Raw genomic sequence first — 60,787 nt, forward strand, 5'->3', positions numbered from 1 at the left:
CAAGGGATGCTGGAAAGCGATGGTAAATGTGTGACTGAATGGGTGACCAGGCTGTGCAATGTAAGTCTGGATGAGGGAAAGGTCCCAAGGGAATGTGTAAATCGAATGATTGTTCCTTTTGTCATCCATTAAAATATCCACAGTAATCCCAACAACTTGTATTTTCATCACAGGATATAAGCAAAGACTTTAGAACACCTTTGTAATAATAATAATAATAATAATAATAATAATAATAATAATAATAATAATAATAATAATAATAATAATAATGATTCATTACAGAGCAGAACATATCCGTTTGCTAGCAAATGTATATGGTAGGATTTTGGTTGCACAAGTAAGACATAAGACAGAGGGACTGACAGGGGAAGAACATTGGGTTTATACAAGAAAGAGGGAATGTCGTGGATCAGGGGTTTAGTGTAAAACACTTTGTCAAGTGAGAGGTTGTATAATAAAGGGAAAAGCTGTGTACGGTACAGCAAATGCACACACTGAAAATGTTTGATAGAAAAGACGGATGCAATGTGGATAATGCTAACACTATTATTATTGAGAGGCTTATAGTGAAAGCAAGCGTCTTAGAATACGTAGGTGGGGATTTTAGTCTAGAAGTGAGTTGGTTACGAAGATGTACTATATCTTCATGGCTATTTAATATCTATATGGATAGAGAGGTGAGTAGAGTACTAGGGCAGTGATTATTGTCATTTTGTCTTTGTAACCACACCATACGAAGGAAACGGATATATATATATATATATATATATATATATATATATATATATATATATATATATATATATATATATATATATATATATATATATATATATATATATATATATATATATATACATATATGTATATATAATTTTAATCATCCTGACACATGATTTATATATGCTCATGTACCACAGGAAAAATGAAAGACTGGGTGTAAATCCTGACCAGTTTTATCTTTATTTCTAAGACTTACAGAGGACTGACACATGGTGATTATATATATATATATATATATATATATATATATATATATATATATATATATATATATATATATATATATATATATATATATATATATATATATATATATATATATATATATATATATATATATATATATATATATATATATATATGTGTGTGTGTATATGTGTGTGTATGTACGTATATTATATATTATATATTATATATATATGTATATATAAAAATGTATGTATGTATGTATGTATGTATGCATGTGTGTGTATGTATGTATGTTCCAGCATAATTCTGAAATGCATTGAGCAATTTCAACCAAACTTGGTATACACATGACTTACTATCTGGAAACAATGCTGTGGGGGTAAGACATCACTGGCACCAAAGGTGGTGACATGTAAAAAAAATCGAAAATGACAGGTATTAGTGTCTAATCCATAGTTTTCGAGATTGCTAAGAAAACGACAGGTATTAGTGTCTAATCCATAGTTTTCGAGGTTGCTAAGATGAATGATGACACTTCAAATGTCATTTAAGTCAAAGTACAGCCCCGACAGGAAGGGGATAAGAAGGGGTGAAAAATAAACTATAAAAAATTACAGATATTAGTGTCTAATCTATAGTTTTGAGGTCGCTAAGGTGAATAGTGACACTCCCAATGCCCTTAAGTCCAAGTTCAACCCCAATAGGAATGAGGGGTGAGAGAGGGTGAAACATAAAATGTAAAAAAATGGTGGGCAATGTAACTGAAGCAACTCTCTTAACAGAAAAGGGAGAGAGAGAGAGAGAGAGAGAGAGAGAGAGTAGAAGGGATATTAGAGAGAGAGAGAGAGAGAGAATAGAAGGGGTATTAGAGAGAGAGAGAGAGAATTGTGTTAGAGAGAGGAGAGATGTGTTAGGGAGGAGAGAGGGAAGTGAGAGAGAGAGAGTAGAGTAGGTGCTAGGGAGGAGAAAGAGGGAAAGAGAGAGAGAGAGAGAGAGTTTATCAGTTGTCATTCAGATTTTTCCTGGGCAGCGCCAGGTTAGTCAAGCTTTCAAAATCTCGTAAATACCATACCGTTATATATATATATATATATATATATATATATATATATATATATATATATATACATATATATACTGTATTTATATAGGCTATATATATATATATATATATATATATATATATATATATATATATATATATATATATATATATATATATTTATATATATATATATATATATATATATATATATATATATATATATATATAGTATATATACACACACACACACACACACATATATATATATATATATATATATATATATATATATATATATATACATACTGTATATACATATATATACACTATATATATGTATGTATATATATATATATATATATATATATATATATATATATATATATATATATATATATATATATATATATATATATATATATATATATATATATATATATATATGTGTGTGTGTGTGTGTGTGGGCAACAAATATCAGGTTGCTGGCAGCATTCCCAATGGTTTATTGATTATATTCCTTTATGAGCATCCACACTCTGCTGTATCTGCTTTTCTCATCTCGAGATCCTCTTGAACACGGAAGTTGGAGTGTTCTGTTCGGAAGAACCGCTGACGTAAACAGGAAATCTTTGCTGGTAACTCTGAGAGCGTTTTGTATGATTAAATTTTTTTAAAGGCAATATTAAGTTGGTTTTTCTTCAATATATAGCATAATAATAGCTGGCATTGTTATTTTTGTTGGTATTATGAGTTTTGTTAATTATTAAATGTATTTTATGATGATTTATTTAATTTTGAATCAACTTTAAATTAATTAATGGTCATAATAAAATGCATAGAACGACGTCAGGTGGAGATACGTAAATTCTCCTATGTAGAGCCGCTCGAGAAGACAACTTCAAAACGGAAAACAAGACCTCTGGACCTTTACTCACACAGTCATTTGTAATGCAGAATATAAGTTAAAATTTAATGGTAAGAAGTGGTACACGTCATGCTTTGTCGTTTTTACACATGATAACTGCCAGCCTAGGATATACTCTTTATTTATATCAGCCTATTGATTCTCTCATAACGCAGTCTACTGTGGACGACGTAGCTTAGCAACACAAATGTTATGGTGTTGCTTAGTTAAGTGGAAATCCGTGCTTTGTATTTTAATTGGGAGAGTTAGGTAGACATATACCTTATTCTTATCCAAGTTTTGTATCTCTAGGTAGGCTAACGTTATGTTGTCACTATGTAGACTGCATGTGCTAGGCTAAGCGATATGCTTAGGGTAGCTTAGCGTACAACACGAATCTGGTTAAGCAAAATGTTTTAGGTTTTTTTTTTATTAAAGTAAGCAATGCTGTGGCAAACTGTAATCACTTCTGATATGTTTTCTTATTCATGACAGCTGAAACATGTACAGTAGCATGTTGTTGTGTAGCCTTGGCTAGACAGTATATAACGGTATGGTGTTTACGAGATTTTGAAAGCTTGACAATAGGTTAGGCCCAAAATAAGAAGGACATATATATTTGGTAATTTTATTGAAAAGCTCTGCATGGAGCCATTGTTTATTAAGGACATTTTTGATTGAACAATATAGAAAACGGTGCCCATAACGAAGTGCTGGTGAGATAATGAGAAATTTACAGAGATAATGTGTGAAATTTACAGTCTTTTTTTACAGTTTTACATTACTGAAAGCTCTGCTGGGCGCCATGTTTAGTACCAGCCCCACGGGGATGAATGTAAAATCAAACAAAATATGGTAAATTTCTCACATTATCTTGCAAATATCCCAAACTATCTCATCAGTATTGCATTATATACACCTTTTTCTTTATTGTTCGGGCCAAAAATTTTATTAACAAATGATATCTCCATTCCCATAGTTTAAGGAAAAGTCACACTTTGGAGACTGCAAAGAATTAGGTAAAACACGTTCCTGAAGGAAAACAAGCATCTCTGTGAGGAGGAGGATGAAATTTGGCTAGGAATTTAGCAATACTTCGAAAATAATCCAGGAGCTAGAAGAACACAGCTGAACGAAAGGCACCATACTGCAAACTGAAGTCGGATTTTTCAAGAACACCTAATTTCCAAAATCCTACTTGATTTCAGAAACTTAACAAAGCAACCAATCACTTTTCAGCATTTTATCGCAGAACGGCAGTTCCAAGAGAAGACGTTCCTGATACTTAATCCATGCCTACCCACAATGCACTCGCACAAACAAACTCTGATCAGAGCTCCAGTTGCTGTGACAGTGTTAACATGACCAAAGAACTTGGAAAAATTTCAAGAGCATCCATACAAGATGCCTACTTTATTGTCAGTTTTCTTTGTAATTATTACACTTTTCAAATTTTCTCTCCTGTACTGCTTTATATACACCCTTTTCTATATTGTTCGGTCAAAAACTCTCATTGATAAACTAGAATATCTCCATATGGAGCCCTACCGTAGAATTGCTATATATTTTCTTGCTAAGTCATGTCACTTAGGTTAGGCTTGGTTAAGCTGTTTTCCTAATGTTAATCTTGCTATTTGTATATTTTTCATTATCCTGTTTAGGGTAGAAATATTTATTGTTTTCCTTTACGGTCTGGTTAAACTATTTTAATAATAATAATACCTGGCTTGGATAGTTTGGCAGGGGCCTGATTGCCTGATTTACATTAAACTTAGTCTTTAATTTTTATTTCAGGAGAGGGAAGTTCAGGTTCCATTATAGTCATATGTTTTATGGGATGTATTTTACGAAGACATCCTTTGTAATTTCCTAATTCACTTGTACAACCAAATATCCACGTCACCTAGGGAGAAATTTCACCAAGGATGGACATTCACTGCACAGTTTGCCAATTTCCACTTGATGTTTAGTTGTTGAAACAACAAAAAAATAAAACTTAAGAATACTTTTGAAAAGATTGAAGCTTATTAACAAAAGAAGCTGTAGGGTACTGCATATGAACTAAAAATAACCGTGTGAAGTCTTGGTAGAATACGTGTTAAAGATAATTTTAAATCAAGTATGGCGTCCCAACAAACAAGTTAGTCACCGCAACGGCCATTGAATACTGTCCAGCATTCAATTAATGATGTACTGAACTCAGATTGCACATCTATATATTTGTCACTGTTCCTCAGTATTTCAGTTTTAATCAGCACCTTTAGCCTAGAAGGACCTTTTAAGGGAAGGTGTTATTTTCACATTTATAGAAAATGCCATTACACTTTCTTATCAAACACTTTAAAATTTAACATACCTTTCAAGGAAAACACACTGTTCTCAATTGCAGAAGAAATTTAACAGTTTTTGTGGTAATTCACTAGGCTATTTAGTAATAGGAATATGGTGCTTCTTTGTCAGTAAACCTGAGGCCTGAAGAGCATTGTCATTGGAGACATAGTTTTGAGTAATCTGGCTGAATATTTGAAATTCATATTAGCTGTCTGTCTTCTCATTGGCTTCATCATTAGGGCCTGTGGCTAAAGCAAAACTGCTGAAAGCCAGTGTTCATGCAGAGTAGTTTCGCTAGAGGAAAAGAACTACTCTTGTTCAAATTGGGTTAAGTTATAAATTGAATTAATAAACATCGTCAAACCTAACATTAACCATTAAATATTTCCTTTACCTCCAATATTGAATTCCATATCGCTGAGAAGTGCTTGTGTTTTCCATTTACTGGCTTGACAAGGAAATTAATTGTTTTCCTTGTAGGTGCTAGCCAAGCCTAGCAAAGTTCCTGATACCTTGGTAGGCTAGTTTGATGTATAGGGGTAAAGTCTTACCTTAGAGTCATACATTGTGGTTGGTGGTGCACAAAGTTTAGATATAAATCTGAAAGTTTGGTTAGATAATTTTCTTTGCTCTCTGGGGCTTATTTTGTTTTTAAACCTAGAAATTATGACATTTTATTTAATTTCTGTCCAGAATATCACTGTTTCCAAAATAATGTACAAGCCGAAAGTCAAAGTTAACCTGAATTGACAAATGTATGCACTGTTGTGATATAGGGGCATTCCTGGTGTGAACTGGAAATAGTTAAACATGGTGTCAAGGTGGTTAATTGGTGGTAGGCAGATGAGCGTTAGAGTACCGAGTACCAACCACTCACCTGTTGGTAGCTTGTCATTTTTTTGTCTGAAGTTGAGTCAAGATGTCTCCTTTTCTGTATGGCGGCAGTTCTCGACTGGGTTGTGAAGCTTGACATTATGATAGTTTTATCCATCGCCCTTGAAGTAGGCACATTCTACAGCAACAGGCTAGAATTGATCATTGAAACGTGGTAACAAGATATCAACTGAGGGTAGGTGGGCAGTTGGGGACACTGTTGTCAAGCTCTTTTTCTTTGGGCTGCCATTGAGTAAGCATGTATTTCTGTGCTCCTGGTGACTGCTGAGTTGAACATTTTCCCCTCTTTTATCTCTTTATGGTGATTTTCTTTTGTTAACCTTGTGGATGTGTTCTAAAAGTGAACAGTGAAAGTGCAAAGGACATGTGGGAGTGTTTGGTTACTACATGTCTTCTGTGTCAGTGGATTCCTGCTAATATTGTTCCTTCTGTGTTGGTAGGGCCTGTTGTTTAAATTTTTCCTGCATGGAATGTTTGAGTTGATCCCCTTCACAGTGGAAAAGTTTTGGAAAAAGAGGAAGAAGTCAATAAAGTGTTTACCAGTGTTAGTTGGAGGGATTACAGCTGACAGCTGGGATTTGCTAATCCATGTGTTTTCCTTCAACTCCTTATTGGTGGCAAAAGCAACCTCTAGAAATCTTTCGGGGTGGTAATGCCTTCTGTGTCCAGTGTCAGTGAAACTTAGGCAAGGGACCCTGACTTCTTCCTGTAGAAGGGCAAAGAGGCTACCCAGCCCTTTTGTACCCCTCGCTCAACCTGACTACGAATGAAGAAAGAAGGAAGGGTATTCTAATGCTAGTGTTCCAGCTACCATAAGTAAGTGGATGCCTGGGCAGTGTGTTAGAGACAGGAGCTGGAGCCCTGATTAGTCTGTGTCCTTTGGGATGGCCACAGAATACCTTTCAAGCCCCCCCCCCCCCTCCCCAACTCCCCCTGCCCTTTCCATCCTCTTATTCTCTGGTACCATTCCTGACTTACTTGTCAGGATCTCTGAAAGCTCTGTTGTAACAGGAACAACCAGCTTGGCTTTGGCAGGTAATCCTCAGCCACCTGCCATCCCTTGAAAAGCACGTTTCAGCCATTCTTCTTTTCCCCTTAGTGGCAACTAAAGAGACATTATTTGGCCCTTAGTGACCCTCCCTTCCTGTTCATGCTCTTGAGGGGAGAGGTAAAGGTGGCTGGACAACAGGAATCCCTCCACTTTCATAGATACTGCTATTTTTGAATGCATCAAAGGGAGGTGGGGTGCACACCTGAGTGGCCTGTATGCTACAGGTGCGTGGGTTGAGGATGAACCTCATGTGCACATCAACATTCTAGAAATGCTAGCGGACGTGCTAGGCCTGCAAGCACCCTAGGATTGCATGATGGGTCACTCCCTAGTGTTGATGAGTGCCAACATAACCATATGGGCTTACCTCAACAAGAAGGGGAAGGAGGAGGACAGTCCTTTCTGTCATATGGTAAGGCAGTTGAATGACTGGGCAGTTTGCCAAGCCATTGAGCTGTCAACCAAGTACTAAAGCTTCCAGGTGGATGGAATGTTTTGGCACACCAATTGAGTGGGGCAGACATTAGGGAAAGAATGGTTCTTACACCCCCATGTGGTGTAAAGACTTTTGAGCTTTGGAGAACACTAGTGATCGACCTGTTCACCACAAAGGTAAACAGGGAGCTCCTGGTAATTTTTCCTGCTTGTCAAATCCTTAGGTAGCCCTGGAAGATACTTTCCAACACATCTTGGATATTCTAAATGTTTACATCTTTCCTCCATTTAGCCTAATCCTTCCAGTGTGACTATGCAATTTTTGATCACCCCAGAGTTCAGAACAACTCTGCTTAGCTTCTCTTTGGTCTAATGCCTGGTAGTTTCCTGATCTACTGGCTGTCTGGTTGAGGCACCCAGAGGTACTCCCCCATGGCCCACTCAGTTATCTAGCAGCTCCTACAAGAGAGAGGCTTTTCTCTCAGAACTACACAAGAGATATCCAACATGTTCCAGGGAAAGTGGGCCATCTGTGATTGGTGTCATAGAAGTCTCTTTACAGTTGGAGCTTTTGTTCAGTGGAGTGCGGACTTTCTGGTCTTCCTTTGTCGAGATGAGCACTTTTCAGGCTGTTGCTCTACTATAAGCCATCCTCCGCAGCCCTAACTCAACTGCCATGTGAGCTCTTAGGGCAGAGGCCTCAGATTGAGATATCACACTCAAGACTGCCTTCCTACTAGCCTTAGCCTCAACAAATTGTATTGGCAAGTTGCATGGTCTGGGAATACTTCTGTATAAAAGGTTGTGGTATGTATACAGTATCAAGGAAAGATACAAATTTTATGTAGAATTTGGTATTTTAGTTGTGCATGACCAAAGTTTATGGTTCTCATTGCTGTGCTTATGTTGACTGGGGAGGGTATAACCTAAAATGGATTTGTAGTTTGTGTAAAGGTATTTTACTTTTCTTTTTCTAATCTTCATATTTACAGTACTGAGAAGAATATTTAGAGTACTGTAAATATTTTTAAGTCTATTCATATTTGCAGGAGAATGGGCAGCCCCCTTCATTGACCATGGTAAAACTTTTTGTTCTCTGTATGGTCACATATAACTAAACTGCAATAATCTGTACTCTAGTTTTTAGGAAACTCATTCACTTCCAAGGGTGACCTGAACTTTGTGTTCTGTTATTCAGTAGTGTCATTAAAGTTCTTTAAAGTAATTTTTAAGGATTTCGCAGATGAATGCCAACTGTTTCTTAGTTTCTGATTTCTGTTGGATGGGTATTATAGCTCAAAAAAAATAAAAAGAAAACTTTCCAGTCCTATCTTAATGGCTAAAAAGAATTCAATAACTACTTCATAAGTTTTATGTTTACCATAGGTGTTAGCCTCTTACACACAATAAAATTTTAATTGTAGTTTCCTAAATATGTATTGTAGGATATATTTCAGATTTATACAGTATATGAATATTTCTGACCAAGATTTGTAATATTTTGATTTTAGGCATAAAACATGGATTCAGAAGCCATGTATCCATGTCCAGATGCTGATAGAGAGTTGGCATGGACAACTAATAAATCAGATTTGTTGGGAGATTTTGTTGGTGATCACGATGAAGAAACTGATGGAGGTGACTGTGTGGAAGAGACCAAAGATTCAGGACAAGAGGAGGACAATGACACAGAAAAAGAGTCAAGAGAAGTGAATGAAGAAGAAAGGAAGGAAGGAGATGAGGAAGAAGGGAAGAAAAAGGGCATAATAGATTATGTCAATGATTATTTAGAAAGCATATTTACAACATGCGAAGAGTATGACGAGGAGGTTTGTGATTTATGCTTGGAATTGTAGTTTTTAATATCTTAATTTTATTTGTTCTTTTATACTGCAGTAAATCTGATGCATCTACACTTTGTTTTTATTCTCAAGATTTTCTTTAACTTTCAACCTGTTGCTGTATTTGGTTTTGTAACATGCCTTAATACTGTATTGATTTTATATATACTTTTTAAATCCAAATTTCTGTTTGTTAGCTATATATCCGTAGTCACTGTGGACTTCAATTTATGACTCTGATGGCTAGGATGTTTATAGTGAAGTTTTGAAATTCATTACTACTTTATATTAAAAGATTGAAGAAAAAATAATGCAACCAATGAAAATGGAGATTTAAGGATTTAATAAACCAGAATCTTTGGAATTCTTTTGTTTACTTTTACAGATTGAGGAAGAGCTAACTGCAATGTATATTTTGCTTTGGAGAATTCTGAGTGGCACAGTTGGTGTCGTTGCCATTATTGTAATAATCAACAAGTACCCCCAATATTTGCAAACACTTCATGAAAATCAACTATGGTTTTCAAATATTAAGGTGATTACATTAGTTGTACTGCCTTAATTTTTTCCACTGTACTTTCTGCTTGCAGTCTATATGTAGTGTAGAGCCACAAATCTAATACGATTTAACATATCTCACAAGTTTTAAGCTTTACGTAGATGTGCTGGAAATATTGTAAGTGCAGTATTCAACCAAGTTTTTTTAATGCTTTTAATGTATTCCACTATATATGCCAAGGAGGGGATCCAAGTTATGTCTGATCCCAGGGATTTCTTCCAGGAAGTGGAACGAGAAATTTCATTTCGTACTGAGCAAGGCCTGTATTACTCCTATTACAAGCAGATTCTTCAAGCTCCAACTTGGCAAGAAGTAAGACAAGTGGACACTGTATAGACCTGTTTATAACTCTTTCAGATTATTTTATTGTAAATCAGCTCTATTTATTAATTGATTATATGTACAATAAATTTTGTTCCATATTATTTGCATTGTAAAGGTAAATGCTTCAGAACTGTGTTTGTATGCATGCAAATACCTGTACAGCATGTGGATTATGAGCCCCTACTACTTTATGCTTATTTGATTATATATAATGTTCAATTTTTTCTTTGTAGGGCATTAGAGAGCTGGTAAGAGATAATAAAACAGAATATGGCCGTACTATAAATATAATTCATCGATTCAATGTGCTTCCTGAAATTACCCTCAGTGCTGTTTATCAGTAAGTACAGTACAGTATTGCTACAAGAAAATTGATTTTGATACTGGTAAAATTGATTGTTTTTGTCATGATTTCACCATACATATTAGTAGTAGCGTTATTAACTTACATGTTATGTAATTTTCTATAGCTGCAACACCCTGCTTAAGTTTATAGTGTTTTGATAGTATTGGAGATTGTATAATTATTCATACCTAAAAATATGTTACAGGTTACTCAAACCCCAAGATTCTCCAATATTATTCTATGTTGCAAATGTGTTTAGACTTCATGGCTTATATCTGGCAGCACTGTTCATGACTTCTTGGTATCTGAGCAGCTCCTGCCTTGGAGGAGTCATTACAGCCCTTCTGTATTTTGTCCATAGGTATGTGTTACCCATATTGCTTATGAGATTGTTAATATGAAGGGCATATTTATGTACTATATGTCTGAGTGGGGTTGGTCAAGATTTTACATGCAGGGAAAGGATGAAAGAGGAATAAAAACTGTACATAGACTCCTTATTAAGTACAGTATATATTTTCTTTTAGGGTTGATACTACACGCGTCAACTACACGGTTCCCTTGAGAGAGAGTTTTGCTGTTCCCCTTCTTTTTATTCAGTTACTGTTGCTCTGCACTTTGTTGAAGTCACACAATTGGCAGGTAAGTGGTCTTTATGGATGTCAGTTTTGATCATTTTGATATACATCCATATTTTTTTGTGAACAGAAGCTCAGTTGGGATAGTTGCTAGTTAAGTTTTTAAGCCCTGGTCCTGTTTTCAGGTTCATTCATACTCAGATTGTAAATGTTTCTGTTCTTTATAGTATTTGAAACAGTTTTCATTATCTTAGAAATATTAGTACAAAGTCAAACCATCGTCTCACATGTCCTTAAACATTTGAGCATCAGTTAGGTTTTGTAACAGGAGTTTACCAGCTTAGTATGCAGTCACCGTGTAGAGGGGGTCAGTTTATTATAGACATCAGTCAGACAAATGCTATTCAACCAGTAACGATCCAGCTTTCAGGTGATGCTTCTTTTCACAGATAACTCTAATTTTAATAAGTTTAACTGTTTAATTTTGTTGTTAGATTTTTTTTTACTAAATGATATGGGGATTTTTATGATTACTGTACATAAAATTTACATTTTGTGTAATCATTTTTATATAGCAAACAATCCAAAGTGTGTGTAAGCCATGGTCTTCAGGTTGATGGAAATTTAGAGGAGGTAGAGCCAAGTTGGGTTATGATCTTGATTAAAAAAAGACAAAAATTGGTCTATTTAGTAGTTATCACAGCCCATTCTATATTTTAATAAACCCAAAATTATAGTCTATTTTGAGTTAAGTATAAGGAAATTCGGTAACATAATGTGTAACTTCCTTAGAAATCCTAAACTTTTATGGGATATAATATGAAAGTTATAGAAATTGGGTGGTAATCAGCAGGGCTAGAGCTGCCACTCCCACATTTAAGTAATGGATTAACTTTGATTGTCAAACCTTATGAAGAATAAAAATCATGGGAACTATATACCATTTTTTTTACACCTCCATAAACATCAATTTCAAGTAAAAGTCACAAGACCAAAAAAAGCTGAACTAGGCAATTGAGCTTCAGTAAAACAGAAATAAGGCAAATTGAATTAATCATTCCTGTGCTTATTACCAGACACATCAGCCAGAAGGGATGCCTTTTCCTTTAGATAGTAAGGGACAGAACCATTTGGTTTGAACAAAGAAGGCACTATGGAGTCTGCACAAAAAGGTGCAGATTTAGAAGTACCCCTCCATTTGTGTTCCTGAGTTATACAAGAAATAATTTACTTATAGAAACATTGTGTTACCTTATTTGCCAGCATACTTTTTTATTTTTAAATGTATCAAAAAACTGCCCTGCGTCCAATGCGGCTGTATCACGGATGGGAGACCAAGCTCCTCAGGCTAGACTAATCCTAGCCTACGGCAAGCATACTGGGTAGTTACAAAAATTGTTGCTAATAATAAAACACTGAAAAACAAGCAGGATTATTACAGTAAATTGTGTTACTGTAATAAAGTGTGAAATCATATGTAAATTTACACTCACCTTTAAAGGAAACTAAGTGAAATTTGCCATAAATAAACACCATTTGCATGTTACCACAGACCACCGGGGTGGCGCTATGATTTTGTTTACATCCGTTCATAGTAAATGGCTAACAGGCTAACTGTCAACGTATTGTAGGCAAATTTTCATAAGTTTGTGATAACAGACTGATAATTTGGCTTGTTTTCAGTATTTTATTATAAATAAAAAAATATTGAAATCAAGTCGAATTATCGTCAGATCACATCTTTTCCTTTTTCCAAAGATTGCAAGCCTCTTGTTTTTCCCAATAAATACATCTACAGTCACCACTGAACCTGGCTATGCCTTTAATATGGTAATTCAACAACAAAAAGAATTCACATGTGTCAATTACTTTAACAAAAGCTTTTATTTTTCATTTAAAAGAATGATAGGCTTGACTTCCTTATGCAATTTTGACAAGTTCAGAAGTGAAAGATCACTCAAAATTCCATTTGTCTTTGTGAGATTTAACATGTATCTCGTCAGAATAAGATACATCAGGGATAGCCTTCACAGTCTTAGCTGTTAAAGAAACAAAAGCATGGTCAGAAGTCCTAACTAGACTTGGAAATCTGTGAATAGTGGATCTAAGCAGTTACCGGACTTTTGTATGGCTTCAGTAGTAAATTAAAAAGTTATTAGGTGATGGCAATCAGTATGAGAAACTTAAATTCATCCACGTCCTAAGTTAAGCACTGAAATGAGCAATAAACACAAAAGAAGCTTTCTGTCATTTTTTGCATCTTTACCAAGATAATGAGGAGCCGTCGGAAATTATTTGATCTTAGTATGGATTGTGACAGATTGAATACAAATTAGATTTGTTATGCCTGTATAATTTTGAGCTCTTGGCACTCAAATTTATTACATTTCCTATGAGAGGCAGGGTACTCACTCATAATATATGTTGCCATCCTCCTTGCCCAAAAAATGGCTTCACACTTAAAATGTAGGAGTTTCTTGAGGCTTGGAGTGAGGAGCTCAGATGATTACCTAATTTGAGAAACCACATTGTCTGTATTTAGTAGAATATCATACTGTCTTGAGGCAACTACAAGGTCATTGGTATCACCCGTAGTCCATGGACATTGCAGTACATCCATCAATCACTGGTAAGGTATAGAACTCACTTGAAAATTATGAAAATTTGGGTAAGAATATGACTATATGTGTGAAAATGCTAACCAGAATCCATTTAAGAGATACCAAAATGTCAGAAAAAACTGGTCAACATGATAGAGCTGACACACCATGCAGGTTAAGGCACTCTTCCCCACTTCGACTGCAGTAAGGACAGTGGTTTAGAAAATGAAGATCAAAGATGAAGGTAAAAAAAAGGATAAGGATATGTCAACTTCTTGATAATCCATTAGGCATCATTGTCCCTCCTGTTAAGCCTGGTCAGTACACCATTTGAAAAAAGCAAGAACAGAAAACTGGGGGACAAGTATGCTTGATTAGACCCTCAAGCAAGGAAATGCTAATCTTGAGCAGTGCAATACCATGGTACAGAGGCTCTGGCAGTGTCCAAGACAAGAGAGCAATGATTTGATATCATAGTGACCATCTAGAACTTGTGTTTACCACAGTGGGAGTTTCTTTCAATGCAAATATGATACTGAAAGGTGCTTTTTTTATCAGTATTATTAGATGGGTGATTAAAAATAGAATATACCAGACTGTTCACTGTAGGCAAAAGAAATAGACTATATCTAGACAGGGATCCAACATTAGACTGTTAGTATATGTAAAATTGAGTGTTCATAAAGTCCTGAACTATAATCAAACCCAAGTCCAAGTCTGTGTATATTCATGACAATTTTGACAGCTGCATCCCTTTACTTTATTTGTAGTGTTGTGATTGTTGCTGCCTTTGTAACTCTTTACTGCATATGCTTTCATAAATTTCAATTTATAGAATAGTTTATTTTGTTCTGTTGCTCTTGTCCTTGCATCTTTTGTTCTATAGTTTTGCTTTAATGAAATGGTATTCATACTCTTTTTCGTGTGCGATTTAATTTTTTGTAACGACATAATTCTACATTGTATTGCACAGTATATAAAGTGGTCGACCTTCAGTTCAGTTAATTTTTTTTTAATAAAACCAATATAAACAAAATATTTTATTTTGGTGATGTCTTTTAACATTTAGAATATTGTTGAATTGTGATGAACATTTTGTTAGTAATTTTAATGTATATACTGTGTACTGTACATACATTAATGCCATTAGTGTGTTGCACATGCCTGTCATCATCATCATTATTACAGTATTATTATTATTATAATCTTAAATTACTTAATCAGACTGCTGAGATACATCTCATGACTCTCATAGAGCTGGCCCAAGGCTTCAATTTCAAAAGGAAAAGTGAAACCAGTTCATCAGTTCTTTTAGTTGTTTATGCATAAACTGATGAACTTAGATGGAATTGGTTTTCCATTTCTTGCTTCTTTTTCAGGTAGTGAAGGTGTTTGGGATATTTTTTTTAACAGTTGCATTTTTGCTCAGCTGGCAGTTTGGACCATTTGTCTTACTGTGTCAACTTTTTATTATCTTGGGCTTAGGGAGACTCCGCTTTATATGTGAAAAGAAGGTAAGGCTTTTGTGAAGATTGGTCATCTTATGAATGGTTTTGTAGTAGTCTTGTTACTGTAATGTTTATTGAATTAATATTATTTTATAGTAATGGTGGTTTTGAAAATTATAGTTCTTTTTGGTTATTCATTCATAATTACAATTGTTCTGCAGGAGTTGTTAGTTCTTATTACAGTAGAAAGAACCGTAATGAAGCCTTATAATTACAGTTGAAATTTTTCCATTATCATTTCTGGAAAGATAAAATTTGCTGAATTCTTGTATGTCAATCTTCTGATTGTTTGGAACTTATTGCATTGAGGTAGGAAGTATGGGTTAAGTGGTTTACATGATGCAGGTAGCATTCTCAGTTTTGTGCACGTCATGCAGTTTAGTTTATAGCAAAGGTTGAAATTTTTCAGTGCAGTAACTCTTCTAGATACATAAGGTTAGGTTCCTGAACCCCTCTTGGAAATTGCAAATTTGCATAATTTAAAAAAAAAAGCCTTCAGAACCCCTTAATGATACGTTCAACCATGTTCACAGTGTTATAAAAGCTTTCCAAAGCTATCATCATGAGCATCACTGCAATTGTTCAGACCTCTCCCTGTTGTTCATGGGTAGCTGTAAACAGCATGAACATTTGCCTTCCTTGAAGTAGAAACCAGTCCAGTGTTACTTTTGCAATATGGCAAAGTAATGTCAGGTTTTGTAGAAATTTAATTTTTAACAGGTAAGGAATAAAAATATTTCTGTGCTCTGAGATGTACCCTGTCAATAAACCAATTAAGGTACCCTAATATATTAAAACATGAAGAAATGAAATTACCCCTTTATCTAAAAACTTGGGTTACATATTTAGTATGCACATAAAAAGAGGACATTACAACTGACAAGTTTATACTTTCTATGTGATAAAAAAGTAGTAGGTTTCCTGAAGACCTAAAAAAGTATTTGACCATAATGCCCTACAAGATGTATGTCCAAAAATGACAGTTTGTTATCTGATTCCCATTTAACTTGAAATTGTATGGAGGGACATAGAATTCAATTGGTCATAATATATATCTGATATGCGCTTTCAGATCAGTGACAAATAAGAAATAAAGAACTGTAATGGAAAACAAGCAAGAGCACAGTAGATTTTTTTATAAAAATCTTCCACTAGCAGAACAATCATATCTGTCTCTTTAAGTTGCTTCTAGCCATTGTCCAATTTAAAAAAGTGCATAAGCTCTTTGTTATGAACACCCTGGAAATGAGCAGGGGAGTTTTGTTCTGCATTGCCATAATAGTGGCTTGCATCATTTGCATTTTTTATGTAAAATTATGTTTTAGGTGAGTTTTATGAATGCTTTCCTTTTTTTTTTCTTTTTTGTATTTTCTGAAGCCTTGCCTATCTCAAAATTTAAATAAGTCAAACCTGGTGTTTGTAGAAGAGTTGTATATACTGTCTGGAAAATTTGATCATCAGATTCATGTCTTTTAGACACAACATACAAGTTGTAATATCGTAGTTTTAGTGATTATTACATTGCTTATTTACTTGTTAAGTGTTTAAGTATGATTTGAATGGCTAAAAATTAGATTGATAACCTAAGATATTTCTTCTTTGCTCTGTAGGTTGTTCTTTTGGTCTGTGTTATTGGAGGATCACTTTTGACATCCTGCCTTTTGCAGTCATATCCTCCAATGTTAGTCTCATCTCCAGCACTCTCCATGATCGTGCCAGCAATAATGTTGAGCTGTACATCAACTCCCAATAAGAGACTTGGAGGCTTTGTACGGATTTTTATAGTGGCAGCTGAGTTAGGATTGATGCTGATAGCTACTGTGGTGATTAATGGATTGATAAAGGTATGGAAGAAGGTACATGGGATATCATTGTTTAGAATGGTAATACTCTAGATATAAAAAACTGATAGAAGTTCAAAAATAAATTTTGGATAGTCCATAAGGTTTTCAGTATCAAAGTACATAATATCTAAATAAAACTGTAGACAAATTATTACCTTATATTAGAGAAAAGTGTGTGGTGAAAGACAATTTTTTGACATAAGTGTGTTGCTTACTGTAACTTCATGGGGCATATGATACTTGAAAATTTCACTTGTTTTCTTTAATAAAATTATTAAGTCTTCTTTTAGTTTACATAATCTGTGCTTTTTCATTTGTATGTGTATTACTTTGGTCATATTTTATGTTATCCAGAAGTAAATTTAGTTTAGGTTCCATGATATTTATCAAAGTATTTGCTGAAAGTCACTTTCTGTTCTTAGCAAGGCTTAACTAATTAAAACGTGTGCTGTCTTTAAACGTTACATTCAATGTATCTGTACCTATAAGTAGCCTTTAAGGCCCTGGAGAACTTGCAGTGAGAGTAAAGGGTGATGTTGCTTAGCATGGCTATTAAACTTCAGTTTAATGTTATTTTTTCTGTCGAAGCATTAGACCTTTCAATACTAATTATATTTTGTCCACTCGAAAGTATTTTACTTTTTAATTTTCATTGGGTGATTGAAATAGGTACACATTACAAAATGTGTGCTGCATTTAATGTACACAATGTAAGTTATTTAACTGCTCATTCTTAAAAGTCAGCTAAATGCAGTTATACTCAAATGGAAGTTTTGAATCTGTCCAAGCCCAATAGCAACCAGAGTGTTTTAAAAACTTAGTGAAACAATAAATTCAGTAGCTGTTTGCTGTGTGCTACCTGTCAGTTGTGCTGGCATGGGAATAGAGGTAGTTATTTTAATTTCCTGTCTACCATAGCTGTTTGCTGTGTGCTACTTGTCAGTTGCGCTGGCATGGGAATAAAGGTAGTTATTTTAATTTCCTGTCTACCACAACACAAGCCTTTAAAGTTAAGCTATGAAGTTATTAGTGAAAAAAATTTTCCATGGTCGCATTCTTTCTCCTTGTTATGGCTGATTGCTGATACTTACTTTTGGTACTGCATGCATTTTATTCGTGTGTCTGTTCATAATACGGCAGCAAGTTTGATAGAAACTTTGTTGATAAATTTGAGGCACTTATTTTTCCAGAAATTAATATCTGAAGTAAAGCTCCCTTTTTTCTAGAAATTGATGTTCTGAAGTCAGGTTCATTTATCCTTTGCATTTAGAGGCATCAATAGAGATTTGCAAGATCATTGTGTCACCAAAATTAATTTTAAGATTTTTATTTAATGGTTTACCAGAAAATTATTAATTAAAAAAGTATCTGTCTAGTTAGGTATGACAACAGAAGCATATTGCAGCTTTGAAAGCCAGGATGCTTTCTCAGTGCTGAAATAGCCATGTATTAGTTACTATTTAATTTTTTCGGAAGTACAGGCAGTCCCCGGTTATTGGCAGGCTTGGTTATCAGCAATCAGGTTTACAGGGCTTGTCTAGCAACAAAAATCGGCAATTTTCAGTACTGTTATGTGCCAATTTCCGCTTATTGGCGCCAATAATCGGGTATTGGCACCTGTATATACCTAACAGAGGCACTGATACCTGGTTATCAGCGCCAAAAATTGTTGATTTTCGGTAATCAGCAATTTTCACTTATCGTCATGCCGTCAGAATGGAACCCCTGCCGATAACCGGGGACTGCCTGTATATCATTTGTGACTGCATTCTGCACAATTCATTCATTCATTATTTTGGGTGAATCAAACCTGCTTTTAAATTCAGCCTACATCTCCTTGCTGTTAGGTGTGATCAGCATTCAAAATAAAAAAAAGAATAGCGCTTAACTGACCGGGATGGACTGTCTTTAATCACCTGTTTCCTATCAGAGGTGGCATTGGAATGTTCGTGCTCTTGTCAGAATTCTTCATGCCACGTCCCAGTGCATACATTGCGAATAGACTGTATTAATTTTTACTATTCCTGGCTATTTTGCTCCTTTCCAGTGTTGTGCTTTTTTTTTTTTTCTTAGGCAGAAGCATGAAGGTCTGTACAAACAAGTTTTACATAAACTGAATGATAGACACATGTTACCGATAGAGGCAAGTTTGTGTTTTTTCTTCTTCTTGGTGTGAGAACGTAAGGGGTGTCTGATGGGAATGAATAATTTTGTGAGGTATCAGAAGAAGCGACAGGCCATTAGTTTGCGTAGACAGTCAGTTAGGTCTGGTCATAAGTCTACTGTATCTATTTTTTCTTCTTCGGATGTTATTCCCCTCTATCTCCTACTCCTTATTCTGATGCCATCCAGCCATCTCCCTCCCACTTGTGTTGTGAATCACCCGCTCCCTGTAAGCCACGTGGCACTTCCCTTTTGCATTCCTTGATGTCCGGGATTTACTGTTTTCTGCTGTCTCAGTTCTTACTTTACCCTTGACAGTTTTCAACCCCAATTCAGATGATTTCTCTTGTGTTTTTTTTTAAGCTATTCCCACAGTTTGTATCCCTCCATTGTACCCTTTAATATTTACCGAAGATAAATCTTGACCGGCACTCTTTCGTATGCTTCTACTTCGCTCCTGTTAAAATGAGAAAATGTTAGAGCTATCTGATTCTACTAAGGCACATTGTGAGGTGATCTCAAAAGTGTATCCCTTAAGGGGAGCGTTTGACGAAAAAATCGAAAAATCAAAATTTTCTGAGATATTTTATATATGGCATCATACATATCCTGACTATCTTCTCAGAAAGTTTTATTCGCCATAGTTTAGGAGTTATAAACAAAAACAGTAACCCTATCATAGAAAAAATTACATTTTTCGTATAATGTAATGATAATGTCAGTATATCGGTAGTAATTTCCTTTTAGCTATGAAATAATAATATCTAAATGTGTTATATGGCAACCCTGTGGACCTAGTGCGCATCAGCTAAAGCCAGGAATCCGCAGGGCAGGCAGTGACGTCAGACAGTCAGTCAGTAGCAGCTCAGAGCTTGACTGTCAAAGCGTCGCTGCCCAACCTGAGCCGTGTTTTGACACTCTCTTCATCTAGCTTCATTTAGCAAAGTTATATTACTTTGCAAGTCTATTGTTATATATTTTGGCTTTTCAAATATGTCATAAAACATCAAACTGTGTAACAGCAAGCAAATAAATACACAGAGAGGCAAAAAATATCGTATATCTCAAAACTAAAGTTATCGACATTCAAACTGCATCTCCTCCATAACGAATGCACCGATCTCAATGAAACAAAAAGCAAATGAAAGCTAAATAAATTGTCTACAAACAAATAGAGAGTTTTTTTCATTTTGTCCCTCGAAAATTTTTGAGGAATTTTTTCCAAAAAAACAGTCGAAGTTTTTTCAAAAACGAAAAATATTCATAAAAAAAAAGAAAAAATAAAATTGAAAAAAACGCTCCCTTACTTTGTTCTAATATATAATATCTGTCTACCACGTAAATTTGAGCTCTTAGTTTGCAAAAGTTATGGAGAAGATGCATTTTGAAAAATTTTTGGGGGGGTGGGGTTACCAGCTAATGGGGGCGGAAGATTTAAAATTATGGTTACAGTCCTTTGCCCTATACAAAAATAAACCCAGGCACAAAATTTGAAACTGATTCATTAAAAAACACGGGAGTTATTAACGAAAAACGATTTTATCAAACGCTCCTCATATCGTTATAAAACTTTGAAGGCCGATATCTCAAAACTAAAGTTATCGACATTCAAACTGCATCTCCTCCATAACGAATGCACCGATCTCAATGAAACAAAAAGCAAATGAAAGCTAAATAAATTGTCTACAAACAAGAGAGAGTTTTTTCATTTTGTCCTCGAAAATTTTGGCATTTTTTCCAAAAATCAGTTCAAGTTTTTTCAAAAACGAAAAATATTCATTAAAAAAAAAAAAAAAAATTGAAAAAAAACGCTCTCTTACTTTGTTCTAATATATAATATCTGTCTACCACGTAAATTTGAGCTCTTAGTTTGCAGAAGTTATGGAGGAGATGCATTTTTGAAAATTTTTGGGGGGTGGGGTTACCAGCTAATGGGGGCGGAAGATGAAAATTATGGTTACAGTCCTTTGCCCTATACAAAAATAAACCCAGGCACAAAATTTGAAACTGATTCATTAAAAACACGGGAGTTATTAGCGAAAAACGATTTTATCAAACGCCCCTTAAAGCTGGTTCATGGAATGCCACTGCTTAGGTTTCCACTTTCATGAAGCAGCCTAGAGTTACGTGTTGTGACACAGATATGATGTAATTTTCAGCCTTCCTCCATTCAAGACACAAGTTTTTTCAAGTTACTTGGCCCATGGAAGCAAAGAACTCTCAAATCTGTAAGTTATCTTGGCTTAGTATTGAGGCAGAAACACTTATGAAGTAGGTGTACCATTCTTAGCACGATCTCAATTACTGCGCCAGGTGAAAAAAGATATAAGTAATAATAAATATATAAGTAGAGAAATGTTATTTATTTAATTATTATTATTATTATTATTATTATTATTATTATTATTATTATTATTATTATTATTATTATTATATTCCACATAGTGCAAGCAGCAGTTCATGATGAGTGTTGGAGTATTAACCATACCTTGACTGACTTTCTCAATCTGAGGGAGGAATGTCTTATTTTTTTTTTTTTTTACAACAGAGTTTTAGAGTAATGGAAACAATTGTGTTCATATTTATCTTATAAAGTACCTCTAGCTCAGTGATCAGTAGGTGTTTTTGGGATGTCTCATTATTTTCTCCTTAATCCTTTTGCTGCATGGGACTGATCTCCTCAGTCATCAAAATGTCTCATCTATGATGTGGGACTGATCTCCTCAGTCACCATTTTTTTGTTCTAGTTGGGCAGCTCGTAGTAGGTAATGCATTTCCCTCATCATTTTAAGGAGCTTCTGTTTATATTCTAGGGACAAATGGCAACATTTGATTTCCAACTTACTGGGTAATCTCAGGACAGGGGCTAGACCTTCAGTAACCATCAAAATGCTACAGAGGAAGGAGGTTTCTCTCAATGATAAAGTAGTACATAGGCTTTTATTTGGAAATGCCCATCATAGAACTAGACCTAATCTATCAGATAGTTCTGATAGTGACAGCAGTGAATATGGTGATATTTATTATACCACAGTAATAGACAATCCTACCTCAGATCATTTTTTTACTTCAGTTTTTATCAGAGATGATTATGAATCAGAGGAATGACGTTTATCAGAGATGATTATGAATCAGAGGAATGACGGAGGAGGAAGTAGGTTTGTCAAGCACCAGAGGAGGTATGAGTAAGCATAGAAAACGTGATACAACTTGCAAATGGAAGACCATTGAAGATTCAGTTCATAAAAAAATCAGTGCTCTGGAACTTTTATTGGCGATAATAAATTCACATTTTCTAAAGAATGCCAAGTCTGTTTTTGATTATTTTTTGTGAGGTTTTCCAATATGAAATTTTTTGGACAAGAGCAAGTGTTTAAGGTTTGTAATAAAGATTTTTAAAGTGAATAACAAAAATGGCGTTACTTTACTCCATGCTTTGAGAAGTATTACACTGACATGAATCACCAGTAAAAGCTACATAATTCAGTATTTGAATAATTAACTACATATCGTTTGCATAATTTAGCAGTCTACTATAATAAAACATTGTAATAATAGTGCAGTGTAATATTATAGCAGTAATGAAAAAACAAAGAATCGAAGTACAAATAAAAAAGGGAGAAAATTAGTCTGTTACACAATTAGCAGGACCCTTGTCTCATCACTAGTGATGATAGCAGGCTCGCAGCAAATGGGTTAACCTGAAGTGTTCAAGGCCATAGCCAAAGGTGTCTCGAATCACGAGAATTGAGAATGCTTAGCACAAAATTTAAAGTCTTCTCTCAAGCATCCTGCGTCTGCAGTCTTTTCCGCATGAAAGTTCCACACAGAATTACAACCCAGACTGCCCTCAAGTTCCTACACTTCAATAAGCTCTTTCAAGGTGGTTAAGGCTTACATTCTAAGTGAAAGACTCACAGAGGCAACTGTAACTGATGTTTTGAACTCTCAAGATCAAGTAGGCTGTCTACAGCATTTTTGGGGAGTATGGCAAAGTTTCAGAAAAGAACCTTGGGTAGTGATGGTTCTCTGGGAATGATACTTTGTACTTTTTGTTACTCTTCCACCCTGACATCCTTCCCCATCCACCCTCTTCGCACAGAGAAGTTCTGAGTTATGAAGGAGATCAGACAGTTGGTATGCAAGGAGGCAATCAAACCAGTTTTAAACTAGTTATCGAAGTTTTACTTTCAACTTTTTCTTGTTCTCAAGACCTTGGGGGTGTTGGAGACCAGTATTAGATGTTTCTAGTCTCAAGTTTGTTCATTTTACTTCCTTTTCGATGAAGTCATTCAGTTCAGCCGTAGTAGCCATCCAGAAGGGTGACTAGATGTTTGCTGTTGGTATGCAGGATGTGCACTTCCTTGTGCCAAAGGAAGGAAGCTGTGTTTTGGTCTGAGCCAGTCACCACACGTATTCTCCCATATTTTGACTGTTAGCAGGAGGGAGTCATATGGTAGGAGTCAGAGTTCTCCTAAACTTGAACAACTGGTTAGTTGTCACAAACTCATTTCAGGTGATCTTGAGGGCAAAGGCTTGTCTACTGCATCTGGCCTTGGTGCTGGGCATTCTTTTCAGTTTCAACAGGTCTGTACCTCTTCCGAAAACCAACTCTCTCCTCTTGGGCTTTTTAGACAAAGGGATGAGTAGGCCACTTCTTGTGGGTCATTTCCTCTCTTTAGTGGGTCACAGCTTGTCTTCTGGACTCTATTCTAATCGTAATTTTGTTGGATCTTTTATGTTCTCTTCATTGGTGGGAAGATTGATCAAGACTGTTTATGGGTCTGCCTCTAGACCTGTAGAGCCCAGACCTCACATTGCCCTCAGTTATGTCGGGTCCAGGTTGGGAAGCTATTCTGGAGAACATCAAAATCTTAGGGAGTTGGACTGTATTGGAGAGCAAATGCATACAAACAGCCTAGAGCTTTTGGTAGGTTGGAAGGTCTTCTGCAAGCAGAACATCTAATCACGGGCAAGTTGATTGCAGTCTACTCCATTAGTTCAATCTCCTGAATGAAGAAATTTGTTCAGGTTAGGAGAAAAACTTCTCCTTTGAAAAGAGTCCACAAACATAATTTTTCTACCACAGCTTGTCCCAGGGAGAAAACACAAAATGTTATCACAGACCAACACAGCAGGAAAGGGCAAGTCTTCTGTCAGAATGGTCTCTTCATCCGCAAATATATCAGCATTTGTGAAACCTTGGCAAGCCTTGAACATTGATCTGTTTGCAACTGCTCAAAACACAAAACACCCAGTTTACTGTGCTTCAGGCCAGGATTTCTGGCAAGGATAGTTGATACCTTTCGGAAAGTTTTCAACAAGTTGTGAACGCCTGAGAACTTAAGCTGTTGTCAACTTTTCATGGCCCCAAAGGGAATGGTTTCCCTTACAGCCTCTTCTGGCAATAGAAGTTCTTCACCTCTTGCCAGCCAGGAAAGATCTTAGACAGTCACATTCAAGAAAATTCCATCAAAGCTTCGACGTTTCACTTGACTGTGTAGAAACTGTCATATATCTTGTGAGCTAGAGGCTTTTTGAGAGTGGTTAGGGAACGAATCCTTAAGTCTAGAAGGTTTCCATTGTTAGACCTTATCAACAACAGTAGTCAGTTTATTGATCCTGGCACTTGTCCTGAGGGATATACAGCACCTGTACCTCTTTACCTAACCCGATCAAGTTCTTTCAGTATCTCAGGTACACAAGTTAACTTTTTATTTCAGGGCTTAAAGTATACACTATTGCTTTATGTCATTGTCAGTTCTGGAATGTGCTGCTTGAATGTTGCACATGACTTTGGATGAGGTCTTCCATGTTTTGAGCAGGAAGCCCTGAAATTTTCCTATCATTACTAAGGCTGGAATTTGAACATAGCCCATAAATTTGCCTTATCTCAGTTTGAGCCTTTGAATAAAGCTTCCCTTAAGAATTTAACTTTCAAAACATTTTCCAATAAGTCTTGCTACAACAAAGTGTAGTACAGTAGTGAGCTTCAAGCCTTTTCTTGTAAGGCTTTGTTCAGTGGGGGGACATGTCTTTTTTTTTTTCCATCGTTTAATGGTAAAAACAATATCAAAGCAAAGCCCTTTCCAGATTTGTGATGGTGCCCAGTTTTTGTTGCCTTAGTAGGCAGTGAAGAGGAAATCTTCTATCTCCAGTTATAAATCTGAGAATTTATCTAGAAAGACTTAATCCTTGAAGTGGAGGAGTAAAGAATTTATTCTGTGGTGTTAGGAGGCCAGACACTCATGTTAAAGAATGCTGTGTCTTTTTTCTATATTGCTTAATCAAGTCTGTGCACATTGAGCCGATTCTTGATCATTTGCCAGTTTGAAAGTAAAACCTCACAGTGTTCATGCTGCAAAACATCTTTTAATTTCCATAAAAACCTTTCATAGAGAAGGTTTTCAATTCATCTCAATGTACTTGGAACTCAGTTATACCTTGCTTTGTTTGCAAGATAAAATTTCATATGGGAATTATAAAATCTTTAGTCCTATTGTCATGACAGGGATAATTTTCTCCTGAACCAGATATGAGAGAATCTTTTTTTTCTTTCCTATCTTTAGGTTGTTAGGAAATCCTTATGTTGAGCAGATGTTTCTCTGGCTGAACTAACTCACCATCATCATTGAATGTGGTAATCTCCTAACTTTAACAGTAGGTAAGATTTATCCATATAGTGAAAATTTGTATGATGAAATTAATTTTTTTGATACTTTCCTACTGAGAAAGTGGAAACCCACCCACCCTTCCCACATCTTAGTGGGTGGTCACGAAGAATTCTAACAAGAACGTAAACATTCCAACGCCACCTGTTGGGAAACAGGTGATTACAAACACTCCAACCGGGTCAGCCAAGCATTATTCTTTTGTTTATTTTGAACGGTGATTGCACTAACAGCCCGAAGATGTAAACTAACTTGAACAGTAGGTAAGTATCCGGATAATTAATTTTATCATAAAAATTTCTGTTTTGCAAGTTTTTTGTGTCATTACCATTATCATTACATTTAGAGATGTACAGTAATTGTAATTTACAAGTAACGTTAGTAAAACATAGTTTTACTAAGGATTCTATATGGTTTTGTATGAGAGTAGGTCCATATGGGGTAGAGGTTAATGCTGTTATAAATTAATTTTACGAATAGAACTTACCTGGCAGTTATATATATATAGCTTAATCCCTGTCGAACCGGCAGATTTTTCAAAACTCGCGGCAACCGCCGAATGGTAGGTGTTCGATTAGGTGGTTAACAACCCTTACCGGGTGGTACTTGGAATCATTCCCATTTTCAGTTCCTCAGATCATCTCTGCGGTTGGACTGACAACATCGTTGCTGGTCCATCGTCGGGTTTTTCGCTCGCTTCCCTAGGTCGCTGTGATTGGACTTATAATTGGTGACGTATATTGACCTTTGGATTGGCAATCGCTTTTTGTGGCTTGTTTTTCGGTTTATTCTTTTGATTGTTCTTGGATAAGATGTCTGAATTTAAGTATTTTCGAGTGTGTGTGAATGAGGAATGCAAGGTGAGGTTACCGAAAGCTTCAGTGGATCCTCACTCTGTTTGTTTAGGGTGCAGGGGTTTTGAGTGTGCTCTTGATAAAAGATGTAAAGAATGCGAGGGTTTGGATGAAAAGAAATGGATGGAAATGAAACACTATGTGCGTAAATTAGAAATGGATAAGTTAAGGAGGGCTTCTAAATCTAAATCTAGGCCTGTGAGTGATGTTAGCCTAGACATTTCTTTTAACCCTTCTATTCCTAAATCACCCTTAGAAGTAGAACCTTCTCCTGAGGTGGTAGCCCCTGCTCCTTCTACAGGAGCTGTAGCTGCTGTTAATGACCCTCAGTACGCCAGGATGGCTGCTGAGATGCAAGAACTAAAGGATCAGCTTGCAGCTTTGAAGGAAGGTAAGAGTGCAAGTGAAGTTAGTGATAGTGTTTGTGTAAGTGCAGTGGAGGTGGCGACTGATCGACCCTGTCATGCCCCTAGATCTAGACCTCTACCAAGCTCCCAGGACCAAGGGAGAAGGTGCGTCGGCGATCGTAAGGGGGTGAGGGGACGTATCCTCGGTCGGCCGTCGCCTCAAGCAGTCCTGTTGCTCTTTCCCAGGCTGCTTATGGCCACCACGGAAAAGGCGTGTCGGACGTGCTTGTGTCTTCTCGAGCCCCTCTCCAAGGCGTAGATGGCAGTATGAGAGTGAAGCCGACCAAAAGAAGATGGTTGCAGCAAGCGAACAGCCTCGTTCTCGCTCTCCCCTTTCGTGTGCATGGAGTAGCCCAGAATCTTTTCCTTCCAACGACGACCGGAACGTCGCTCCAGCGAAAAGGTCAAGACCTTTAACGGAATGTTCTCCGCAAGTTGTATGGAGGAAGGAGAGATCTCCTCTTCCTTCAGGTTCCGGAGAACTCTCGAGAGAACCATCTCCTTCTTCCAGCTTGGCTCGACAACCTTCTCCTTCGGAACCGCAAGATGCGCCAGCTGCTGCAAAATCCTTTATGACCGTCATGCAAGGCCAATTGGCTTCACTAGTACAAGCCTTTAGCTGTCCTCCCCCCCAGTTGGACAGACATAAGGACTCCAAGTTGCCAGTGAAGAGATCAAGAAGGGAGACGCCTGCTAAGGTTTCTTCTGTGAGTAAGGGGGAACTGGATTCCTCTCCCTTTCGAGTCCATAGGGGCCGCAGTTCTAGCGAGGGACGAAAGATTCTTCTCTTTTTGCCCAAGCAAAAGCCTCAGGGTTCTTCCCCAGATGCTCGACTCCTTGCCTCTCCGCCCTCTAAGCGACAGGAATTATCTTCCTCTTGCCGGAAGCATTCTTCCTTTGTTCGACACGACAACGACTTCAGTTCTCCAGGAAGGAAAGAACGCTGTGAATTCTCTCGACGCCAGGACACATCCACCTCTCGGCGTCAGGACGCATCCAATTCTCGGCGCCAGGGCGCATCCAACGCTCGACGCCAGGGCGCATCCAGCTCTCAATACCAGGACGCAACCAGCTCTCGACATCAGGACGCATCAAGTGCTGTTTGTCAGGACGTAACCAGCTCTCGGCGCCAGGACACATACGACGATCGTACGTCCTCCCCTGGCGCAATAAACAAGAAGAGAAAGAGACGGAGTTGGGAGGAATTCATGACTTAGAAGATGTTTCAGAGGACGAAGATAAACCTTCTAATGCGGCTGATGATTATAAGGTTCTCTCTCGCTCTCTCCTGGAACTATATGGGGAGGAGTTTAAGCCTGCTGCTCCTCGTTCTCCTCAGTCCCAGTTCTGCAGGAAGAAATCGAAGAAGCAGTCAGCGTTTATTAAAATGAAACTGTCCATTTCAGCAAAGAAGGCTCTGACCAGGATTGATAACTGGCTTAAGGAGCGGAGACAAGCAGTTAAGTCCACCTTCTCGTTCCCACCAGCTAGGCTTGCTTCGAAGGCGGGCATGTGGTATGAGACTGGAGAAGCTCTTGGCCTGGGAGTCCCTGCCTCCTCCCAGGGGGACTTCTCTGGCATAGTAGACTTGTCTAGGAGACATGCCCTTAATTCAGCCAAGGTGATGTGGTCGATGACGGAACTAGACCATCTCATTAAAGGAATTTTTAGATCTTTTGAAGTGTTTAGTTTTTTAGACTGGGCTCTTGGAATTCTATCCAAGAAAACAGAAACTATTCAGGCAACAGGAATTGAAGACCTTACCAGTATTATGGCCTGTATGGATAAGGCTCTGAGGGATGGAGCAAATGAGTTGGTTTCACTATTTACTGCAGGTATTTTGAAGAAGAGGGCTTTGTTATGCTCCTTCATGACCAAATCTGCTACAGTCGTACAGAAGGCAGAGCTCCTATACGCCCCCCTCTCGGAGCTTCTATTTCCGGAGTCCCTGGTCAGGGATATTTCCCAGACTCTGTCGCAAAAGGCTACTCAAGATCTGCTTACTCGCTCGGCGAGGAAGTTTCTACCGGCAATTCCTTCAGCTGCTAAGAAGGAGGAGAAGAAGGTTCAGCAGCCCTTTCAGGGTAGAGTTCCATCTAGAACGGAATTCAGAGGAAGAAGGCAAGAAACAGGCGGTAGAGCGAACAGAAGGACGTTTAGAACTCGCTCTAGGAATTGAAAAACAAGTCCTCCAGACAGCAGTAGGAGCAAGGCTGTCACACTTTTGGCAGGCCTGGGAAGCAAGAGGGCCGGACACCTGGTCCCTCTCAGTCATCAAGGAAGGGTAAAAGATTCCCTTTATGGGAAAACCGCCACTTTCAACAACGCCACGAGCCCTAGTGGCTCAGTACTCGAACGCTATGAAACAAGAGGCACTCCTGAATCTAGTAGACCAGATGTTGGAGAAAGGAACGATAGAACCAGTTTTGGAACTAGGATCCCCAGGGTTCTACAATCGCCTGTTTTTAGTGCCCAAGAGCTCGGGTGGATGGAGACCGGTCCTGGATGTCAGCGCATTGAACGGATTTGTAGAAAAGACCAAGTTTACTATGGAGACGACTCAGTCGGTGCTGGCAGCAGTCCGGCCAGGGGACTGGATGGTATCTCTGGACCTGCAGGACGCTTACTTTCATATCCCCATCCACCCGACTTCAAGGAAGTTTCTAAGGTTTGTAATCCAGGACAAGTGCTTCCAATTCAAAGCCCTTTGTTTCGGCCTCAGCACAGCCCCCTCAAGTGTTCACCAGGGTAATGACAAACGTGGTGGGATGGCTTCATCGAGAGGGGATAAGAGTATCCCTATACCTAGACGACTGGTTGATAAGGTCGCAGTCGAAGAACAGGTGTCTGGAGGACTTGCGCAAGACGTTTCTGATGGCCCAGGACCTGGGTCTCATCATCAACAAGGAGAAGTCCCAGACCGAGCCGAGTCAGACGATTCTTTATTTGGGGATAGTTCTGGACTCAGCTCGTTTTCGGGCTTCTCCCTCCCAAGAAAGGCAAACCAAGTGCCTCGAGAAGGTTCAGTATTTCCTGGGAGACAGAAGTGCTCGGCGAGGGAGTGGATGAGTTTGCTGGGCACCCTCCCCTCGCTCGAGAAGTTTGTCTCTCTGGGGAAGGTTGCATCTCAGACCTCTGCAACACTTCCTTTCAAGAGTCTGGGACAGGAAGAATCAGGAGGACTCATTTTCCTTCCACATTCCAGCAGAGATCAAGAAGCATCTGAGTTGGTGGCTGGATCCATCAATCTTAGGGGAAGGAATCTCCCTACGCAGGAAGAACCCAGACCTAGTGTTGTTCTCAGACGCTTCGGAGTCAGGATGGGGAGCAACACTGGAGAACAAGGAGGTCTCAGGTTCTTGGGAAGAGGGACAGATCGGATGGCACATCAACAGGAAAGAGTTGATGGCCATTCAGTTAGGATTGAAAGCCTTCAAGGAATCTGTCGCGGGGAGAGTAATAGAAGTGAATTCCGACAGCACCACGGCTCTAGCGTACATCAGGAAGCAAGGAGGGACTCATTCTCTGTCACTTTACGAAACAGCAAGAGAGCTCCTTCTGTGGGCAAAAGACCACGGAGTGGAGCTGTTGACAAGATTTGTGCAGGGGCAGAAGAATGTAAGAGCAGACATGCTCAGCAGGAAAGGGCAAGTTCTGCCCACAGAATGGACCCTCAATCTTCAAGTTTGCCAGAAGCTGTGGAGATTATGGGGGAGGCCTTCAATAGACCTCTTCGCCTCCAGCCAGAACAAGAGAATCCCCAACTACTGCTCCCTAGTCCCGGACAGAGAAGCAATAGCAGTAGATGCCTTCTTGATGGACTGGACGGGGATAGACGCTTATGCGTTCCCTCCGTTCAAGATTATCAATCTAGTTGTCAAGAAATTCGCCCTCCTCGATTCAGGGAGAATGACCCTGGTAGCTCCTTTTTGGCCAGCAAGAGAATGGTTCACAGAGGTGTTGGAGATGTTGGTGGATTTTCCGAGAAGTCTTCCTCCAAGTCCAAGGCTTCTCAGACAGCCCCACTTCGAGAGGTATCATCAAAACCCCCTCGCTCTTCAACTGACTGCATTCAGACTATCGAAAAGCTTGTCAGAGCAAGAGGATTTTCAGCACAAGCTGTGAGAGCTATCGCCAGAGCGAGGAGGGTCTCTTCACAGAGAGTTTACCAATCAAAGTGGGAAACCTTTAGATCTTGGTGTAAGCAGCATAACGATTCCTCAACCACTACCTCTGTGAGCCAGATAGCTGATTTTCTCTTGTCCCTCAGGCAAGATTCTAAGCTGGCCGTATCCACCATACGAGGATACAGAAGTTTGCTTTCTATGGTCTTTAGGCACAGAGGCATAGATTTGCTGCAAGATAGAGACTTGAAGGATCTTTTAAAGTCATTTGAAACGACAAAGCAGACGTTGAGACCCCCTTCCTGGAATTTGGATGTGGTTTTGAAGTTCTTGTGCAGCAGGAAGTTCGAACCCATCTCTCAAGCAACCCAGAGAGACGTAACGAAGAAAACTCTGTTCCTGTTGGCTCTTGCTACAGCAAAAAGGGTCAGCGAGATTCAGGCGATACAGAAGCAAGTAGGCTTCAATCGTAATGGAGCAGTTTGTGCATTAAGGCTCGACTTCCTCGCTAAGAATGAGAACCCATCCAAACCCTGGCCGGGGACGTTTGAGGTTCCTAACCTCACTGATTTAGTGGGCCAAGAGCCCTCAAGGCATATATTTCTAGGACAAAGGACTTAAGAGGTTCATCCAGTTCTTTGTGGTGTTCAGTGAAGGATCCGCAAAAGCCCCTCTCGAAGAATGCGTTATCATTCTTTTTGAGGGAGACGATAAGAGAAGCTCACCTTTTATGTGAAGAGGAGACCTTTGGTTTGTTAAAGGTGAAGGCTCACGAAGTAAGAGCCATTGCAACATCTCTGGCATATCGGAAGAATATGTCAGTTAAGCAAATAATGGATGCCACTTTTTGGAGAAGCGACTCTGTTTTCGCTTCTCATTACCTCAGAGAGGTAAGAGTCGACTATGAGAAGTGTTACACCTTGGGCCCATATGTAGCTACGGCTTCGGTATTGGGTAAAGGAGTTACTACCTCCCCTCAGCCTTAACTTTTGTGTGGGATACCTGTAATTGGGTGGGTGTTTTATGGTTGTCTGAGGAAGCTTCCTTGTGGGAACAGCAACCTCAGTCTAGCTAGATAGGTGGATATCTAGTCTACAAGGTTAGGTGGTTAGGTTGAGTAAGGTTACAGGTAATAAAAGGGGGAATAGGTAGTACAGAAGTCTAGTCACATTGTTGGTCTCACCCTGGTTGACAGACTCGATTGAGTTGTTTCAGCATAACAGGTTTCCACCTGGCTGGCACTCCTAAGGGAAAGCGACTCAAGAGGCAGGAACCTTTGAAGTCAGCTACCTTAGCAGGTAAGGAATCAAGGTGATTACCTACGACTCATAGTTGTTTCCCAACGATGTTGGCTGTCTTTCACCCTCCTCCAAATGTGTGAATCAGCTATATATATATATAACTGCCAGGTAAGTTCTATTCGTAAAAATGAAGTTTTTATGATAAAACAAAGTTTTATGAATACTTACCTGGCAGTTATATATATATTTAAAGCCCCACCCTCCTCCCCTCAGGAGACAGGTTGGGCAAGAGATGATCTGAGGAACTGAAAACGGGAATGATTCCAAGTACCACCCGGTAAGGGTTGTTAACCACCTAATCGAACACCTACCATTCGGCGGTTGCTGCGAGTTTTGAAAAATCTGCCGGTTCGACAGGGATTAAGCTATATATATATATAACTGCCAGGTAAGTATTCATAAAACTTTGTTTTATCATAAAAACTTCATTTTAACAAGACCGCGACTTCACTTTCTAGACTTTCACAAGACTTGAAGGATTTTTTCCTATATGAGGGAAAACTAGAGCAAGGTAATGTTAAAGTTACAGGTTAGAGGAAATCAAAGAGAGCTTGTGAAAAGGGATGCTGGTAAGAATCTTAAGTATCATTTATTGAGTGTCACACATGGTACCCTCTTAGTTTGTCACCTTACCGTGTGACACCAGGTCTAGTGATACCACTGATTGTATTTGTTTATTATAATTTGAAATTCATAGTGTTGAATTATATTCATCCTACAGATTGTTGCATGTGAAGTGCCCTCCTTTCCATTTCATAGCCTGATGAGTGTGAAGGGTGGCCATTTCTTTCTGTCATTTAGGGATATCTTTTCATCACACTTCTATGGTGTGATATTTCTCTTAAGTTTAATTTTAAAACCTCTTAAAATCTTCAGGTATTTTGTACTTGCGTAATACTGTAATTGCTTGTACAAAGTTTTTCTTCCTTTCAGAACTTTCTGAATATTGATGCTGACTCCCATGTATATCAGCTTCTATTGGCCAAATTGCAAATGGGCGATCAGAGGGACTTCGACTCTAGAATTTACATGTGCAATGAAGCCTTCATGTATTTAGACAGTGAAACAATATGGAGGCTATTGCAGAGTGGCATGTTGCCAACATATGTGCTAAGTGTACTGGTGTTTGGGTTATCTTTAGCAAATGACTTCTTTAAAACAGTACCAGATGATGATGGTGTAGCATACGCTTCCTTGGTTGAAAATGATGAAGAGTTTGAAGAGGTAGGAGAGGAAGAATTTGACCCTTCAAAAGTGGAGACTAATCAGTTTAATGGAATTAAGGATTTTGTGGTTAATACTGATACACAACAAGCATGTAGTGATACTCAGCCTGATAATACTTCAAAGAGGAACATAACACAGGCAGTTACAACTCAGAATATGACAGAAGATAGGCCAGACCTAGTCTTTGTTTTAGGTGAGTAGTGAGTTTCTTTAGAACAGCATCAGGGTATTGCATTTTGAAGTTATAATTGACAATAGGGTTTATTTATTGTATTTTATCATCATCATCATTAATAGTTTTGATGACATGATTATTTTTATCTGTTTATCTGTTATATGCTCCTTTTGGTCTAGATCTTCATCTGTGCATTTTATCCTTTTTTTTTTTTTTTTTTTTTGCATGGCATAGTCCTTCCTCATCCATGTCTATTACTTTTCTGTGACGCTATTGCTTTTCCCTTCTCATCACATATGTCAGTCTTTTAGTTCTCAGTCTTCTCTCTCCAACCTCTGGACATGGTTGCTCTCACAGAATTTCTGTTTGTTTTATGAATGATCATCTCATTCTTGTTGTGAATCTCAACACTCTGTAGTCACATGCTTTCAAAGTCTCTCACTTTTACTTTTGTAAGTGCCCATTCATCTATTACAATTAGTTCATTCCTCACAAATACTTCAGTCTCTCTTAAAAAAAGAAAAACAGAAAGTGGCAGTTAACTGTTAGTACAGTCCATGCGTGGCAATTTCTCAGTCTCAAAAACAACAGTGCATCTCATTATTTGTGCAAATAAAAACAACAGCGCATCTCATTATTTGTGCATTTGCAGTAGAGCAAGTTTTATGAAATAAAACAAAATTTTTTATACAGGCCTTTCAATCATAAAAGCCTTAATTTGTAGAGTTAAATTCTCTTCTCCTTAAATGTAGCTACTAAAGTTAAAGGCTCAAGAATAATAGCTAGAAAATTAAACACTAACTGACAGTATATGCATGATCACCTTTGACCCATCAACAGGTAGAAATAGCCTGCCAAATTCTTAAGCATATAACTTATAAAACAGCCAGCATGAGGGAACTGAAAGGGCTCCTAGGTATGATTGATAGATGTTAAAGATCTTGTCCTATTTTATAAAGCTGGAGTTATTTCATACAAACTGTCAATCATAATTACCCTGAATTGCTATCTATGTTGGGGGTTTGAGAGAAAATGATCCTCACCTACATGAAAAAAAAGTGTCATAAACAACTTGAAAGTGGACCAATGGTTTTTGTCATGAATCCTTAAAAAAGTGCAAAAAAAAAACTAATAAATCAAGTGAGGTGTAGTCACTTGTGATCCCAGAAGCTCACGTCTTGAGGATGAACAATAGATGAATCAAGAGATTAAAATGGAGTGGAAGAAGACTGTAAACTTCTTTTGTAAGAGGCAGAACATGTCTACAAGTACATACCTAAATCCTTATATATAACAACTCTTAGATAGAATAGTAAAGCTTAATTAATACTTCAATGTCCATAATCTCATGATAGCAGAGGTAAACATTGTTTGCTGATTTGCAAGGCAGTGCTTTAAAAATATATGCTTCTTGTTAGTGAGTCAGATTAGGTGAATGTTAGGAGACATCGTTGTTATTATTATTATTATTATTATTATTATTATTATTATTATTATTATTATTATTGTTGTTGTTGTTGTTGTTGTTGTTGTTGTTGTTGTTGTTGTTGTAACCAAAACATAGATTTGTCAGAAATGCTTAGTGCAGTACACACCTGTGGCAAGTGTTTATCTAGGATTTATGCATGTTAAACATTAATGAAATTCTTGGAATTTTTAAAATTTAATCTGTGTTATCCCAGATTTTCACACCATTGGCAAGTACAGGTTGTCTTGTCACATGGCTCTTACTGTATGTATCTTGCATGTGTAGTTTGCATATTTATAATGCAGTATTATTAGTTTTTGATTGCCCATCAAAGAGAGGCCATTGAAAGACAGACAGTGATACATTGCCTTATGAACATGAATCTTAAATAGTTCTGCAGTTGGTACATCAGTATGTATAGTGGTAAGATAACTGTCAAGTAGATAGCTACTGATGGTTAATTGGCAGTGTTTCTCAGGTCTGCAGATGTGCCTCTATCCTCATATGTTTCACTGAAAAATAAAAGGAATATTCATCTCTTACTGCTAAGAAATTTATGATAGGACTATTGTTACCCATGCATTGGAAAATTTTGGTTCAGCAGTATATTTTCCTGAAACAGCATTTTGAGGATTTATTTAGATCACATTTTGTAGTTATGAAAAATGAAATTATACATTGGCATTATTATTTTCCTGTGCTTTTTTAAATTTACAGGTGTGTCCATTTTGTGGAGTGTCCTAGCAATTCTGATATTGCGGCTGAAAGTGATTTGGTTGCCTACTGTTTGCATCCTTAGTGGTGTATTTGTAAATGATTGCAGACTATACAACTGCTTCTTTTCCAAATGTGCAAACGTCATGTCATATTTTCCGAGGTGGTTTCCTGGATTCAGCAAGACTGCTGTTTCATTAAGTTTTGGTGCATTCATTATATATAAGGTATGTAATTATCAGTGTTTTACAGTTTTAGTATTTATGAATTTTGTACCTTTAACATTAGGGTAACTTAGAAAAGGATTGTTAGAGGCTCCTCTGGAATGATTCTCTGTATTTGACATTTTCAAAAGAACTTTACCATCACAAATATGGGGAAGCAGTATATCAGAATGTTGCCCTTTTACACTAGGAATTCAAACTGTAGAAATTCACCTTTGTTTCGTACTGTTCTTTTAAGCTTGCCTGCTTTAGCAGTCACTAGTACCAAATATTGAATGCTGTAGGAAATGCCACTTAAAGCATGTCTTATTCAACACGCATGCTATTCCTATTACTTTTCATCTCCATTTGATCTGGAAAACATGACTAATTCCTCATAACTTTAATTTACAGTACTCCAGTTTTCACCTCCTGTATGGTAAATTAGGAACACTTCCAAGGGATGAGCTTAGAAAAGTCTAAATGTTACTCAGTGATCACACTAAACTACTTAATAGCAATACTGTAGCAGTAAAAACAAAGCCAGTGATAGAAGGTGAATACTGTATATATACATTGTAAATCCACAATTGAGTCTTAATGTTTGGATGAGTGAGCATTCTCTCTCTCTCTCTCTCTCTCTCTCTCTCTCTCTCTCTCTCTCTCTCTCTCTCTCTCTCTCTCTCTCTCTCTCTCTCTCTGTTCATTGGAGATTAATGCACAGAATGTACAATGAGGCTTATCAAATAATGTCAACATTAGGTAGTTGCAATTGAAATTTAGTTCCAGACCCCTGAGAAAACCAGACTTCCATTAGATCATTTTTATTTAACTTTTGACTTAAACCACAAAACATGTATGATAGTGTTTGGTGTTTTTTGGACTTAAGAATTGTACTTCTCATTAATTCTAAATGTTTTGAGTATTACTGTATATTTCCATGTATAAGACGACCTTTAAATAATAAAATTCACCCCTAAAAATTGGGGGTCGTCTCATACCACCATTCTAAAAATCAAACCTTGAATTCTAAGTGATGTTTATAGGTAGGCTAGCCTCAGCTGCGGTGCGATAACCACCGACATACGTGAAAAGATTCATATTATGAAATAAACTGATAGTAAAGGTAATGAAACTATTTTTACCTCATATATTATTGGCATATCTTCGTAATAAATAGCCTATTCGAGGAATGATCCCATATCAATAAAATCAATTTTATCTATGCGAGGCAAGCCAGCTGACAAAATGTAAATATCGAGTTATGGTTGCATTCTCAGCAACCTTTTTCTTTCGGTAACATATTGTAATTACGGTAGTGATAACACATTATTCATTTTTCACAAAAAATTCAGGCTGTTTGTAAATGTTTAGAATAATTCAGTCATACGAACAATAATTATGTACAATAGTTACCATACTTTATCGTATTGTTGTTAGGGGTTGCTTTTGATTGGTGATGGAACATAGCCAAAACAATGGTTTCCTTTAGGAGACGTGTGTAGGAAAAACATGATATGGAATCGACTTTGTTATTTCGTTTACCATATATACTCGTTAACACGCGATCTCACACATTGTGTGACCCCCAAGTTTTCACCCATAAAAAGTTATTTTATCATGTATCTCATGTATCATGCGAGTTCCTTTTTTGAGAGACCAGATTGCTATGGACTAACCTCTTTTACTCCGTCTCTTTATCCCATCTTCTACTTAAATAGGTTAAAAAAGTAAAAGCGAATGATAAAAGTATCGTTAGTTATGTTATACTCATTGAGTAAACGAGCACAGCCGTAAACAACCGAATGAGAAACAACTGTTTTGCTATGAACACGGTGAAGGCCGTGGCTATGAAAATCTGAATCAGATAACAACAGCTGTTTTGCTTGCATTTCAACCACCGTACAACAGTAAGCAATTACTTTAGTTAAATGACGTTAAGTAGAATAGGACTGATATATATTTTACATTACAGTATACCCTTATTTGCTATGGAGAAAAGATTGCAAGGCAATATACTGCTAAATTTAAGCTGCAAGCACTAATGACTATGAATTATCATGCATCGGCAACATGGATGAAACTCAAATAATATTGGAGAGAAAAGTATTTTAATCAAAACTACTGGCCGTGAAAGAACACATTTTACTGTTGTTTTAATGTGTATGGAAAATGGGACGAAACCTTTCCCCATGGTTATCTTTAAACAGAAATTGAATTGATGGCAAAACAAAAATTCCCAGAACATATCATTGTCCATGTTCACGAAAACCTAAACAATGCAAATGGCACGTGATCGCTGTGTATGTATTTTATAATACAATTAGTGATATGCGAATACATACAATATTACTGGATACAGTGAAGTAAAGCATAATTTGTTAAAAGATCCGTGGAAAAGATGTATATTCGTTATGTTTGTATTTTATAATACGATACTGTGAATATTACATAGGCTAATTTTATATTTCATGTATGATGCAACCCTCTTAAAATTAGCTTCCAAATTAGGTCTTCAAAAGTTGCATGATACACGAGTATATACGGTATTTTGAATTTCTAACGATACAATAAGTAAAACAGCATTTATAATAACATCATCTTTACTTAACCAGTATTTCATAAGATACCTGTCGTCGCCAAAGCTGGCCTATACACAGATGGTTTTGTAATTTAGCAGTTGTCTTATACCACAGATATGAGGTAAATGCATGAAAATTTGTCATAATTTTTTACCTCTTATCTAAAGGTCATCTTATACACGAAAATATGTGGTATTCATGAGCTGATTGTTACATAATATCTGTAGAAATACTAATACAGTACATTAGTTTTCATAATGCTGATACAATATGAAAACTAGAAGTTTGAGTAACATTCACGCAATAGCTGTAATTCCTATTTTTCTTATGTACCTTTACTTATCTTTACCAGTATTGGGGACAGATTTCAACGGACATTTGGCCCGAAGAGATGTATGAATTTTGGGATCCTGATACTGTAGAACTCATGGAATGGATTCAGGAGCACACTCCCCATGGGGCTGTGTTTGCAGGGTCTATGCAGTTATTAGCTGGTGTGAAGTTGTGCACAGGACGCTATATTACAAACCATCCTCATTATGAAGATTCATGGCTTCGGCAACGAACTCATCAAGTCAGTGCTTCAACCTTCTCTGTTTTTACTTGCAATGATGTTAGAGAAGAAAAATCATGTGTTTTCTGCACTGTGTTGTATCATTTTTAGGTGTATTAGATACAAAGATAAGATTAAACATGCATTAGAATGATGTACTGTAGTACAAGTATTTTGTGTAGTAATTAGTTCAATAGATAAAGGTTTTGCAGAACTGTCTTACTTTTGTTTGCATAAATTGTTCAAGATTTATATTACATAAACTGTTAAAGGTTTATATCACTAATTTCTTTGATTGCCACTTGATGGTCTGTAGCTGTACAGTGCAAAAGGTCTGTATCTTTTAGCATTATTGGCTTTGAATTCAAGGGTAACTTGACTCTCTGAGATTTTGATGATGGTTGGAGTTATCATCCATTTTCCAGCCTCTGATATTCTGATGACTACTTTAGTTGTCAGTGAAGGAAATTTTTATAATTAGTTTTCCAAAAATCATGTAAAACTGAATATGGAACAAATGGATAGTTGTTGTCCTGGAGACTGATGTATATTATGATTTATGGCAAATATTTTTTTTTGAGAAGTGACATAAACTGTTATGCTGCTGGCCACTCAAATATATTGTAAATTTTTGCAGTGCACTTTGTGGTATCACATGTGGCTCAAATAGTAATGAATTGCATATCGTTTGAAAGGCAGTTTGTCATACCTTTACACTTTGTAAACTGAAATTGGATGTCTCCTTTCTCTGATTTATCATGAATTCTTAAATTGTAGCTACCAGTAATTTTTTCATTCTGGCTAAATTTTACTCATGATATCAATGTTTGATTTTTTTTTTTGGCATTTATAAGCATGATAAAAGATCAGCCTTAGATTTAAAATGCCACCAAATTATTATTGTACCACAAAGTATAATTTTTATAAAAAAGCAGTCAAAGGAAACTATTGCTAAGCATTTTTGCTCGGTCAATGAAGGCTGAATGTTCTGGGGCAAACAGTTTTTGACAACCCCCCCTCTCATATCATACGAGAGTTAACCAGCAATTGGTAAGTTTGCTTTCTATAAAGATTTGGAGTAATATATAAGTTGGTAATGCCACATGAACAGTTAAAAGGTATACAGTGCCTTGTATTACAAAAGCTGAAGATTATTTCTTTTTCTGCCTCAGATTTACCATATATATGGACGAGAATCTCCCAAGGTTGTACATAAAGCTTTGAGGGATGCTGGAGCAACTCATATCATTTTAGAGGACAGCATATGTCTAGCTGCTGAAGATCCAAAAAACCCCCTGTGTAAACTAATAGACCTTGTTGATTTACATAATGGTCATGTAAGTTTCAGCTTTTGTTTATGAAATTTGTGATTTTGGATTTATTTTAAATTTGAAAATATGTCAAAATACTTTAATTTCCAAGACTTTTTTTTATATAAATTTTCAGTAAATCTTTACCATTCTTTGGAACCACAGAAATCTAAAGCTCATGATAAATAGCATTGGGTATAACCTACAGTACTTTTGCTCTGATAGTGGTGTTAGCAGTGATATAGATGATTATAAGTGAAAGCGTAGATATTCTGTATTAGATTATTTTAACAAAGGATGTCATAAAAATATTCTTCATATCTGATCTGTCATTTTTAGCTTTGGTTTATTTCATCACAAACTCATTATTATACATTTAGCCCCTTTCTGCTAAAAGATTTCTGGGGTACTTAAGTTTATCGTCAAGAAAAAAATGTCAGCCAGCTGGTAGCATGCGCATTGGCAGATCCAGAGTCTCACCAGCTTTCCAACTTGTTTATTTGTGAACCTACATTAGTATTCACATCCATTGCAAATTCCCCAAATGTTTTATGTTAATTTCATTTTTTTTTTGTAGGTTATTAGTTTTTGCAAAAGAAAAGTATTGAGATGGCTATTTGTCTGTTCATCCACACTTTTTCTGTCTATCCTCAGATCTTAAAAACTACTAAGGCTAGAGGGCTGCAAATTGGTATGTTGATCATCCACCCTCCAATCATCAAACATTGCAGCCCTCTAGCCTCAGTAGTTTTTATTTTATTTAAGGTTAAAGTTAGCCATGATTGTGCATCTTGCACCGCTATAGGTGTTGACAACACAGGCCACCACCAGGCCGTGGCTGAAAGTTTCATACAGCATTATACACAGTACAGAAAGCTCGATTGTGCCGAAGAAACTTCGGTGCATTTCTTACTTGTTTTTTTATTTTACCTTTCATTCATATTTCTCGTTATGCTTATTCTCTTATTTATTTTTGTGATTTTGTACTTTTTTATTGCTTTGAGGTGATTTGTATATTATGGTTTTTTGATATTTTCTACTTACCAAAGCAAAGATGCATAAAGATGCTAATACTAATCAAATTTATTTTCCTTATTTTTTTAATAACCACAATCACGTTGAAATTAAAAGACGTGGAAATAACATAAATGGAGGTATGTCTGTTTAGAACGTAGGTTTATGTTAATTTTTCCTGTCATTGTGATGATGCCGCAGAAGGTATAGTGCAGTACCTTTTAAGGCTTGCATGCTTACATGTCAAGTATGCTTTAGTTGAACGAAAACTTCAGTAATATTATAGCCATTTTGTGTCAGACAAATAAAATCTGTTTTCTACAATAAGTGGCAGACAGAGTACTGAGTGTAAATGAAAATATTTTCATAAAATTAATTTATCAGTGTTCGGCTAACAAACCTTCAGCCTCGCTCTCTCTCTTTTCAGTAAGTGTTTCTTTGCAGTCTTTTGTTAAGGATCCTCCTCCTTCAGGAGAGGTGTAAGCAGAGTTGTTGGGCTCACATCCAGTGCTACTTGTTCCTTTTGCAGCCAAGCTTCTCCCATTGCTGCCCTATTTCATATTGCAGTTGTGTACCCAGTGCCCCTACAGTTTTCTACTGCAGCCAGGTTACCACCCTGTTCCTCTCCAAGTCCTTGTGGTGTTGCATCCATTTCAGTGTTGCTTAAACAGCCAAAGAGGCACATAGTATTTAAACATTATTTGATAAATCCTTCTCAAGAGCACATGTAACGCTTAATAATAGAAACTGCCTCTGTTGAAGCATTCAAGCCTGCACCAGGCACCAAGAAGACATTCACAAGATGAACCATTTCTTAATGTGTTGAAGGCAGAAGTTCACAGAATGGAGCCATATACAGGGCTAGGTTTAGGTCTGTGGTATTTAAAGTAAGGCCTTGCATTACTCAATTTCCTTTTCAAATGATGGGATTGACTTCCACAGAGCCATGACCTGCACCACTCTTTCAGCAAGCCACACCTTGAGCCACTCCAGCATGCAGGGTCATTGCCACTTCACGGACTGGAGCCATAACTAAAGCTATTTCAGCTTTTATGATTAGCATCTTTGATATCAGAACCCACTCATTCTAGCCAGTAGAGCTGCTTTCATTATTAGTGCCACACCGATGACTAAAACTGCAAGTGCAACCATGGCCACTTTACTGTCCAGAGCCAAGACAAGGGCTGCTGTAATGATAGAGCCACTCCAGTTTTTTTTTTATGTCCACAACTGCCCCACAGGCCAAAGTCACTATGAGAGCTACTTCAGCTCACATGACCTATGCTCCTCCAGTTGACTGGAACCTGACCATAGTTGCTCCAGTTTTCATATCCAACCTACTATGATGATTGGAGTCATAATGAGAGAGCTGAAGCTTTCATGATAGAGCCACTCAAGTTTTTGTGACCAGAACTGCTCTTGGTTACTAGAGTTGCAGTTAAAACTACTTAAATGATCAGAGCCTCGACCAGAGTATATCCACAATTGATGACCTTTGTAACCCTGATGTCTGGAACCATGAGCAGAGAAACTAGAGAAAAACCATTCTAGTAGTTAGGATAATACTGTTGCTTTGGAATGAGCCTCAGGAAATATAAATCTTTTAAGCACAGGATAACACCTTCAATGTGAGAGTAAATTCCACATAAGGTCACAGTAACTAATGCAGACAGCAGTGAGGTAGCATCAACTCTACTGGTTGAATGGCCAGGAGCAGTACCACTCTGATTTTCACACTATTGGAAATTTTTGTTCCATGATAATCTTAAGAATCCTGGGGTCATCCTTTCCATTTCCTTCATTAATGAATGATTTCCTCCTTGGAAGGAGAGTAATATATATTTTGTATTGTAGCTTTTGAGACCTAAAGAGTCTCATCAGAGGAGCAGTGAATTTGCTTCCCCTCTTCTGATTTAAAGAAGGACCTCTAACCCTGAACAGAAACTCTGTGGTTTCTGTTGACAAAAAAAGCTGAATTCTCTGGCTTAAAAGAACTAATTTAATAAGGATTCAGTAAGTGTCCATGGTAAGGATGCCAGTAGAGACAGTGAGATTACAAAAACCACAATACTTTGCAAGATGAGAACTGGAACTGGGACATATTCAATCTTGAAAGACAGCAGAAGCCAAGGAATCAAAAAATGCAATTTCTTTCTTGTTCTTCATACTACAACTCACCACATATTCTGTTGCAGATACAGTATTGATGCTGTAAGTGTGTGGAAGAGAAAGCACTTGAAAGGGCTACTTCTAGCCCATGCCATTTTCTCAGCAGGTTTCACTTCCAGGCTGAGGGCTGAGACACTTGTCTAGAGGACTGGATACTCCACCCAGTCACAGTTCCCACCTTTGCATACCAAGTGTTCAACCCTGGCGATAACAGCTTTATCTTTTCCACTCCCATGGAATATTGATGAATAGAGTTCCCGGCTATAGTTAATTAGGAGGAGTGGTTTTTCGTTGCAACAGGTACCCAATTTTATTATTTTATCAAAGGATTAAAAAATTTCAGAGAACCCCTCTAAGGTTAAGAAAAAATTATTTGATGTCCTCTTGAAACTAGAAATAGCTGTTCCAGTGTGAATTCATTGGTGCAGATTGTGCCTGGAAGAATGATTAAAAAGTAGATGCAGCTATTAGAGCAGTAGTGAAGGATTCTGGGGATTCCACTTCTTCTCACGAACTTCATTTCCAATACCAGACTCCAAGAAACAGGAATAGAAGTTATTCCCAGAGAACTAACAGTTCCCTTATCTTAGTAATAGGTATAGCAGTAAGGAGATTATTTACTTCAGTAAACCAAACTCTCTGACAAGGAAACCTCATGCTGGAGGGCAGCCATTGCCCTTTCAGTAGTGTATGTCACAGCTTCAGCCCAGTAAACTGCCTTTCAATTTTTTTCTAGGACTACTTTAGAAGTTATCTCCTTGGGGTGGCAAAATACTCAGAACCTTAGGACAAGTGTCCCACTGTGCTCCTTCCCCAAGGTTGTCCTTTTCGGGGGAAAGGGCTGCATGAAAACACTGGTAACTGAAGGCCACTAATCAAACTCTGAATACCTTCAGTCATCATATGTGAGGAAAAGAGGTTGAAATCATGATAAATGACAAGACCAAAGCAGAATACCTAAGGATCCAAGAGGGCTATCAAGTTGGGTAGCCTGTATCATGACTGATAATTTAAACCTGAGAACATGCCATCAAGGTAGAGCTTGTTCTAAGGTTTATTTTGGGAAGCTTGAAAGTGATACCAGATAGCATTAGTAGGAAGGACTTATCCAGATGTTTGCAGATCCCAATGGCAGCAGTGGGGCTCCCATTTGGTGGATCTGTCAATGCCAGCTTCTACCAAGACTTAGAGCATTTTGCTCTTGATTCCAAGTTCCAGCAGCTTGGAAGGTATATACTTGAATGCATCTGCAGAACAGTCTGGAGGTGAATGCTTTCAGTTTTTTAGCTGGGTCAGAGTAGTAATAGACAAGTTCTAGATTCAGAGGATCTGTCAGTGACCCCAGTTGTTCCTCATTGACTGCCAGAAGAGCTGTTTGTCAAAATTGTTATGGTTCTCACAGATCAATGTAGAAGTCTCCTCAAGGTTGGAGAAACCTCCACAGATGCAGCAGAAACTGTGAAATGCTAAACTTTCACACTCAGATGCCATCCAGCATAAGTTCAAAGGCTGTCCCAGTCTTAGCTCTGGAACTGTGTGGATGTGATTCAGGTATTTGTTGGCCCAAAGGGGATTTTTTTAAGAATGTACATGAGCTTTTAGTCAGGCTTCTCTATCTTTTCTAATGCTGGAGATGCCCTTTCTTCAAGGCTTACAACTTTAAGAAAAGTCCATGAACTGCATAAATCCAAGGTAACTGGACCAAGCCATTTCATCACCCAAACACCATGCTAATTTTGTAGAGGATCTTCTTTGCCCAGGCAGACATTCATCAATATGAAAAGTTTTATGGGAGATATTGCTAGTATTTCTTGCCCAAGAGATGTATCAAAATAAGTAACTAGGTGTATTATCCCATTTTGGCTCTATAATGTAGGCTCTCTGGGGGTTAATTGCCTCCTTGTGACACACATTGATTAAGTTCTCTCTCTGCTCTGTTAGTTAAATCAACCTACTGCAAATCTCAGTTAATCAATTTTAAGTTTTTGATGGCTCACTCCCATCAGCTAATTATAAACAATGGATCTGTAATGAAACAGATGTCTTATTAAAACAAAATTAATTTTTTTCATACAGACCCAATAGAGTTCCTGCTTCCCAACCATGCTGTTTCTTGCAGCTCATGGATTGGCCAGCATGAATAGAGAGTCATATAGCTGCTTCACAATATGAGGTCCGTGCACAAGTTGATTACTGCCGTGACTGCTGTTTCTTTTTAAGAGGAACTAAAGCATGGGGATGATTTCATGTGTGCAAAAGGGCAAATTATGTGCTAAGTGGGTTTGTATAAAATTTTCTCTCGGATTATTACACATTTTAATAGATTTTTTCTTAACAGGTACCACGTAACAGTACTCATGGGATACATGGATTAAAGAAAGCTGCTCACGAAAGATTTTGCCACGCCGTCCGATATGATAAAAAAGACTATAAGCAGTTTTTCTCTCTTGTTATGAGCAACAAAACATTCAGAGTATATAGAGTTGCAATTACATAGTAGTGGGAATATGTTGGTTTTGTAGTTGCATACAAAGTTGACCATTTTTTAACATTTTTGTACTTATTGCAAATTCAGCAAATGTATCAGTGTCATATTGCTATTAAATAACAAACCAATTTTTTAGATTTCTGGAAATATCATTGCTGTAGCAGATATTGCTCCAGTAAATCTTGTTAATCAAAACATAGTTATCCCTGCTATTCACATTAGCTATATACTATCCACTTGCAGTTTTAAAAATCTGCAGTTCATTCATAACTAATTAAATTGGAATATTTTCTATTTTTGTGGCATACTGTGGGAAACTGATGATGATGCTCACAGCATAGGAAATATAAAGAAAGTATAGAAAGTTTAGGAAGCCAATAATCTTGAAGGTCTATTCCTAATATCAGCTCCTTTTTTTCCACTTCATAAATATACATAAATATAAATTAAAGAGAACTTGTAGAAAGTTTTAGTTTGTGAAAAGAACTATGTACAGACCATTGCATTATGTTTGTGAATGTCACAGATTTTGGCAGCTTATTAACCTGTTGCTCTCACAGTGATCATATCATCTCGTATTTTTCTCATTTTTTGGTGTCTATTACATTAATAACCTTTGAATAATGTTGTTATGGGTCAAAAATACACTGCCTCTGAAATTGCTGATAAGAGACAAGAAATTGAAGACCTTCTAAGGGAAGTCAATTCGACTGCTGCATTTGTCTGCCATTACAAGATAAATGAGGTGACAGCAAAGTATATAGAGAAAAATGTAATGGAAACTTGCAGTCCTTTTTATATGGAACATACTGATTCACTTCTGATGCTTTAATAAACAGCAGTTTTGTAATGTGTTACAGTTAAAAACTAGTGTACAGAACATAGTTAATAATCAGTAGTGTTGCAGTGAGTTGCTCGTGTGTTGACATACGTGTGAAAGTCTCATAACTGGTATGTCAAATCTGTTTCATGATTATCATCATTCATCTTCATTGTGTTAAAGACATTTGGATGTGGAAGTGGATGTCAGCCTATCCTTAAATTGGCATAAGGAGTCAAAAGGTGTTTTAGACCCTAAAAAATATTTCCAATTGATATGAAATTTATAATTTTTATTACTTCTGTTTACATATTGTACTATATTTATTTTACTTAATTTATTTACTTAATGAATGCTGATGCATTCATGGTGATAAAAAGATTTATGTACTAGATTTAATGTTCTGGGATACCTAAAATTCTGTGGTATTAAAGACAAAGTTTAGGGGACAAAAATTATTTGCAGATTTAGCACAGCCCTCCTGCCCATTCCCTTAACCCCCACAAATGACAAGGGACAGCAGTAGTAGATTACAGTGGTCACATTTTCTGCTTATTCTGCACACAGTATGGTTGTATTATTTTTTACATATTTTTTAAAAGTAGCAGCTATATTTTTAATAACATTAGTGTCAATAGTTGCTGTTCTAACATGTGTACATTGTAAGAACCCTTTCCCATATTTTGCACTTGAAATACAGTCACTAAAAGAATTCATGCTTCTGTATGTTATTGGATTCTAATACATGATTGAATTATTACAAAAAGTTAATCGCTACTAATTGACGGTTTTTTTCTTTTTAAAGATGAATTGTCACTAAAAAGGTTAAATCACCACTAATTGACAGTTATTTTCTTTTTGAAAATAAGCTACTATAGATGCTGTATTTGTGATTATCAATCTGTTATCATTCATATGTGTTTGTAATCATTCTCCAATTAGGCTATAATTTATATTTATATATAAGGGGTTGTATAATATCATTACAGTTGCAGGTTCTTGATATTATGCCTGCTTAAGGAGGTGACAAAACCATTCAGTATATTAATCATTACTAATATAATCCATTCCAGCTTTTTTCAGTCTTGCTGTCCCACATCTCTAACTACTACTTAGTTCAACTATAGGGTTTTCTCCCAGTTCTACCTTCAGATCCTTGTACTCCATCTTTATTGTATGTATCTCTTTATTTTGTGTCCGACCACTTCAGTTCCCTCTTTTCAATTTCTTAAGCTCTGAATGGCTCCAGTGTTTGGCCTGACAGCTTAAATTTCAACAGTCATAATCATCATTAATGTAACACGGCATTGTTATGTTACAAAGTTTTTCTTATATAAACTAGTAGGGTTCATGTTTTCTTTGTCGCTAACTAACTTGGTTGTGATTAGTAAATAACTTTGATGTGATAGATTGAGTCAATACTCTTTGGATACAGAAGACATTTAATTAGTGACAAAGTGATAGCTGCAATAAAGGAACAAAGATATATTTAATACATAAGGAACTTACAGGAATGTTTCAAATGCTAAGGAAGATCAAATAGGAATTTACTCAGCTGTGGCAGGTGGTGTCATAACTATTCAAAGGTACAGTTACTTCGAAATATTTATTGGAGCAAGATTATTTATGTCTTGTTCAGTCAAGACAAGTATAACAGGAGATTATGTTTTTGTAAATTGTAAAACCAAGTGTGTTTTACTTTTTCTGTTCTGTTTTTTCACATTCATCATTTTCTTTCTTTCTCATGCCATATTGATTATTGGAGGGCAAATGGAATCACTGTGCAGCACAACTTTGAGAGATAGTAGTTGCTTGATGTCCAATGGGAGATATAGTAGAGAATGGTTCACAAAGTTGAGCTATGGTAGAAGAGATTCTAGTTTATATGTGCTAGAAAGTATTTTGGAATATAGTCCTTGATTATTACATAAGACTTTAGGGTTCTTTCACCATAATATACATTCTTTGGTCAATGCATACTATATGTTTTTCACATTGATAGGCTTCAATTCATTAATGTCTAGTAATTCAGCATTTGCCATGGTGGATGGTTGGAAAGTGGTATCAAATATACAGTTAGTATATTAAAGTAAATACTGTCTTACATATGACTTATACTTTTTATGTAAGCTTTTATTGTGTAAGGTAAGTTAACCAAACTTTAGGTTTAAGTGGTTGACTGGTAACATATGTTACTAACATGAAAAATTTGTGGCCTAGTGTGGAGTCATAGAATACCTTCCAGTTTCTTTCAGATTCAGCACAGTAATTTTAGTATAATATTATTTCCATTTTTCTTTACTTAATATCCTGAATAAATAAAAATTATTATAATAACCAAAAAGGTTACAATGTACAATTTTAGTGTCAAGTTTATGTCTAGTACAAGTACAAATTGTTGGATGTGATGACAGGGACGTACAGTTTACTTATTAACTCTGTTGAAATATATAGTAAATACTGTGGATGTTTTCTTACCTGTATAATTTGCAGAGGAGAACCAACCTCAGTAGTAAATGCTAGAAGCACTTTAGGTAGTTTGGGTAGACTGCGTAATGTATATTTTTGTTTTTAAAGAGAAATTAATGGCCAGTTTTATGTAAACAGCACAATAAACAACAGCTTTTTTATTTTGGGTGTTAAAGCATTCACCTGTACCCATTGCCTAAAATTACTCACATGTAACAGTAAGTTTTTTGATTCCTCTTCACTACTTGAGTTCTTATGAGATTAATAATTTTTGTCTCAAGGAACATTCACATATTTACCATAAACTTTGTTTTACTTTTAGTAGTATCTTAATAGTTATAGATCTTTATGAAATAAGTTTTAAGTTCTTCATTTTAAACATATTTCCACCATGACTTCTATACTCTCTTTTTCTAGGTTGGATGCCATACCCAGGATGGCAAATAATCTGAGTTGTCTTATTTTCCCAGCTAACATTTTGGTTGTGATAAGTGCACCATAAAGTATGGTAATCCTTGAAAGAGAAAAGTGCTTTGAGAAATGTGACTTTAGTCTGTCTTTATTGGCTTTGAGTTACGAAATCTTTACTTCCTTTGTGATTCGTTTTAAAATCTTGTATATTGCAGTGCCTTAGGCTTGCAGAATTTTCATTTAACAAATAGGCATTTACACTGCTTTGTTGTGCAATTCAGTTTACTGATCAGTTTCTAAAATATGTTGTGAAATCTTATTTCAAAAGGTACAAACACCTTTTGGAAATAGTTTGTATTTTAAGGCATTGTTCTTATAAGAACCTGTAATGCATTACCCTAACAGTTTTTTGAAAAAACTATTTGTTTTAAATTCTAATCCGTGAACTTTTGAATTAAATTCCATAAAGCTAGATATCTGAATTTAAGCTAGGTATATAGATAAGTAGGTCTTTCTTTGTCAAGCAGAGGAATCATTTTCTTTTATTTTAAAATAGTTAAACCTGACCACAGAGGGCCATCCAAGACAGACTGTAGGCAGTACCTCCTTTTAGGTTGCAAAAGAAGTACTTTGGTAATATATGCTTTCATTTTAAAAGGAAGTAAGAATCATAATTGAAAAAATCGTTGTTACGTTAGACTGGTGTTTAGGTGATAGAACAGTGTTTCAGAAGATTAGCTTATCACATCCACTGGATTATTAGTCAGAACTTGAAAAAAAAAAACTCATGTAAATGTTTGAACTAAAACATATTTATAATGGCTTATCTTGGTATCCATAGTTTTGACAGTTATTTAACCATATAAGTAAGATTAAATTTGCAAATTGATTACTGTTTGTCACAAAGATTGTGGTACTATATTTTTCTCATATTGGAAAATTTAATTTTTGAAAATGTAAAACTAATTTAAGGAATTATTATCATTATGAAAACAGTTTAACCAGATCACTTAGTCACACATCCGTACACTCATATGGCTTTCTCTAAGGGTTTGTCCATGAATGAGGGGTGACATTTGTGGTGATGCAATTACAGACTCTAGATGGATAGTGGGGAAGGCACCAGAGAGAATTGACAAAAAGTATTGAAGCTGAGACTGAAGGGAGGATTTGCCCTATGCAGCACACTGAAAGTGATATTCCCAAATGGGACTGAAGTTTTTGTTATCAGGAAAACCTCAGAATTTTTTAGTAAATAAACAGTAATCATGTTGCATTTTTTCATGCTAAAAGATGTGTAATGACTAAAATAGATAAGAATTTGTGACACAGCTAGTAGGGCATGATTATAGAAGGTTCTCAGAAAGTTTTACCACTGGGTGCTAAACTTTGCTCTATCTTTATATTCATTCTGCTTGTGCCTATTTTCACTGCATTTTCCAGTTATTTGCTAATACTGTGTACAATAACATAGTTTTAGCTTATACCTTATAGTTTCAGTCGGTAGTTATCAAGCTTTGAGTTTTCTGTCTTATTTTTTTGTTATTAATATACATAGTGTAGTCATGCATTCATTCAGTTGGTAACATACTAACTTATAGATATTTTATTTCCACAGAGATATATGACTGAGGTATGATTTTCAGTTAGTTTTATTCCATTTATGGTTTTAATTTTTATAAACTGTAACAATCCCAATTGCCAGTATAGCAATAGTTTTAATGCAGTTTTGCTCATCACTTTCATACTTCAAGATAACTGAATGCAAGAACTGGAATTGGCTAATTATTCCCCTACACATTCCATTTCCTATTGTTTTTATGTGATAAATTTTGATAGTACACAGAGGCTTGTCAGGTCATTCAGTGTACTCCCAAGAGTTTCACGATCGATTACTGTACATGGATTTTTTTATTCCTTGGCTTTTTTTATCATGAAGTGTGGTGTATTTAGTCATAGTTTAACAGCTTTTAAATAATAATTATGCTTTTTCAATTAGCATTGGTTGTATACTCTGTGAAAGCATTAGAACAAAACTAAATTTGTAAGGTGAGGAGCTTTATGTAACAATAAAGTTCTTTCATGTTTTTTAATTAACATGTTGTCAAATCATTGATATATTGGTTGGCAAAAGTGATTGTATTTTTAGATTAGAAATATTGATAATCATATCATATACCATATCATATCATATAATTATTATTGTGGTTGTCAAAATGGGCATCTGATGTATTCCCCTGAAGGGATTTGTGATTTTGATAGGTACCATGTAAAATAATCTATCAATAGTCATTATTTTTTATTGAAGGTAATTCATTAGTTTTCAATTATGTCTTTTTGCAGATTATTTTAGTCTTTCATTGTACTTATTGTAAATGTAGGCTTAGAGATGTGCCAATAATTTTATATTGAGGTTAAAGTTGTTACTGAGGTAAACCCACGTCAGGCTTTTCATAATCTTATCCTTATGGGACACGAAATTAGTAGCATAGTGATTTGTGCTCCCTGACAGGTCTACATGTATTTTGTATTACTGCTATCATAGCAGAAATTAGTTTCATAAGATGTATTGTAATAGTTGATGAAACCATTTAATTTATTACAGTTCCCTAAATTTCTTCCTCAAATAAATTTATCAAATGATGTGCTTTTGGCCCATCTACTAGCTCATAATTCGATATAAACTTTAGACTTGTAAACCAAAAGAGACAGTTAATTGCTAATGAGATGTAGGAGTGATAAATAACTCACATAGTTGCAAGTGTAATTAGTTTGAGGAACAGCTGCAGTATTGAAAGTGAATACCAGTACTCTAATTGGTGAAAGTCAGGCCATCTGAAGAGATTAAATTTAAGCAGAGTTCTTTGTTACGTTTATACTTTATTTGTGATGTGTAGGTATGTTTTCCAAATAAACCAAAGATTTCTATTAACTTTTTAACATTGTTTGTATATTAACCTTTGTTTAATGTCTTATGCATTTCTTCAGTTTTTATGATCTAAAGTGTTAGTTCTACTAAATCTAAAACTTCCCTTGATCAACCAGTTGTTGTTTTGATCAGAATAATTACTTCAGGGTGCCTTTAGGTTTTTTAGGATAAGACAGTTAAATGGGGTTTTTAGCATTTAAGAAGAAAAATTATTTTGCCTGAAAGAAAGTAGACAATGAAAATACATAACAGTAGTTGAAAATTTAGGGACTTTATGCACTAATGATGTAGTCTTTGGAAGTTTCTGTTTATAAAATTTCTAGTTTGTTGCATCTCTAGCACACCTTCAAATTGACTTTCATGACCTCTAAGAAAGTAAGTCATCAGCCTAAGACTGTAAATTCTGAAGTATCATCATGTACAATTTTTGTCTTCAGTGTCAGATATTGCATAGCCAAGACTTTTAACTGCCAGTTCTTTAATCATCATTAAACATTTTAAGTTCTTAAAATGACACTCAATACTGTACCAAGAAATTGTAGACATTAATTGCTTGTAAATGTTATCAATGATTACCTGGAAATTTTAAGCACAAAAGTAAAATGTTTTCACTCAAATGATGTAAGAAAGATAGGAACACTTATCATCATCATTAATGTTTATACTTTTTATTTTCCCTGTATGAGGTTGAACATGAAATGAGGTATCTATACTATTGTAAAAAAAAAAAGTCTTCCACACTGTATGAATTTCCATCTAGTAAAGGCATTCATATATGCCCTTTTCCATAATTTTCAGGGTCATCCTACTGGTTTCCTTCTCGCTACTTCCATATCCACTATTTTTCTGATTTAACTGCTCTTCACTTTTTCTTTCATACCCAGACCTTCTTAATTATTATATGTAAACTCTCAAGTCCCTGGACACCATTCCTATAAGCAACTCCATCATTTGCAGTATAATCTTCTTAATATATTCCAGTCATGAATCATAGCACTTTGTTGCCAAACCTTTTTAAAATCTCCTCCATCTTTGTTAATGCCCTCATCTGTGATGCAGAGAAAGGACTGACCTCATACGTGCTTCATGAATTTTAGCGCTTTTTACTTATTGGATCAGTTTTTTATCAGTATAAACCTTCATCTAGGTATGTACAGTACCGATTTTTTCTTACTATCTTCACCTTACAATATTCACTATATTCCACTTGCTCTCAACCTCTGTTTCTTAGTTTTCATTTCCATCATATCTCACAGTGAAGGAGGTAAGTCGAATAAAATCTTAGCAGTTTTATCGATTTTGGGCGGGAAGTTTGGTAAAATTCGCATAGAAGTTGGGCACTAGGACTCTCACTAGAAAGATTGGGGTTTAGTCTCGATATGAGTCGAGAAATTAATTTCTGTGAAAAACATTCTCATTTGTTTATTTCATCATATCTCTGGTGAAGGGGGTTAAGTTGAATGAAATGTTAGCAATTTCTTCGCTGCTCAGTCAGGAAATTGGGTAAAATTCACTGGTATATTGGGTGCTAGGCACCTGCCCGGGAAGAACCTCAGGTATGTAGTACTTAAGATTCCAACTTCTTTTATGACTTGTGTGGAGGAGTTGCTAATGCCCTGTACTCCCAGTGTCAGAAATTAATATATATTTATATATAATATATATATATATATATATATGTGTGTGTGTGTGTGTACATAATATATATTTCATATATAATACATAGAGGCAGTCCCAAGTTTATGACTGTGGTTCCGTTTCTGCACTGCGTCATAAATTGAAAAATCGTCGAAAATCTTAAGAAAACCTTACTTTTAATCCTTTGGGTGTCTTGAAAACAATGTAACCTGCATTTTTATTGAGTTTTTCATAAAAAAATCCAAATTTTGACCATTCTGCCATTTTGGAGCCATATTTCTTCTGTCGAACATGCATCATAAACCGGAAGTAATTTTTTGATTAATATATTTGAAGAGCGTTGTAAGCTCAGAACGTCATAAGCCAAGCCCGTTGTAATCCAGGGGACTGCCTGTGTATACAGTATATATATCTAATGAATATATACAGTATATATATATATAGAATATATATACAGTATATATATATACACACGTATAGTCATACTTCTCAAACTTAATGTGAGTGTTAGGGTTCCAGAACCCCTCACACAGGGCAAATTTTTGTGTAAGTTTGGCACAGTCTCTAAAAATGCTAATAAATTCTTATTTCTAGAGTTTTAAACTCTAAAAATTACCCTAATCATATTATAAAGTATTAAGCTAAATTTTAAATGAAATTAAAATTACTGTACTTTCATTTTAAATTTAGCTTAATACATTACCCTTAAAAAAAGAAATAAATGGTTGACATAAAAATAGAGTTGGAAGAGAATTTCTCTCTCCCCTTCCAACCTATCTATTTTTAGAAGTCTTCTCAACCTCATTTTTAAAAACTTCTTTATTCTGCATCTCCTTCTCTTTGTTCTGAAATGCTGTTTCATGAACAAACAGTGATTTTCATTTGGACTAATACACTCTTAGTTGGTATGTCTCTATGTTTTAGAATGTATTTGCCACACTAGCGCATTTACAGTTCAGTAGATGTTACAGGTAAAATTAGATTAATTTAAACTATCTACTGTGCGGGTAAAGACGCGCAGAGAAATTATAAGTTATAAAAATTGGTGAGGGCTAACTACAAACGAGGGAGAGAGAGAGATAAGGGTTGTCCTTACTTAAGAGAGTGAAATTATTTATTAATTATTATGAAGACAGACAGAGAGAGAGAGAGAGAGAGTTGTCCTTACTTAAAATAGCAAGTTAAATTATTTATGAATTATTATGGAGAGAGAGATAATAACATGAGAGAGAGAGTGGTTATTCTTGCGTTAGATATCAAAAGATGGAAATTCATGATTTAAGAAGGAAATAGGAAAAAGACAGAAATAGATAGTATGTAGAAATCCTTTGACAAGCTGTGGGCAACGGTTGACATATTTGACAGCTTTTCCCTCACCCCTCTCTTCTAAGGTTTCAGAAGAGATTGGGAAATGATATTTGTTTGTGTCAAATCTCACATAATTTAATACAGAAATTATTATTATTTAATCTTATTAATATTTGAAAATTAGCACAGTACTTATTATTTGGCAAATAATTTATTTTTCATACAAAACAAATAAACATATACACTACATGTAACCATAAAAATTCTCTCACCACAGAAAGAGAGAGAGAATTATTTTTATTTAATGTTCTTTAATTTACACATAAAATCCTGAAAACTTATAAATTATATAAAAATGTACACAAACACTTTTGCAGGGTTTCTCTAGGATTCGCAAATATCACGAGTCTGTGAAAAAATTGCGTATGACAATTAGTTAGGTTCCAATGAAAAGTTTGCAAGTCTGTGAATTCACTTAACTCGAATCGTATAAAATCAAGTATTAATATATATTATATATATATATATATATATATATTCTTATATATATATATATATATATATATATATATATATATAATGTAGAATCTACTGTTACTTTTTACCAGATACATATGTAATTGTAATATCCACAATGCCCTCTTAACTAATTGAATTTGTTTGCGCTTTTGGATATGCTTGCCACTACAAAGCCATAAGATCCAAGCCAAGATATTTAAGAGACTATGATGATGCCGGTTGGAAACAAACCAGCGTCATTAATAATCTTGCAGGTCACGTTGCCGACCTGACCACGCTTGGATCTTACAGCTTTGTAGTGACAAGCATATCCAAGAAAAGCCCTTCAAAGAATTCGAGAAGTTAAGAGGGCATTGTGTGCTATTACAATTACATATATATATATATATATATATATATATATATATATATATGGGATATATATATATATATATATATATATATATACACACATATATATATATATGTATATTATATATATTTATATATATTTATAAATATTCTACTGTTCGACCTATCTGCATTATTTTAATAGGAATATAATCCAAACCAAAAGAAGGACAAAGCCAGGGAGAAGCTTTCTCTGTGGAAAGAGAGAGGGCAGGAGCTAGTTGTGTGTTCAAAATTAACCATTCCTAACAGCTTATAAGTTGGTATTAGAGACCTATCCAACAGGGAGGTTTTCACTAGGTCACCTCTAGTGAGGGTGTTCTTAAGCATTCCTTTTCTCTGTACTATGTATTGGCTATGTTTTTGTCATTTTTCAGACTGCTGGAGGCTATGGAAGGACCGCTGTTTACGAAAACACAGCGGCCTGATCTGACCCAAGAAAGTTGGGGAGACAGAACACGGGAGTCCAACAGGGTACACGCATTATTGTCCGTGCTCCTGATAGCTCTGTCGTTTGTAATTTTTCGTCTTTTTACTAAATGAATTGATGTTACGCGTTGTTCCATATCCTGGGTGTCCTTTGCAGTGTGCAAGCAGCCTACATGAAGGTAAGTCTGGAATTGACAAGTATTTGCTGACCTGGTATTTCTCCCACTGTACTTCCATTTTTTTCTTTTTTTCCCCCCTTCCTTAGCCACTGACTAAAGATCCTGGTGGAACCATATTCCCTGTATGAAGTCGAGTATATAAAGTATAACCATTATTGCCTAGTGAGATTGCAGAAGATATTCCCCTCGCAGTAAGTAGGATTTAGGGAGAGGTCAATTATAAGTAATATTCAGATAAGCCTTGGAACCTGATCATACCACTGTTTGGAAGAGGAATAGATTTTAATACACTAGAATTGCTTACAATAGAGCTATGAGAACTATTATCTGTTGCGTTATAACTGAAGTAGGGAAAATATTTCTGTCTCTGAAGGGGACTAATTGGTTCGTGTAAATTCCCTAACTGGAACAGTGCATTCTTTCGTTGTTGGGACTAGGTTGGTAATAAATGGGTTTTATGTAATTCATTTGTTCCAGAAATAATCAAATTATTCAATAACATAGTTCCGACTGGCGACCTAATCTAATTCAGTTAATTGTTATCTTTTGGGGTAACTTTTAGTTTTAATTGACAGGATTATGTGGGTCTTGGGTAGAGCAGGACTACATGAATTATAGTAATTAACCCTTAAACCCCGAGCCTCTATTTACAAAAACGTCTCCCGTATGCCAGCGGCGTTGGGGTGAGTTAGCCTTGAAGTGGACAAAAGTTTTTCAAAAATCACAGCGCTTAGTTTTTAAGATTAAGAGTTCATTTTTGGCTCCTTTTTGTCATTGCCTGATGTTTAGTATGCAACCATCAGAAATTAAAAAAATATCATTATCATATATAAATATTGGAATATATGACAGCAAAAAAAAACATAATTGTATACAAATTGCGCTATAAACTTGGTTAAAGCTAATGAGTTAATTTTTTTAATTGTATTGTACACTAAATTGCGATGATTTTGGTATATAACAAATGTAAAACGATCAAAGCAACAGAGAAAATATTATCACAAAATGATGCATGAATTCGTACGCGCGGACGTAAAAATGTTTTTTTCAAAAATTCACCATAAATCGAAATATTGTGCTAGAGACTTCCTGTTTGTTAAAAATGAAGTTAATTGATTGAATATTACTAGACTGTAAGTGTTTTAGCTTACAATTGCAGTTTTCGACCATTTCGGTCGAGTTAAAGTTGACCGAAAGTCGAATTTTTTCTATTTATCGTGATTTATATGAAAATATTCCAAAACTGATAAAAGCTACAACCATGAGTTATTTTCTGTTGTATTGTACATGAAATTGCGCACATTTTCATATATAAAACTTTATGTAACGACTAATATAAAACGGTGCAAATATTACGACAACGAGACGAAAGAATTTCTGAGATGTTCGGCCGAGTTACCGCGCAGATGTAAGGAAAATGTTTTTTTCAAAAATTCACCATAAATCTAAATATTGTGCTAGAGACTTCCAATTTATTGCAAAATGAAGGTAAACGATTGAATATTACTAGAATGTAAGAGTTTTAGCTTACAATTGCGTTTTTTTTTACCATTTCGGTCGAGTTAAAGTTGACCGAAGGTTGAAATTTTGGCAGTTATCGTGATTTATGTGAAAATATTTCAAAACTGATAAAAGCTGCAACCATGAGCTATCTTCTGTTGTATTCTAAATGAAATTGTGCACATTTTCATATATAAAAGTTTATGTAACGACTAATGTAAAACGATGCAAACATTACGACAACATGACGAAGAATTTCCGAGATGTTCGGCCGAGTTACCGCGCGCGCAGACGTAAGGAAAAAGTTTTTTTTTTTTTCAGAAATTCACCATAAATCGAAATATTGTGCTAGAGACTTCCAGTTTGTTGCCAAATGAAGGTACATGATTGAATATTACTAGAATGTAAGAGTTTTAGCTTATAATTGCGTTTTTTGACCATTTCGGTCGAGTTAAAGTTGACCGAAGGTTGAAATTTTGGCAGTTACCTGATTTTATGAAAATATTTCAAAACTGATAAAGCTACAACCATGAGTTATTTTCTGTTGTATTCTACATGAAATTGCGCACATTTCCATATATAAAACTTTTATGTAACGACTAATATAAAACAGTGCAAACATTACGACAACGTGACGAAAGAATTTCTGGCGCTGACGTAAGGAAAAGTTTTTTCAAAAAAATTCACCATAAATCGAAATATTGTGCTAGAGACTTCCAATTGGTTGCAAAATGAAGGTAAATGATTGAATATTACTAGAATGTAAGAGTTTTAGCTTACAATTGCGTTTTTTGACCATTTCGGTCGAGTCAAAGTTGACCGAAGGTTGAAATTTTGGCAGTTATCGTAATTTATATGAAAATATTTCCAAACTGATAAAAGCTACAACCATGAGTTCTTTTCTGTTGTATTGTACATGAAATTGCGCACATTTTCATATATAAAACTTTATGTAACGGCTAATATAGAACAGTGCAAAAATTACGACAAAATGACGAAAGAATTTCTGAAATTTTCGGCCGAGTTACCGCACGGGCGTAAGAAAAAGTTTTTTCAAAATTCACCATAAATCGAAATATTGTGCTAGAGACTTCCAATTAGTTGCAAAATGAAGGTACATGATTGAATATTACTGGAATGTAAGAGTTTTAGCTTACAATTGCGTTTTCGACCATTTCGGTCAAGTCAAAGTTGACCGAAGGTTGAAATTTTTGTAGTCGAGGATCACGGTACATCCACTTGGCACACAACAGACAATTTTAGTCGACGTATGATACGTCCAGTAGGCGTTTAAGGGTTAATAATTAACTGATCAGCAGAAGGACCTGCATAACAATATACTATATACACATATATATATATATATATATATATATATATATATATATATATATATATTATATATATGTATATATATATATATATATATATATATATAATATATATATATAGATGGTATACATTAGTAGGCAAAGGCCAGCGGCACATATCAAGTTAAAGGTGGACCATGGAAATGTACTAATCTCAGTATAATTCT

At 36.1% G+C, this 60,787-nt stretch overlaps 1 protein-coding gene across 2 annotated transcripts; it reads left to right on the plus strand.

The window, feature by feature from the left end:
• The first annotated feature begins 2,894 nt into the window (after positions 1-2,894).
• LOC136844914 (protein C-mannosyl-transferase DPY19L3-like) lies at positions 2,895-49,430 on the plus strand. Of its 2 annotated transcripts, none has more exons than XM_067114240.1 (14): positions 2,895-2,995; positions 9,147-9,464; positions 9,862-10,011; positions 10,258-10,347; positions 10,593-10,699; positions 10,911-11,066; positions 11,233-11,347; positions 15,263-15,397; positions 17,002-17,235; positions 33,689-34,175; positions 36,343-36,566; positions 39,477-39,698; positions 40,850-41,014; positions 46,509-49,430. In XM_067114240.1, exons 2-14 carry the CDS (start codon positions 9,156-9,158, stop codon positions 46,665-46,667), a joined length of 2,553 nt encoding a protein of 850 aa, XP_066970341.1. In that variant the 5' UTR covers positions 2,895-2,995; positions 9,147-9,155; the 3' UTR covers positions 46,668-49,430. The 2 variants fall into 2 exon arrangements, with proteins under 2 accessions (XP_066970341.1, XP_066970342.1); XM_067114241.1 differs by lacking the exon at positions 2,895-2,995 and adding an exon at positions 8,691-8,714 and having other exon boundaries at positions 46,509-47,089.
• Positions 49,431-60,787: the final 11,357 nt, after the last annotated feature.

This window comes from Macrobrachium rosenbergii, chromosome 13 (genome assembly GCF_040412425.1).
Source record: "Macrobrachium rosenbergii isolate ZJJX-2024 chromosome 13, ASM4041242v1, whole genome shotgun sequence".
Lineage (NCBI taxonomy): Eukaryota > Metazoa > Arthropoda > Malacostraca > Decapoda > Palaemonidae > Macrobrachium > Macrobrachium rosenbergii.

Coding starts and splice junctions, on each gene's coding strand:
- LOC136844914 (XM_067114240.1), top strand. CDS start 9,156: ATGGATTCAGAAGCCATGTATCCATGTCCAGATGCTGATAGAGAGTTG. Junction 10,348..10,592: donor AAGCTCCAACTTGGCAAGAA/GTAAGACAAGTG, acceptor TTTTCTTTGTAG/GGCATTAGAGAGCTGGTAAG. Junction 36,567..39,476: donor GTGCATTCATTATATATAAG/GTATGTAATTAT, acceptor TATCTTTACCAG/TATTGGGGACAGATTTCAAC.